We start from the raw sequence: 58,163 nt of genomic DNA on the forward strand, positions 1-58,163 counted from the left end.
GCATTCTGCTAATATTATTGCGGCGAAACCATACAAACGGATTATTATACACTTCGGTTTTTAAGATCTTTTGATGAAGATAAATGTCGTCCGTGTTTCGGTTAAAAGGAATTGGGTAATGGTTGTGGTGAAGGCACGAGCCGTGTATGAGCAGCCCTTTGCGTGCAAACAAATCATTGTGGCGGGTTTCTTGTTGTCGGGCGCCTCCTGGGGTGTCACATTACCTGCCAGGAACTAAGCAGATCATGGGGCAATTGTTGTTGTTACTGTTGTTGTTGCAGATTAGCCGCTTCGCTTGTGTTGCATTCTTTACAGCCGACAGGAATAATGAATGCGGCATTAAATTCTAATGGAAGCTTGTGATGCGCTTTTCTTTGCCGGAGAGTATCGCTTACATCCGGGGGAGAATAATTGAAAATATTACTGAGCTTTATACCGACTGTTGCCAAATGTAAACCATACGATTATGCATATTTGTAGAGTTAAATTAAGTAACTACCAATTATACTGTAAAGTTTCTTGTTTCTTTACATTTACTCTCGTGTCAAAAATAAATTAATTCCTAGGATTTAGGGATATTCGTTACTAGGTTGCCATAAATTTGGTTAGGTTGGAGACTATGTGGTTTTTGGTGACAAACAAAAGATATGTCAAAAATGTAAGACAGCAAATTAATTGTAACAGTTGCAAATGACTACTTTCTCGCTAAGTGATAGATGATTTTTCGTTTCACAAGCAATTTTGGTTACTGGCGGCATAATTATTTGGATTTAATCTCTCAATTCAAAGTAACCAACCTTAGGCATTCAAAATTACTTTTGAAAATTCTAGTTACACACAACATGAAAAACGTTATTTCTCTAAAAGTTCAAATTTATTTTTGACACGAGAGTACTAGAAAGCCAAATAGTTATAACCTATTTAGTACCCCATAGTAACAAATACAATTAACTGATTCTAAATGTTCTTCATATTTCCCAGTACGTTTAAAAGAGATAGTTTATTTAATATCTTTCAGCAAAAATTATTTGAATTGATTACCTAATGGTTTTATGGAAGGTTCAAATTTTTATTTATTGAATTTTTAATTTTAGAAATTAGCACAGGTGATTATAAAATATTGAAACTATTTTAGATAAGTAGGTAATACTTTAGAAATATTGCTTTGGCAAAGCTTGTGTTTAAATCACGACAGTGACGTGCAAAAAAGCTATTTTGACATTTTTATTGCTAATTAATTTTATAAAATATGTGCGTACGCCTATGTGTATTGTCGAACACGAAGTTGCCATCAGAGTGACTAACATTTGCATTGCCATCATACGAAGATACGTCACAATGTATGAAATTAAGTTTACGGTACCCAACATTTTTTTAAATTTTTAGAATTAATAAATATTGCTAGAATTATGTATAATTATGTGAAAAATGAAAAGCTCCAAGTCCTTTAAATACAGACTGATTAACGAAATTTAAATGCAGCCAGTAATACGTAACTTGATCCAAAAATATGAATAATTTTAAACTTTTGTATGGTTTGGACATCCCTCACAAAAGTTGCAATTATAAAAATTTTAAAATGGCAGTAATCGACAATATTTTTGTCAAGTGATTGTCAACAATGCCAGGAGTGTCCAGATTTCATAGTAAATAAAGGAATCAAGTTATAATTGATTAACGTATTTCTGGCTGCATTTAAATTTCGTTAGGATCGGAAAGTTATGTGAATCAGTCTGTAATCTGTATAACATTTGCTACCTACGAGCATTGTCTAAGTACTACTTAGACAATGCTACGAGTTTCTATACTGATAAATAAAACAATAAAAACATGGAATGTATATCTTCATTTCTTCATTTCCCCACAATAATACATCATTAACGACAATCTTTCTCGTATTTTCTAGTTAGTCACACATGAGTAAACCCAAAATAATAAAGCTGAAGTGGCGTTTTTACCTACCTATTATCGAGTTACAATGCAACAATAAACTGTTTCGGTTGTTTGCCCATTGGTGTTTAAAAACATCCCCTGTCCGTCTTATCACCAAAACATCTCTACCAAAGCAGTTATCTGATCCTCATCTACTTTTCCACTTCTGTTGGTTATTAGTATGCACTTCCCGATAAGTCGTTCAGCAGTCCTCAACATCAACAATCACAGTATTACTATAGGGGTGCTTTTACTTTTATTAATAGTTACAACACCACATCTTTTTTATGTTTAGTTGATAATCTTGTAAACCACATAACCAGATTACCTTCTATAACACCAAAACTTAAAAATAAATAAACCTCGCCACATTCATCATATTATTTTTTTATTTCGATGTGAAAAGTTCTTGTGTGTGTTGGGTGCCACTGTATGGTTCAAATGTGATGTTCAATCAGATAAAACCGAGTGGCGGGTCCATCCACTCGTTTCTTTTTAGCGGTTTGCAACTGTCCTCTTCAAAACCGGCAAATAAGTTGTCAATTGCATTTCTTATTTACCGCCAACATCTGCCTGGCCAAACTGTTTACCACTTTTACGTACAGCATCATTAACAAAAATCGATTGCCTATCGATTGTTACCTCAAACCTTGAGGCACAGCGTAGGTAATTAAATAATAATACAATTCCGTTGGTTTTCAGAGACCACTTACTTGTAGCAAGGTCATTAACTGAATGACTATATACAAACCGCCGAAGCTTTCCTGCGGTGTAGTCGGATGTTCCTATCTTTGTAGTAGGACGTGTGTTCCAACCGATTGAATATTATTCGCTCATTCGAAATTATTTTGATAGTATCACATGCAACAAGCAGCGAAACTTGTTAATTGTGTGCACAAGTGCAAACGTTTTCTTACACCGGGAATTATTTCTTCTTCAGTTATCCCCCGGTTGAACCGTAACTTTACAAAAATGAGCGTTCCCACAATTGATTTGACTGGAGGTTTGAAGATGCCGATGTTGGGTTATGGTACCTGGCAGGTGAGTTACATTCATGTTTTATGTTTAGAAGTTTGAATAAATCTTTATTTTGTTTTTCCTTATATGTACATACGTAAAATATTTCTCTATTAATTGTAAAGTTTGTTGAACCCACTGTAAATACATATGTATATTCGCAAATAAAGATAGGTTCCACAATATTTGAGTTTTTAATTCTCAGGCATTAAAAACGAAACAATAAAGTTTTGTGGAGATTGTTACTACAGTGTTGCATAGAGTGAAGGTCACAAAATGCGCATTTATTTATTGTAATATAATGACAATAACAAGTTTACCTACATGCATAAGAAATTATAACGGGTGACTATTAAAATTTTCACTTAGGGTTGGCTATGGATCATTCTTTATTTTCCGTTGCACCTTAGACACTGACAAGTCTGACATTTCAATAAATGTTTTTTCTCTTAATTTGGTTATGTTTCAATTGTACTGACTGACATTTGTCGTTCGTTCTTGCGTGTGTCTAAAGTAACAGAAAAAATAAAAACTCGTTCAAAGCCAACTCCAAGTGAAAATTTTAATAGTCACCCGTTATATCGTATGATCAAAAAGTCTTGGGATGAGGGTTGCCATGGAATTAACAAGCTATCTATGAAATTATTTATTTCAATTATTTTTGACATTTACTTGACAACTTTCAAGTTAGCAGGTTATAATTCAAAATGTTTCAACGAGAACATAGCATTTTTATTATTAAATCATACTACAGTAATGGAAATCGTGGTAAAAATGGTAATTGGGTTTATTCGCCTTGTTTATGTTTAAATGAGTTCCGTGACAGATTAGCGCTATTTTGAAGTACAATAAAAACTACGGGCAGTAGAAGTAAATAATTCTGTAGAATGGTTTTTACATTTCATTGCTATCGCGATCCAAAGACTTTTTGATCATACGAAATAAAAAATAAAAAGTGGCAATGAAAATGTTTACAGAATCTTATAAATTTTATTCCCTTTCATATACCTACTATACATTTCCTCATTTATTTTAGGAATTTATTTTTAATTACGTATACAGTTTATAAATGTTTCTCATATCTTAGTATGCTGTGGAAATTTACCACCTTTCAATTCTGCTGTACTTACACTAGTAAAAATTATATTTAGGTGTAAATAAAAGGAATGTCCTGCACCGGGTGGGTAGTCTTGCACAAGACTCTTTTGTTAACTTAACTCATTCTGAACATTGACATTTTGAAAAATGATAAACAATGGAAACTGCAACTGACAAGTGAGAAATGACAAAATGTTACATTTATGTTCTAGTACAAGTCGAGATGAAGCGGCTAATCTATACGTAATATACAGGTGTCTCAAAAATGGCGCCCAATCTCCTAAGGGTCTTAAAGAATAGAGGTCTGGTAAGGTAAATCTCAATACAAAAGTTTGATCGGAACAATAGATTTTGTAAAACGTGCTCTTAAATATGCTGATTTCGAAGAGATGTATCTCCTTTATTAACAAATTTTACAGGTGAATTATAGATTTCTTTACTGTTTTAATTTTTCCAAGACCTCTTTGAGTAGTGGAACAACACGGAAGTCCTTCTTTTTAGAGTAATGACCTACCAAAATACGCTAAAATAACAGCTGCAACACTGACCTCAAAGGAGAATTGGTTTAGTTGATTGTGCATACCACCCGATGTTGCCACATTTGCTTACTCTAAAGTCTGTATAACTTGGGAACTAGCCAAAGGAAAAAAATGACAACGAAATTTAACTCTACTCTTCAAATATCTTAACCACTTAAGAGATTGGGCGCCATTTTTGAGACACCCTGCATGTATCTATATAAATCGCAGCCATTTAAAAACCTACAAGCGGCAGAGGTGTTGAAATAATTAAAGGTATAGAATTAAATAACATAGATGCTCATGCTTGTTGAACATCGACGTAATTCCAATATTAATTAATATACTCGTAAATTAATATTCTTTTGATTAGAAAAATCTTCAAGGAGTGTTGTTACAACTTATAGTAGGTGGTACAATGAGACGAACACTTTTATCCTTTTACAAAATGTTCAGTTATATTCGAAATGGTATAAAGTTGAAAAATGGAAAATGGTCGTATTAAACTTAGTATATTAAATATAGTTGGCTCCATCCTGGTTCCTAGGGGCGTTTTTTGATTGATAATAATTGGCTGCACTTTTATTATCAAAATTGGCACTATTTGTGTTTAAATAAAATTGTTAATTATCAAAATGTTTCTAGAGTGAAAAACAAATTCTAAATATTATGTTAACTCTTTAGATTTGCTTCCATTTACTTCACAAAGTCAGTGGCAACTAGGCTGCCAATGGAAATTTAACTCTCAAAAACTCCCCTAGGAACCAGGATCGAGCCTACTTTCTCTTATACATATACCACTCTAGGTCGTATTACGCGTATTTCTTACGGTCATGCATAGAAGAATTTCGTGCAACATTTCCGAATTTTTGTATTTGTTAAAATCATAATCAAATAATATGGTAGTGGTAACACAACTTTATATCGTCGGATGTAAAATGTAATAGTGAAACCACCCGACAAATAATTTTAGAAGTCAAATTTCATTGCTAGTACTGCTTTTTACTATTTTTGTCTTCACTTCTTTCTTGCTTTTCTTTCAGTACCACAAGATGTTAGAAAAAACAAAGAGTGGAATTAGACAATACTTTTAATTCTCTCTAACTTTCATTTTAACCATTTTGCTATAAAATTATTAGGGGAGCCAATAATTGGATCTCCTTATTTTTACATGTAAAATCCTATGTCTCGTAAACCAATTCTACACCCGGTATGTAGTACCTCTACAACTTTGTTCCCTTTTCCATTTGCAATTTCAATATTCATCATACATATATTCACTCACATCTTATTTTTTTTTCTGATTAATTTCTTTGTTTTTTATTTACCGTACTTTTTTGTTGTTTGTTAATTTTTTTTTTACACCGCTTTTGGACTATCGTACATATTTTTTTTTTCGGTTGTTTCGTCTCGCCGTAGGATTACTTCAAGGGTCTAGTTGTTTATCAGTTATCACTATTGCTTCAATTTCTTTTTTAACGTCACGTCAACAAAATGTATGAGTGGGACTTCTAACAAATGTTTTTGTTAAAACAATAATTATGTTTTCTGATATTAAAGTAAATAAGGAACCAAATATGAAATGATTTATTAATTCATAAATTCACACCTGTTAGAAACGTCTCTTCCATAAATAAATATGTACAGTCGTTGACCAAAATAAAATGGGACAAAGTAAATTTCGATTCTGTAATTCGATATTTTTGCAAAATCTATCTCTTAGGAAACAAAAGTGTTAAAAATAAAAAAATCTGATGTGTCATTTGACGATATTAATCACTTAATCAGTATCAGATAATTATTATAATGCCGAACTTAACGCCAGAACAGAAAGCGGTAATTACCACAAGATTAAGGGATACGTGCAATTGCTGCCGAATTAAACATAAATAAAAATACAGTGCTAAAAACACAACCTAACTTTTTGTAAATCAATTGTCAAGTTAAATCGAGTTGTAATCTGAGACACATACGTCCCAATTACACTACACAAATCATTGAATTGTGAAACTGTCTAAGGTAACACTTTGTCCTATTTTATTTTGGTCAACGATTGTAGATGTAGGTACCTACATGGAGTCATTAAAATATCAGTCCATTCGCTAGTGTCGACTTTACAAAAGTCAGTAGTGTAAGTTGTGTTTTGGGGAGAAATCTGTCAAAATCTTAACTAGGTATCACAAACGTCAAATGAAATCGAGTGAGCATGAAATCGGAAAAATTTGTACATAAAACGCAACAATGCCTAATTAAATTATGTAAATGTAATTACAGTAAACCTCAAACATATAAAAATTAGTATAATATCCGTGCGAACACAGATCAAGGTTGCCAGCCATAGTACTAGAATGTAACCCTGTCAACATTACTTTTTATCAAGTACTGAATTTATACATTTGCAATTTATCTAAAGATTAATATAGTTGTTTAACAACAAAATTATTTTATATTTCAGTTTCTGTCATCAAATATAAACAAGTATATTTTTCAATTTGGTTGTTCCTGTGTAAAAACTATAAAATATAGGAAAATTTACACTTACATGTTACAATAAATTTTAATAAAATGCATAATTTTAGATCATTTTGACATTTAAACGTGGTTAAAGCAATAAATTTTATTTTTATGACAATGAAATTTTGTAACACTTTTTATAGAATATCAATAAATTCAAGCCAGTTTAGATTTTGGAAAAATACTTAATTCTTATTGTCTGTATTGTACTGTATGAAAATTTAGGAGCACTATTGACTAACTTTATTTTCGTTTGCCTTTGTTTCTTCCTAGTTTAATAATGTCGCGTTTGAATTTTTTCAACAAATCCCCAACCAAATACAATTGAATGGATAAATATTTATTTGGCGTTATTTTTAGGCGAAGGATGAGGAACTGGAGCAAGCAGTCGAGGCGGCTTTGGAGGCGGGCTATCGACATATCGACACAGCTCACGTTTATGAAAATGAAAAAGTTATCGGAAAAGTTCTAAGCCGGTGGTTTTCCTCCGGCAAACTTAACAGTAAACCAATGCTATTACTGCACGAAGTGATAATTCAACTGAGAAACATTCGCAGGGGGAGACATCTTCCTGGTCACTAAACTGCCTCCCGGTGGCAATCGTCCGGAGTCCGTCCAAAAATACATAAAAAGATCTCTGGAATTTCTCCAAGTTGATTATGTGGATTTATATCTCGTCCATGTCCCGTTCGGATTCAAGGATATCGAGGGCGACCTACATCCCGTTACACCCGAGGGACTCATCAACATGGACACCACCACCGATCATGTGGCTCTTTGGAAGGTATTTGTTTACGCAGAACAATCAGTTGGTTTATTAGACAATTACTTGCCGCCCTATTTTAGACAAGGCTATTTTTTCTTAGACTTTTTTAACACTAGCAGTATAATTCACGGTCGATCTATCTCCTATTTTTGGATGTGACAACATCTGCATTGTGATCGAATCAAGATGAAATATCATCTTTGTCTTCACACTTAACAACCGGAAATTAGCATCTTCGTTAAATAAAATGTGGTTTTGTGAGCGGCAGTAAATGCGGTTTATTGTGCAAAAACTTGACATTAAACCAAATTTACGTTGCATGACAGCCAACAGTTCAGTTTGCGCTTGCTGTTAAAAGGGTCCTTGAAATTTTCTGATCACTGCCACGGCTAACCTTGCGTGCAACTTTGCACAATTGCTGTAACAAACAATTAAAATATTTTTGCATAATCTCTTGTGGTAATTACCTTAGAAAATGTCTGATTGCTTTCTCCTCAGGCAATGGAAGCTCAGGTAGACGCAGGTTTAACCAAATCGATTGGAATTTCAAATTTCAATCAAAAGCAGATCGACAGAATTCTGCAAAATGCCAGAATTCCTCCGTCCAACCTTCAGATTGAATTGCACGCTTACTTGCAACAAAAGGATTTGGTAGAATTTTGCAAAAAGAATAAAATTGTCGTGACGGCCTATTCGCCACTAGGTTCACCTGGATTGGCCAAATTCATGGCGCAGTTTGGAACAAAGTACTAGAATTGACGTTCACTCGACGATGCACTTCTTACTTTACTTTTTAGAATTGACTTGCCGGACATTTTAAACAATCCTGTGGTTCGTACAATTGCAGCCAAACACAAGAAAAGTGAGGCCCAAATTGTCCTCAGACACGCGATTCAGAAGGAAATTGTTGTTATTCCGAAAAGCACAAATCCGAAGAGACTTCGTCAGAATATTGACATTTTTAACTTCCAACTGGACGAACAGGATATGGAACAGTTGAATGGTTTGGATCAAGGAATCCGGATTCTTAATTTCAACGTTTTTAAAGGGTACGTTAAAGGTGGAACCTTGTCGATTGTAACTTTATTAGTCTAGTCTAGTTGCTAGGTAATATTGCTCCAGAAAGTGTAGCGTAGAAGTGAGATATTTGGTGATTTTGTAGACTGAAATCTCGACAGGGCGAGTCGGGAGGAACTTGTTTTCATTTGTGTCAAAATGTGAGTCTGAGGTTACGAAACCTTTAATAATAATTTGTTAATATTTTACACTACCAACCCAAGAAGTTATCAATAATAATTAGACATCCAAGAGGACCGTGCGCAATTGTTATTTACGAAAACTATTGCAAAGATGAAAAACGAAAGGAGAAAGAGAATCAGATAATGCGTCATTAGATTCTGACTCAGATTGAGCTAACGACGTGATTATTGGAGGGATGTTTTCAGTAGACGTATTTCCCATGTACCTCATCCAATCTTTCGTAGTGTTCCAAGCTATTTCGCCACGTATTTGGTGTACATTTTGAAAGAGCTTCTTACCATAACTTACCATATTTTTTATCATTGGAAACCTTTAAAATAGTAAACATAAATGACATTTGATTTAGCTGGCTAGTAACTTTATCACTAGTACAAACCTAACGCCACTTTGAGAATTCAGGTCTATAATGGATCAGCTTTAATTATTGTAAAAATGCCACGTTTAAGTAATACCGAGCTCGTAGAAGTTTTTATGATGTTCGGATATGGCCAATACCTAGAAGACGAAGCTATGCTGAAGTGTAGATCATTTCAATGAAAATCATTCAGATTAAAAACCTGTCTGCAGAGCAACCGTCTCAAGTTAAGAGCACTTTGAACATCTGCTGTAAAATAAAAAATCCTTCATTTCATCTTTTATCTTTAGAATTTCTAGCTAACTTTCATTTAAGCGTGTCAATTTCACAAAGAACTTAAAAGCTAACAAATTTTGAATTGTTGAATTTGCTCGATATATTTTTTTGTGACTTTTGATAAAGTACCTAGGTATAAATTTACACATAGTAATTAAAAAAACGTGCTTTTCAGAAACGCTACATTTAACCCGTAGTGTTATTTAAAAAAACTCAAGTTAGCATTGGATCTCAAAAAGGAACAACAGTGTAGAACTTTCAAAATATTAAAATTTATCCATTCTTTCAGCGACGCAGTATATTTTTATAAGAAAAGATAATTAAGGATACACTTTTGCTTTCTATTGTTATAAAATTCTCCATTTGGAAATAGCTATTTATGTAACCAGTTAGGAAATGCGTTATTTTGTGTAACGAGTGGAATATTTGCGGGACGAGCGCAGCGAGATCCCGCAAAATCACACGAGTTACACAAAATTGCATTTCCTAACGTGTTACATACGAGATTTTTTCTAATTTTGACAAAAAAAAGTTTCTTCAAACGTTAAACGTTAAAATAATAAATTATTATTGTGTTAGAATATCAAGTAGGTAAGTAGGCACGGTTATTTTGCTTAAAAACAAAAAATATGACAGTGTCAAATTGATGATACAATAAATTTTTCCCAACCAGTTAGGAAAGATTTTACTTTTCGTAACCAGTTACGAAAAGTGTGTCGTTTCCCAACGTCAATTAATTTTGAAAAGTGTCACTTTATATGTCAAAATTAGAAAAATATAATTTTGTAACGATTTGATCTTGCTAAGAGTTTTTTTTTTTGTAAGTTTTTAAATCAATTTTCTTTTTTTAGCGTTTAACGTGTTAATTTTCTTTGACAGATTTATCTTTGTTTAAGATAATAATTGATATAAAAAATTCTAAAGTAAACTCAAAGTCGATGTATCATACCATGTGGATTATTTGACGGACTTTTTTCAATCTCAATTATATTTAAATTTTATTAATTTGAATTAATCTATTAGGTAATGCATGAAGTATGTACATAATATTTTTGTTCTACTAAAAATTATCGATCATAATGCGAAATCTGGAAAAGTCCCCCAATGCTTGCAGCGTTTCCACATTGAATGTGGCAAGGGAAATCCTTTCGAAAAGGAATTTCTTTGATTTTGAATCGCTAATTAGCAGATTCTTAAAAAATTAATTTTGTCATTTAACTTTTAACCGTTATAACTTTTGTTTAATTTTTAAGCCATTTTCATTTCACGCCTACTATCGTAAAAGTGACTCTATTTAGATTCAAACATGTTGTTGTGCCTTGATTAAAGGCGAATTTACCCTTCACGTCGTAAACACATCAGCAGAAATGTTTATAGAAGATACTTTATTCAAAATTTAATAAGCCACAAGAGTGGTCTGCACAGTCTTTATGGAAGCACGAATTCTATAAATGTGCTATTAAGAAAAACCTCTTTTTTGGATTTAAATTTACAAAATTACTAAACGTTGTTTCTCCGCCACACTTTGTACAGTAGACTGCTTTAAACCTCCCCGACGACTGGACTATATTATTGTCTGTTTCAGGATCGAAAACCACCCAGAGTTTCCGTTTAGGCAATAGAGACGTCAGGATTTTTGTAAAAAATTTATTGATATATTAAGGATATGACGTACAGACAATACACGAAATAGTTTCGTTGTAGTTTGGTGTTTATAATTTAAACTAGAGTTTATTGTTTTGATGCATCTAATTGACTTTTCGCAACTATGATATGCAAATTTAGTAAGAAACCACTTTAAAAATTGAAGCGTTGCGGTCTTAAAAATGGGAGCCGCAATATAAAATTGCTAGAAAAGAACAATTCATGAGACACTTTCCAACAAGTAAGAGCAAAAAGCGCCTCGAAACGAACAACAGTATGTGTAACAATTAACAAGGGTGTCTCTTATATGCTACTCTCTTTGACAGAACAATCGTTAGTATTGGATAAATCGTTGGTCGAAATGACCCGATTTGGTCGTGACGCATCCGGATCACATTCTCCTATGGCAATATGAACACTGTTATCATCACGTGGGATCTGGTCGTCTAGTTCTTTGTTTAAATTGTTTTCGTTGTTAACAACTGTATCACTGAGATTATCGTCGGGGCCGCGTCCGTTGCCTCCATCCATGTTGCACATCTCGATGTTCTCGGCTTCGGCGAGCATCCTCCTGTGAGTCCTGAACATTAAACTAACTTCACTGTAAGACGGTGGAAGATCCGAATTCTTGTCGCCGAAGATGTCTTCGTAAGCGGGCGGCGAGAAGCCGAGGGAAGTCGGAGAGAGCCCTTTGCTCGTCGTTTCGGAGTCCAAGATGCTGGGTGTGCTCCCGGTCTGGTACCTCTGGGCCCGGATCAGGTTCGCGCTGAGCTCCATGAAGTCGATGCCGGTGTGGTCCGCTTGCAGTTGGGCGAAGACCGCTCTGTCGACGACCAGCATTCGCCCATAAGGCAGAAGGATTATTGTGGGCGTTGCTGATTCTCCCCCTGCTGTGCTAGCTGCAAGCAAAGACTCGCTGAAACGTGTGTCGAGATTTTCCTGCGAAAATTGTCGACTGCACTGCCGCATTAGTTGCAAAAGTAGTGACGGGTTTATGAAGTGACACAAATTGAATGTTTTCGCAAGTCAAGATTAAGCGACGATTTACGTCTCGCTAATAAATCCATCTCTAATAAATAATGTCGGTGGTTATTTATAAACAGGTATACGATCTGCTGACAGATAGGTTCGCTAATCTGATTCGATTTTTGTCGTAATAACGATAAAACAAGCAAACATTTCAGAGTTAATTGGTTAAAGTTTACACAGCGCAAAAAATATTTGATCTACAAAAAGCACGTCGAAAATCCGACGAATCAAAACAAACCATGAAATAAATTAGTACAAAATATTAGTCGTTCCGAACACACAACTTTCAGTTAGTTAGTTAACTGGTGGATGCATTTACAACATCGTTTGCTCTTTTTACCTGCTTCTTTTTGCTTGATTCAGAAATAACATAAGTTAATTCATCCCTGTGCCCATATCTTCTAGTATATACTGAAATTTACAATAAATACTCATTTATCCAACGTAATGTACCAGAGTTTATGTTTTAACGTTATGCTTAAAAATATACGTTGTTCAGAGGTGTAGGTATTTAAATCGTTCGGTGGGCGGCATCAAGATATTTTTGTACAACTTAAAAATATGTTCAATTGTTTTGATAAAATATTACCCTCAGTTCCTAAATTTACAACAAAATATGGTGGACATTTTGACTTTTCCTGCTTTATAAAAGTTCACTTAAAAATATAAAGTCTAAACATTCGCTGTCTCGAATTTCGCTTTGTTTCTTCACTGCCAAGACATTTCTTGTCGCTTTTTCGTTACAAAAATCAACGAGTTGATAAATAACTAAATTACTAAACTAAGGGCCAGTTTATAGAAGAGATTTTTAAATACATATTCAGTTCGAATTAAATTTTAATGCGCGACTTCGATTGGTTCAATCTGATCACGTGTTCAGTTAATCTCGTATTTGATTATAATTCATTTAATTTCGTTTCTGTAAGTTGGCCCTTAATCGATCAAAACCTCAAGAAACTAGAACAAAGATTTTTATTAAAATCGAGAAAGTATGTGACATAGAAAGTAGCAAAAAAGGCAACAAGTCCTTTCTTCAAATTATCTTTTTAAATCAGTTAATACACTCTTACCTTCCGCGAATTCTAAAAAAATATGTAGTGATGATAAACGTGATAAATTTATACAATAAATTACTTTGTAACTTCATAACAAGCATGTTTGCAAAAATATTTGTTAGACTGAATTTTAAGAATATTCTATGAAAAACTGAATATGTATATCCAAAAAACTTGCATTGTTGATGTAATAAAGAGTGACGTTGAAATATATTAAACAAAACAAAATGAAATTTTGAGTAAAATGTTTGTTTTGACTGTACTAGATTATACCGTGTGAGCAACAAGTACTGATTGAGTTGGCAATAAATTCTGGTGATTTTTGGTGACTTTTATGTCATGTTCCAACGAGAAAACCATTTTATTAATAAAAGATTACAAAAACCAAGACGTTTAAATTTGAAATGTATACCAGCTGTCAATAATGTCAATAAAACAAACCGAAATACGTACAATTTTGAAATTTTTTTTTTTTTTGACAACTGAAACAGTTATTGTTGCTCACCCTGTATAATTTTCTCTGTAGTGTATAAAAAAAATACCTATACTTGTCTCAAATCTAGTATACTCCGTCCGTTGTAGACTTGTAGCCCAACACTACAAAATGCACTATACTAAGGACAACGTAACTTTTTATCTGCCTCGCCCATTTCATTTTCTTAGTTACCAATCAAATAGGTCGTTAAGACGATCTGATTTACACAGTAAAAATTTCTGACATTCGAATTGTCTTAATGACATTTTATTTTTTAGAAACTAAAACAATAATTGTGGACTTGACAGCAAAATTCTAACCTTAACTTTTTTACGTGGCAATTGTGATGAAAAATTATACAGATTGAATCTGGCTTTGATTCTGATTAGTCAATTTTAGTGGGCGGAGCAGATAAAAAGTTATAACGGCAATACTATAGAATATATAAATTAGAACATTTTAGGACAAAAAATGTTACTGCTTGAAGGTAAATATAGTATATTATGATACAAGTTTATAAGGAAGCCTTTAAAGCACGCGCGACGAGTTTAAGAGCACGACGCGTAGCGGAGTGCTTTTAACGTCGCAAGTGCTTTAAAGGCCCTTATAAACGTGTATCATACGCTCTTTTTTATTATACCTGCACTACAATCTGAAAATCATAGCAAAAAAAGTAAATTGAATTACCTTTTCTGAGGTAATCTGTGTCATTAATCGTTGATATAGAAATGGTCAATTGTTGTTGTTTCGTTGCTATCATAGATCGTGTATCAATGTCTATTTATCATTATTCAAAATGTAGGTGAATTTGTTGTTACCTAAGCAACCTTTAAAGCTCGGCGTGCTTGAATCGCCTGTTTTCGCACGCTCAGGCGTGCTTAAAACGGCGATTCTGATGCAGGTATAATAAAAAATAAATAATTTACCCTTGGTAGTACTTTCTCTGTGTAAAATTTATGTCAACCAATCTCTCGCTGGTCAAACTATACCTAACAAAATAAATTTAGGTTATGTTTTGATTTTAAACACTTTTAAGCGATTAAGAAATATAGTAAGTTAATAGTCAATAAAGAAAACGTTCAAATAAAATTATTCTTCCGCATTTATAAAATCACCATAGTTCGCTTTTAAAATTTTGAACCTTTCATTTAACTCTGAGTGCCATAAGATTTGTATAAGTTCTAAAATAAAAAAAGCTCTGAAAATTTTATACAATACCATACCATAGGTAGGCATAGTCATTTTCGTTTGATGACAACTTCCGCTTTACCATTTTTGGGTATTTTACGTGATTTTTTTTGTGTTTAGCAAATGCTACTTAATAAACAAAATTATGGTGAAGCAAATGTATTCATGTTTGCCGCTATAATTTATGCGTTAAGAAAAAAATTAAATAGTATTGAGAAATACACAAGCTTAAATACAAGTAGGTTTCACTGAAAACGAAGAGTCGATCTGATATTTTCGAATAGAAGAAAAAAAATAGAAAGATAAAAATATTGTTATTAAGAACAACGTTTGTTATCTAATGGTAAGGTATATTTAAATCAGTGCCTGGAGATTCTCCACGAACATGTTATAAAACACGTTATTTTAAAACGGTGTCAAAATATTTGAAAAAAAAATTTGAGTAAGTTTAAAAGGGTGTTGTTACCTGTCCGGTTCATAAAAATGAACTTATTTACGCTTGTGCGTTGTTTCTTGTAATTTTACAGTTTACACGTTCGGATCTCTGGGGGCTCCTTATTTTTAATAAATCCGGTTTAATTAAGTAAATCATGTGCCACATTAAAATTTACTCGTTCTTTTTTCATTTTTTCTCACGAGCGTGTAAACAGGTGATGAGAGAATGATGATTTTCTAGAAAATTTCTAAAAACATCTTTCTTTCTCTCTATCTATACTTCACCTATGTGTACAAATGGAAACATTGCTAAAGCTAAAATTAAAGCAAGTGTCTTAACAGAATGCCAAGAATTTAAAAAAACAACTTTTTGTTGGCAATGTACGTACACACAGAAAGAGTAGTTGGTTCCCACTTTCAACTTCCTCACAATTAATTGCTTTTAGTAAACAATAATTTTTTTGTAGAAGAGTGCAAAAGACATTAGGCTGGGCTAGAGCTGGTCAAAAAGTGTGTAGAGGTGTAATGTTTTTTCAAATAATAATAAGCAGAAATCAAAATAAACAATTTTGTAAAATTTGGTTTATTACGACATACAGGTGTCCCAGAGTTGCGAAAAAGCTCCAGAACTTGTTTGTTATTAAAGATATCAACTTTTTCTTTTTTCTAGATGATAGCTACGCTTCTACTACATATTCGGAAAATATTGCGGTATATATACAGAGTGTCCCAATATTATAAAAACACTAAAGTTATGTTTTTTTAAATGGAAACTACCCAGTTTGATTTTATTTTTGAACTCGATGCTAAATTATGAATCAAATTTATATAGGTCGTTTTTACTTATCTGCCATCGTTTTTAATCAGTGGTGCTTTTTTTACCAGAATTTCGAATTTCAGGGGTCCCTTCGAAAATTCGTACCTTCCAAATCATTGCACATAAATTAAAATGATTGACGCTGTTTGATTTCTGAATGTTTGCTGCATCTGCTGAGTGTTTACTCAACAACCTGCTTAGTCGCATATGTCTACTGCGATTTTTTAAACATAACGAATTAAAAATATCAAAAACTCATTTTTTTCAAATGGCACCCCGTATTATTATTATTATTATTATTATTTCACTGGTCGAAAGCTTTTTTGACAAGCGTTTGAACAATATAAGGTTTGTATAGTCGAATCTGAAAATCTAGGGTGCTATCCTAAAATCGCTAAATTTGGTGCAATTTTTCCGTTAAAAAGACAATACAAAAATCTAGTAGGCCTAACAAAAGATAATCACACAATATGGTCACTCCATAAAGATGAATCAACCAACAAAACAGTGTTTAACAATTAAAGCACCACTGATTAAAAACGATGGCAGATAAGTAAAAACGACCTGTATAAATTTGATTCATAATTTAGCATCGAGTTCAAAAATAAAATCAAACTGGGTAGTTTCCATTTAAAAAAACATAACTTTAGTGTTTTTATAATATTGGGACACTCTGTATATATACCGCAATATTTTCCGAATATTCAGTAGAAGCGTAGCTATCATCTAGATAAAGAAAAAGTTGATATCTTTAATAACAAACAAGTTATGGATCTTTTTCGCAACTCTGGGACACCCTGTATGTACTTAATTTAAACTATATAATAAACTCTTATGGCGTTTATTGGCAAATATACATAAAACAGATGTGTCTTGCAAAAGTCGTTCGTCTGTCAGTCAAACTAATATAAAATAATAAAATAAATATTGATGCAAACAACTTTGCTTGATATAATTAATGAAGAAATAACTCATTACAAAAACATTATTAAATAGATAAAGTAACTCTGTGGAAAAGTGAAAAGAACTTTAAAATCTGTTAATCTTATTCTCAGCAGGATAGATTAATCGGTTCAAATTTGTACCGTTAAGAAATAAATATCAGAATCAAGATTAGTTAAAAAAATAAGTAAGATATAAATTTTCCATTTAACTTACGTTGTTATTTTGATGAGAATCGCCCTCAAATGTCACATGATTTATATTGACAAATCACAACTCCGAATTGTTTGAATAGCAACCAATCACAATTTAATTAAGCGGAAATTTTCCCTAGGGAAAATTTCCGCTTAATATAATTGACCTAGGGAAAAATTTTTTCGGGCGATTCTCTTCCGAATATACCTCGGGACAGATATATATCACCAGAAATTTTTTCTTGCAGTCCAATACTCGTGTTGGTCGCTCAAAATTACCCTCGGGCTGGCGCCCTCGTGTAATTTTCTTGCAACAAACACTCGTGTGTGAGGACTGCTCGAAAAAATTTCCGGCAATATATCTGTCCCTTGGTATATTATACAGGGTTTCCCAGAACTGGCGGACCAAAATAACACGGTGAAATCATTATCTTCTGGCAATAATAGGAAAAATATTTAAAAAAATCCATCCTCATTGGATTTTAAAATAAGAACGTTTTTAATTGACCAATCGTGTGTAGATATAAAATTACCTTAAAAAATTATATTGGTAACTATCGAAACAAATTTGATTGTTGCAAAGACATTATAATTGAATATTATGTCATAATAAATTATTTCTGACAATTCTGACAAGTCATTAAAAACGCGTATTGTTTACCGCTTCAGAATATTTTGATATGCTTGTCTTATATGGACAGTGTGATGAGAGTGCCACAGTTGCTCCTCAGGAGTACGCAGTTCGTTTTCCCAATAGGGAACATCCTAGCAGAAATACTATAACCTGAAAAATACTATAACCTAAAAACGTCCGTCATTGCACAAACAATGCGGATACCCAACAATGCATATGCATCATTTGAAATGTATCCATAGTTACAAATAAAGCAGGAAAACTAATTAATAGGTAACTTAACATCAACAACAGCATTGGTCAGTTTAAATTGCTTCTTTCCTAATCACTATTTAAGATAGATTTTTTTTGAACATTTTTCCTATTATTCCCAGAAGATGATGAATTCACCGTATTATTTTGGTCCGCCAGTTCCGGGAGACCCTGTATATGAAAATTAAATTGTGAATAGAATAAAAACGATGTAATTAAGAAAATATGAATATCTAAGTGAATCTGAAAGTCTGTGTAAGTTAAAGAAAATGAAAGCCACAAGTTTCGCTGTAAAAATTTAATTTTTGGAAAGAAGAGCAGAAGAGGGATGGAAATGTTCTAATGATGATGACGCAGAGCAAGAATAATAATTATTTGTATGACAAGAGAGGAAAGTGTATCATTTCCTACCGCGGGTGAAGCACCACATAATTCTAAACTTGATTATTCATTCATTATACAATGTATATAGATTAGAATATGTCAATGTGTCGTCATATTTCCAGAACAGATTCCATTATTTATTACTGTAATGTGACATTTCGTCGTAAGTCGAACCGGAGAAATATCCACATGTATCTACACACTTGACAAATAAGGTTTAACCTCTGAAGTAGCGATTTCGACAGATATTTACAAAAACAGAGAGCTTTTCATTTCCGATTGACTTAAATTGTTGCGTCTAAAGTTACGTCATTTGAAGAGTTCAGTACAATTGATTTTGTTACCTACTTAAAATTCAATACACCCAATATTTTAAATACAGGGTGATTATGAAATAAGTTTGGAAAAAAATACCGGTAATTTCACAAAAATTGCGTGTGGTTTAACCTTTATTGTCATTATGATTGACGTTTGCAAATTAAAATTTGAAATGTATGTATTACTGTCACCCATCAGATTCAGTAAAGTTGGGATAATACCTAATAACTTTTGCGCAGAATGGTATGTCCCAGAGATAAATTTCGGCAACCCTAGGAATACCAAGAAGCAAGAAGCACCATTAGTGCCAGACCATAACACAAAGACACAATATGATTGACACGTGTCAACATGTGAAGTGAGGTTATTCCACGGTTATTCGTTCCTAAAGGCTCCTTTACAGCATACGTGAATGAAATGACAGTTGTGGACGAAATTTTTTGTCCGGCATTGTACTTACGCTGCTGAGTTAAAGGTGATTAATTGCTTATCCTGGTAGTTTAGCAACTACAGAATATAGCCTAAGGGAGTCCGTTTCGGCTCAGGGACGCGAGGGTCTCGGGTTCGATTCCGACCCAGGGCGAAATTAAAAAATGAAAAAAAAAAAAAAAGAAGGCTATATTCTGTCTCGTGATTCGGAAGTCACGTTAAGCCATTGGTCCCGGTCTATTGAGTTGGTCATCATGCCCCTCATAGATTTGTAAACCAGTCCTAGACTGTGTAACAAATTTTTCATTTCATTTTATAATCAAAGGTAAAATAAAGGTAAAAGGTGCCCGTCAGTCACAAACCTGACATTACTCCTTTCGATCATTTCCATAGAAACATTTACAAAGCATGTGCTTGCACCTGTGGAGTTGATGTAACAATAGTTGCTAATGAAGTGAATAAATTCCGACAAATTTTCCTTATTCATAGGCGTCGAAAATACAAGGAAAGGATATGAGGTAATTTCCATCCTTTTGATTTTGATACGCCACATTTTTTTTCCAAACTTATTTCAGAATCACCTGTATACGTATACGCAACGTAACTGCAACCCGTACAACTTATTTTTTGACGTAAAGTCAACAAACATTTCCTAACCTTATTTTCTCAAATTCATTTTTTCTGGCTGTCGTTTATGCAATACGGACTGTTAGGTACAATTGAATAAATAAAATGTCTTCGTAGTAATTATTTTTTGAAAAATCACATTTTTTTAATAATAATACCTTATTTAAAAATGAGGAACTAACTAATTAGGTAGATTTTCACTCATATATCAATGTAATTTCCAAAAAATGTTCCTGTAAAGAGGGCTAAAGCAGCACTGACCCTTTGAAAGTAAAGACAAGACCGACTAACTTAATTTATGTAGTGAGATTGTTACCTTGACATAATGCGTTAAAGTAACAATTTACGAACCGAGTGCCAGAAAACATTTTCGCGTTATGAGCGCATAAGGGTACGTTTAATAAGGGTACGTTTATGTTCGAGCTACGATGAACGATAAAAGCGGCGACAAGAGCAAACTGCCATGGTTTTCAAATGGCGATTCGCTCTTATCGCCGCTTTTATCGCTCATCGCAGCTCCAACATAAACGTTCCCTTAGTTGAGGCAAAGAGTAAGGAACTATTCCTTACTCTTTGGTTGAGGCATGGGCGACGCGCGAATGCGTCTTCCCGCATCGAAGTTTGTACAATATTTTTTGAAACGAACATTATGTCTTCTTATGAATATCGTGATTATGTCTAATTTGTCGTGTACCCAAGTGTACCCTTTGTGAATAGATGGCGCTGCACTTGCCAAAGTGTCACTCGAATTAATAGCGATTTACTCTCGTGTCAAAAATGGATTACTCCCTAGAATTCGAACTTTTAGGGAAATAACGTTTTTCATGTTGTGTGTAACTAGAATTTTCAAAAGTTGTTTTGAATGCCTAAGGTTGGTTACTTTGAATTGAGAGATTAAATCCAAATAAATATACCGCCAGTAACCAAAATTGATTGTGAAACGAAAAATCATCTATCACATAGCGAGAAATTAATCATTTGCAACTGTTACAATTAATTTGCTGTCTTACATTTTTGGGATATCTTTTGTTTGTCACCAGAAACCACATAGCCTCCAACCTAACCAAATTTATGGCAACCTAGTGACGAATATCCCTAAATCCTAGGGAGTAATCCATTTTTGACACGAGAATATTTTCACTCTTTCGAAATTTTCAACATCCAAATTGGTTTTGTAAACCAGATTTTATTATTTTCAGAATGTTTAAAAAGGCGAGTGGTTTTTGAATGATTTTTTCTAATTTGCAAACAAAGCTGTTGACGCATTCATTTTGAATTCGTTATAATAAACTATTCAAACATCCGAAATCTAGAAACTTTTTTCAGTTGGTAACAAACATTGAACGGAATCTCAAATATCAATGTGAGTTAGAAGTAACAGTTTCGCATTTATTCTGTGATTTTACCGGTAGCAAATTTACTGTGGAATTCTCTGCTATTTGCCGTATTTCTGGCGGAGGCATTTCTGAATAGTTCATCTTTAATTGCAATTTCACTTGGGAAAAATGACAATTATGTTTAGTCTGAATTCAAATTTAAATAAAATTTTACTTTAAATGTCAACTTTGAAATAAATGTGTGACCAACTGTCACAAAATTTCCTAAATTGATTTTATTTGTGAAAAACATGTAGGTATAATATGCAAATTAGAAAAAATAACATAAAAAAACTCGTTTTATAAAACTCAAGAGCACTCGTAATTTACAGGCATTCCTGCCTGCGACAGTCGTGCTGCAAATCTGACTCGTGTCTTAATATTAAGTTTCATAAAACTCGTGTTTTATTATGTACGAGTATACTAATACATTTATGTTACAATCGTTGCATTAACACATATTGAATTTCACATTGACATTCACCCATGCTATGACCGAGAAGAAACATCTAGTGTGCCCTGTTTTGCTGTCTTTTTGCACAAAGTTCTTTTACAATTGAAATTCGGTTCGGGATGGAAAGATGGACTTTTGTCCCTTGTCATATAATTGTACATATATTACTGTTATAGAAACGAGATTGGGAAACACTGTTTTGATGGCAGAGTAATATTTTTCAGCACTCGGAAACAGATAATTTATATTTACTCCAGCAAAGTTGATAATGGGTGCGTAATTTCAGTATTTTTGCGTAATAACGTTTTAAGCGAATTAGTTTTGGCACACGCACAAAACATAAAATAAATGAAAAATAGCATATGTGAACCATTTCAAAATCTAGGTATATAAAAGCGACATGCCTGACAACATAGTCAGTATGTGACTTTTCCGCTTTTATTCTAGGATATTATTATTATATTTATAAGTAAATGCCGTAATGATTCATCTGTTTCACTTATACAGAACTAAAATTACAGTATATTTTGAACACTTTGATACTGTATTCGTCTTGTAATGAATAATAATTCTGCATGATCAAATAAATTTCAGAGTACCTGTAATTCGTCATGAAAAAAACCGACCTGAATAAATATAATTGTTAAGGTGAAAGGTGATCACATCTGGCAGTAACATTTACCACATTTAGTTAGTTAAATATGTTCGACCAAAACCTATTTTTTTAATTATTTTAGTATTTCCTACAGGAATCGTAAATCGCTTTGTGGCGCTATCAATGTTTTGTCAAAGCAGCTATATATGTTTCTTCATTGTAAGTATTTTATGTTAATAGTTAATAAATTGAGATCTGTCCTAATTCCCGAATCGTTGTTCTAGTTTTATATTTATTATCTAATAATAAGTACAACAAAAGAATCTTTGCATAATTAAAAAGTTAATTTATAGTAAAAATTATGTAAGAAGTCCCGCGGCAAAAATGCGAACTAATGAATGTTTCTATGGTGATGAGCAAAAATTTTGAAAGTATATTCAAAAGAATAAATCTACCTTTAAGACGTTGTCATTCATTTAATAAACAATTCAAATCAATTCAAACTCTAAATTTCATTTTTGCAGGATGTCGAACAGGTAAGAAACTTTAAAAATGTATATGTTCAACACAGACATTATTTAATGTCTAAAAAAACAGCCACACAATTTATTATAAAATTAAAATTTTTGTTTTGAGTGTATGTATTACGGAAATTTTTTAATATACAATTGTCAAAACGTTGTCATGTTGGTATGAGCCAAACAGTGATTTTCATGATAATACGGTTAGTCACACTGAGTGTCAACATTTTTTTAATGTAACTGAGCCTGCGCCCTGACGAGCGAGAGTTTATTTCAAATTCGAAAAAGATTTCTGCTGATTTCTCATTCTATTTGTTTTGAAAATGAATTCGCAGAAGAAAGGTACGGGAAGTGAAGTGAACATAACCTTAACTATGATTTGGTACAGCTGGTCCATATGCGCACATTTTAGGGTGGTACAGAGTGGTTTTTTACGTAATTTTGACATTGACAATTGTTTATTAAACAATTTTCACTATACGTACAGAAATATTAGCGCCACTGTCAAATTTGAGATGGGGCTTCTTACATTATTTTCACTATACTTAGTTGAAGAATTAAATTTTCAACATAAAAATACCTTTGTTTTTAGTAAACAAAACTAATAAGAATTAAAAAAAAAAATTTTTGACAATTTGTTTGCCTCGAAATAGTATATAACGGTATTAGGCCGATATGGGTTATATAACAGACATGGTTGAGGTATTGTAAAATCGAGGCGGAGCCGAGATTTTATAATCAACCGAGTCTGTTATATCCATATCGGCCGTATGTTGTTTTATAGTTTTCTTTATACCAATAATACTTAACATTTAACGATGATTTATTTGTAAGACTGACATTTCTCTTTACTTCAAAAATTAAATTTAGTTGTCATCTGTGCCGTAACCGTAGCAACGGTAGCAAAAATAACGGCCTCGGTCTGATAATTTTGAATAACGGCCTAGTCTGTTATAGGTATCATATCAATCAAGCATTGAGTACTGATAAATCCTAATAACAGTATGGTATAAAGAAAATGCTTTTTACGCATTTATTTACAGTGTAGTTCCAGTTAGAGAAACCGACAGCATTCAGCGAAAGAAAGTCTGTGATAGGAAGCCTAACCGCATCCATGATATTATCGAAGATGTGAGACATCGATCGGACGCAAATCCAAAAATGTCTTACTCCATTAGACTCTTTTTGTTCGGACATCTAACAAATATCGTTTTTAAAACTCCAGTGGATACTTTGGAAGAGTTATAAGCATGGTTTACTTCCGAAAGTAATCAGATAACGCCGCAAGTCTTGTAAAATGTTTTCGATAACATGAAGAGACGAGTGGCTTTGTGCTTGTAGCAGGAGTGACGTGACTTTCAACAATTCTTTTCACATTTCTTTGAAATTCAGTTTAGATTTGTACAACTGAAACAAACTTTGATTTTTTTTCTAATTGTTTGTAACCATAAAATTCACAATCTACAAATTAATTATTAACATTTAGATTTTAGAGACCTATGCACTCAGCTCTGCGTATATGATGATTTGCTGCCGGTTTTTCTAAACAGAGCTACACCGTGAACAAGTGCCTTGCATAAATAAAGCATTTTGCAGGATTGAGATGTTTGGAAAGATGGAAAGCGTCCTCTAAATTCTTGTAAGCAAGTTTCAGCACGATTTTCCATTTTCCTTTTTCAAGACTTCCTTTCTGAAGTACTTTGGAACAGTTAACTCGTTCATTATTACCGTAAATAATAATTTCAAGACAGTTACACCATACAGTCAGTCAAGACTACATAATTCTGTAGAGTACATCTCGTAAAACACTGGAAATTCAGATAAAAGATTGTCACACATAGATTCCAGCAAGTTTAATACAGTGTGATTAAGAATGACTGAATCTGTTGGTAACAATGAAATTTGGAAAATTTTAAATTTACCATCAAAGGTTCATTTTTGTAATAGCATAAATATAACCGGCATAACCAAAAATGTTTTTAATGTCGTCTCAAGTTAAAAAATCCGGTCAGTGCCAATTACGAGACAAAAAACACCAATACTTTTCAATTGTTTCATGGCCAACAGACTCAGTCATTGTTGATCACGCTGTATACAGGGAGTCCCAGAACTGGCGTACATCCCGATAACTGCAAATGTAAATATTTATTTTGAAATGGATTCTGCAAGAAGAATTGTTTAAAACCTTTTGTTTTTAAGTTACAACGATTTTAATTTAACCAATCATCGTCGACAAATATGAATTCAATCCATGCGTTTCCTAGGGAACAACAGCTCACGGTAGATTTATCTGTAATCTTTCTGTTGTGATTGGCTAACTTAAAATTGCTGTAGTATAAGGTTAAGGATGAACTGGAGTAACAATCTCAGCAAAAAGTTGCGGAATTCTTATAATGCTATGAAACGTTTATTACGAGAATCAATATTTGAAAAAATAGTTTTTAATTTTTGGAAACGAATTGTAATGAGTTGCAAGTAAATTTTGTGTTTATTTTCTTGATATTTAGATAATTACTTACATGTGATTTTACAATCTTTTGACTGAGACTGTACGTGAAAGTAAACAAAAGTACACTGAATTTCAATTTTCATTGATTTCTGTTAAAGTTCTTAACGTAACTGCAGTAAAACGTGCGATATGAGTGTAATGTTGCATACCGACGTCAATTATATGCATTTTGTTCACTTTTATTGAAATTAAAACAGATACATAACCTCAAAAACCGTGTTTTTCCACATGTAATTAGCGATTACAAGGAAAATCCTCGACCAACTTTTTTTGTAAATTCATTAGAAAATTCTACGATATCGATACTTTATGTGTGAAAAATTTAAGAAAAATTGGCCTTTTTGAAATATGTTTTTTATCAATTTTTATGCGACCATTGCTCCATTTCTCATAAGAACACGTGTAAAATATCCCGAAACTTTAAAAGGTAATAACTTTAAAATTCCCCGACCAAATTTTTTTAAATTTGGCACAGTACTTTAGAATGGATGAAAGGACTATTGTACCAATTTTAAGCAAATTTCGCCATTTTTCAATGTTATTCCAGTTCATCCTTAAACAAAAAAACTCTAGTGAAATCTCTCTCAGCAGAAAGAGCGGAGCACGTGGTTAACGGGATGTACGGCAGTTCTGGGACAGCCTGTATGTATTCTTTGACAAAAATAAAATACTGCACCGATTCGCAATGTAAGATCCTACTTTATTATTTTTTGATAACATAATTTCATTTTTCTGACGTGAAAACCATTTTTAAAGAAAATTCACATAAATGTCAAAATTAGCAAGTGACACCTTATTAAGTTACGCCGTACGTTTTCAGGAATTTTATTTTTCACAACCGCCCCTTATTTCTTTATTAATAATGTTGCCGTTGTACTATTGTAATATTTGACTCGCTACTGCGTATATTTAGTAGCAGCAAGACAAATGTCTTACATGAAAATTTGCTGCAGAAAAAAGGCCTTAATCTCAAGACTGAACAGTTAAAAATAAATGCTCATATTTAAACATTGTCTTTTGTTGTTTATGCCGTTTATTTATTGCTCTCATAAACATGTCTGTGTAGCTGGCACATTTTTGGTTTTTCAGCTTAAGATAAATTAATGATTACGGCAGCGAAAAACGCAAAAATTTATACTATCACTACAAAACGCAAAGAAACCTGGACATGAGATCATCAACATTACCATTATCGCGATCTGGATCGTCCATGACACAGGTGCGGAAAACATATCTTTTACACAAATCTCTGACACCAGGTGCAGCAAAGCAGCAGAACAGTATGATAATTGTTAAAACTACTATCATTACAATCAACGTCGCCACTCCTTGGCTGTTTGTGTTCGCCGTCGCCGAAGATTTGCTTGATGGAGAGCTCATTGCTGAAACAAAAAACGTAAATTATTTCAACAGAATTGTTTCGTTACATTATTAATTGTTTGACTTCATATCGGTATTTATAAATAATTTCTATTTTTCTGGACACACTGAGCTGCCCAGGAGACGTGCCAGAATATTAAAATAGTCTATTTTATTTTGCCGGAAACAATTGATTACAAGCAGTTGTCAGATGACAAATTTCAACATTTCAACTCAACCCCATGTTATATGTGATATATGTGCAACAGTGACGAAACTTTAAATAGATTTTCAGCGAGTTTACCTATTTTACCAACTAAACTAAATAACTAAACACAATTGTATTCCACATACACAAATTTGTCAAAATATAAATCTCTTTCCGCTTAGTGAGTATTAAAATAAAAATGTTGCAATATTGATTTACACCTTGGAAACAAAAACATTTTTAAGCAATTTATTCTGGTGGTTTTTCGGGATTAGATAAATACTTTATGAGCTTGTAACTTACTTTTTAAATGACATTCTAATTTATCTAATTGTTTCATTGTCAACATAAAAAATATTTATTTCTTCTTCATGCGTTATAAATTTTCTACAGTTCTCACGGAGGAATAACTTGAATAGAAATTTTCTCGAAAGCAGAGGTGCCTTGAAATATATTCGCATAATGTAAACAATGTAATAAGCATACTTCATAGAAGTAAATCCCTTAATTTTGTTAGAAACTGTCTCGCTGCTCCGGTCTGAAGCTCTTTCGACAATGCGAGCTTTGTAGATTTCACTTTCAGTTACAGAGTCCGCATCGATCCTTGGCCGAGTTTCAGGCAGGTTTACACGCACACACGCACATATGTACCTCCACATACCACACACATTCATGCGATACAAATATTTCCTTGTATTGTTGCGTGTTCATTTCTCTCTGTTGAATGAATTCTCGTTTGTTCATTTCGTGTGTCAAATGAAATGATTATTTTTAATCACACACGAAGCGAGCTGAGAGTCGCCTTTGATAACTGCGACGAACAAGGTCAACAGAGGAACGATAAACTTTAAAAAGTTCAAAATATAATGTACAAATGAAATGTTAATAAATATCAATTTAGTCAGCTCATTATTTTTTCATTTTTATTCTTTTGATAACGATGATAAATTAATCCGGCCTAAATGCAATGTCACTGAGTGTGTGGTGAGTGAGAACAGGATAATAATAGTAATAATAATAGGTAACGTCGAGCGCAGTATTTGGATTAAAAAAAAATTATATTCTTAATCTGTATATCACAAAAACTGCATTTTTGTAGTGATTATTTTTTAATTTTTCCAGCTTAAGATATACAAAATTATTCACGTAAGATGACGAGCCTAACCAGGTAAAAATGCAACCGAAAATACATTTTACAAAGCATATTTGGTGTTTTAGTATTTAAAAATTAAATCAGGAATCCAAGTAGGTATTTTACAGGGTGATCTTTAAAAATTCCAAAATGCTCTAACAACTTTATTTCTTGTCTAATTTCAATAAATGATATATCAAATGAAAGGGCGTCTAAGAGACTATAAACTGACATACCTACAACAATTTTTTTTTAAGAAGTAATGTAAGTGGGGTGATATTTAATTTTCCTATTTTAAATTGTGATATATGATTTTTTAAATTAATTTTTAAATACATTATTTTGCTAAATGTTTTTTATTTAAAAAAAAATCCAACAATGTACATTTTGTTTAACGATACACTGTAGCAAAAAATCAAGTGACTTCAAATGTCACTGTCAACTAAAGGAGTTTTGTTCACTGCTGTCAAATTGTTTTGTCTACATTCCATTTTTTAAGTGAATACACCGACGATACAAGAATACATACAATAAGGGATGGTGCCAATCTACAAACAATTCTCTACGTTGTAGGCAAATAAAGTGGAATAAATTTGAGTTCACGCATGGTGCTTATTTTTCAGCAAAACGTATATACACTGTGGCCACAGTTATTTGTGAATTTGTATGAAAGTTTGCTTACAATGCGCCACATAGCTATAGTTAGGGCTTTTCGTCTTTACGAAGCGCTTCACCGGTATACGCGGGGCCGTCGTCGATGAGAAACCGTTCGCACAGAGAGCCAAAATAAAGTTATTTAGAAAATTATTGTGTTATACAGGGTGTCCCAAAAAAGACGAGTCCATAGCTCCCTTATTTATGGGATTTTACTTATCTATACATCAAATTAAATGGTTGTTAATAGGCTACAAAACGGCTTAATAAATTCACGTATAGCTCCAAGGGCTTCAAGACTAAACTGTCAAAATATTTTTTTCAAATGTATTTACATACTTTTTTTTAGTAATTCTGATAGAGATTTTAATTCTGAAAACAACAATCCATCACAAGTATAACTTCACCTAAAAAAAATAACACTAACTTTTGAAACAAATGACGAGCACCAAGTGAAAAGCTATCAAAATGCATTACGTTACAATGTAATAACCAAATTAAGGTAGCTGGAAAAACAAATGACAAATAATAACATGTGGGATTGCGCAGATATGCCGCCAATGTTTAGCGCAAAATGGAACATAGACGATAGTAGCGTTTTTTAACGTTTTTTGTGATTTTTTGGTATTTAAATAAAATAAGAAATCTCTATCAGAATTACTAAAAAAAATATGTAATCCCATTTGAAAAAAAATATTTTGACAGTTTACCCTTGAATCCCATGGGGCTATACTTGAATTTATTAGGCCATTTTGTAGACTATTAGCAACCATTTAATTTGGTATACAGGTAATTAAAATCTTCCGATAAATAATGGAGTTATGGACTCGTCTTCTTTTTTGGGGACACCGTGTATAAAAAAACAACAGAACAAGTAAAATTTTTTGTAGTGGGGAACTGTTCAACCAACATAGCATGTTGGTCATTTCACCAAAAATGTCTATTTTTACTCAAAGTTATGATTATGACAAATGACAGTCCAACAACTTGTCAAATTACTTGCGCAACAACTGCTCCAGCTGACAGGTTGCACAAAGTAACTAGATTTTATTTGTTTTCTGATAAGAATGTTTCCCATACAAAATAATAGAATTAGTAGTATTAGTTTAAAAGGTATGTATAGTCCAATTTTTACCCTTTTGCGAAGACGTCATTATCTAGTAACTTTACGTATGTTTGAGCTAGGATCAGAAACAAATTTGAATTGATCATAAATAACTATAAATGTGTCAAATTTGTTGACAATTGCTTCGAAAGGTTATGTTTGTAATCAATGTAATAAGTGAAAGAAATTAAAATTGTCAAATTGACAGGAGCATAAAATAACCTCAAAGTGACTATCAATAAATAAACGTGCCTTTTTTTTGTTTTTTTCTGTTTCTGTCGTTTCAATAAAGAGAAAGCGAGGAAGGAAATCGTGACGTCACCTCAAAAGGGTAAGAATTGGACTATATGGGGTGTTTTTTTTAAAGTTCACCTTGTATTAGGCGTTGAAGAGTCGATTGTGAACGCACCACTCGTGTAAAACGTAAGATTTTTAAACAGCTGATGCGTGATTTGTAACCTGTGCGTTCACAACCCACTCGTCAACGCCTACTATGAGGTGAAATTTAAAAAAACACCCCATATATCTGTCATTGCATTTTTCGTTTCAATTTAGTATTTGAAAATGTTTTCGAACCATGTCAGAACCGACATGATTCTACTTACCCATTACTTTTGTGATTTTAATTGCTTATTATTGTTAATAAATTATACTTTGTTGAGAGAGGCATTTTTCTGTCAAAACTTGACATTTATTAGGCTGACGTTAAAAACTATCTGTGTTTAAAGGCCCATACACAATAGCGTTAACATTACGTCGATGTTAAAACGTTAATGTTAACGTTAGATCTAGAAATTCAAAATTACATGTATTTCATTGTGGACCGTTCACAATGACGTTAGGATGAAAATTAATGTTGCATGATATTGTTAGCGTTAACGTTAGTTCTAGAAATGTTCTGGATTCTTAACGTTACATTCTAACATTAGCCAACGGAAACAATTTATAAAAAGTACTAAAATACATGTAATTAGATCTAACGTTAACATTAACGTTTTAACATCGACTTAACGTTAACGCCATTGTGAAAGGGCTGTTACGTTAACATTAACGTTTTAACATCGACGTAACGTTAACGCCATTGTGAAAGGGCTGTTATGTCCATTATGATAATGTGATAGCGATCAAGATAGCTTTATAAATTGTATTTTGGGTGTGCATTTTTACCTGGTCAGGCTCGTTCAGTCCAGTATTCACTGGAGAAATAAAAAACTTAAAATGATCATATTACATTCTTTGATAACTCTTGATCCTCAGTGAATTTACTCATATAGCGCAAAAAGTTGGTAAGAGTTATCTTCTAGTGCTTTCTGTTTTATACAAAATTCATAGTAACGTTATGTGATGGTTTTTGGAAAATCGCTCGGACAGGTCGATTTTATTTTGAAAATTGCATGAAAAATTGGTGATGACGTCATTACGCAAAAAACAATGACGTCATTTAAACAAGTTGTACGTCACAGGATGGCATTTTTCAAAATAAAATCGATTTTCCAAAAAACATTACATAACGCTACTATGAATTTTGTTCCAAACTTTATGTTCACACTGTATAGTTGGCAGCTTTGATCTTTGTCCGTAGGAACATTGAAACAAGTTTTCTATATTTGACACTTACGATCTCATTTGACATTTGTGACACTCGACACTGAGAGATTTATCGCCAAAATACAACTTACACCACTAAATTTTATAAAATTGACACTAGAGAGCGGAGAGTCGTAATAAAGCTCAAATGTGTGTATAACACGTTGAATTTAGATATTTAAAAAAAATAAGTTAACTTTAGATTTGACAATTGAAAGTATCGTAAGAGTTTGCTTTTGGGGATGACATGTCCCAGAGGTATGTAAATCCAAATTTGAATAATCGAGATAAATAAGCCTGGAACAGGGAATAGTAAATTCAAAACATAACCTCACACCAACCTATACATCTTAAATATCCTAACAAAAATTGCTAAAGAACCATTCTTACGCCTTATTGTTCTTAAGACGTACAAATCGAATAAAAAAATAAAAACCGAACTCTGTGGAACTTCATAAGCTTCCAAAGCATGATGATGGGACTTCATAACGGCTGAGTCATAACTCATAATACATACATATGTACTAATGGGAGCATAAAAAGTGGGTCAAATTTCTGTCAGTTTTAAAAAATTCGATGTATTTCAAGCTTTATTGTCATTTTGCCTTTGATTATTGTCATAGAAATTTGACACTATTCTAGCTGACGGTTTAAACATTTATTTTATACTCCTATTTTTCTTTTCCAAATGGCCTCTTCTTTTGATAAAGGTAGATTTTGATTAGGACTTTACATTAAATAAATATTCGCTACGTGCTTTCTTACACTCATTCCCTACAACCTACAATACTTAATGACAACCTCAATCAATTCAAAGTAGGGTAAGAAACAGATAAGGGTCATTTCACATTAAAAGTCAAAACAGTGATGTTGATGTCCCACTTTTTTTGCTCCCAATAGTAAGTACCTAGTTATTAAAAATAATTTGCTACACGCTTCCGATTTTTTAAATAAAATACAGTCGCGGATTTCAGTATATTCTATCACGGAGCGTGGAATTGATATAATTCTTTCATTGAATATCCAACAAGAATGCATCCATTCTTTAATAGTCGTGGTTCGTGGAGTATTTCTCCAAGTAAGACCGAGAAATGATTTAAAGTATTTAAAGGTTATTTTTTATTGCTTCTTTCAATGTTGTACGATGGAAGTTTGGCACCATCTTGTGCCAAAATTCTTCCGTGTATCATGCCTGTAGGCTATTGTCTTGTCTTAAAAAAGATGTGAACATAAATAAAAACCAATGACTCAGCCAAACCGAACTCTTCATTACCATAGAAAATGACAAACACGTATTACAATCTATAATCTATAATATTGGATTCTGCTGGAAAATCATCCGTTCTTTTAATTTCATTAGGAACAATCATTAAGAAAATTGCGAATGTGATGATTTGTTTTTTTAAGGGTAAAAGTATTTTCTTGCCGTTAGAATTTGATTCCATCTCAAAATTAAGTTGCGAATTAAGCCTCCCTCGTGAGCTTTATATTGAGAATGATGAATCAAGTTATTTAACGTGTCTGGCAACTTTAGGGTATATCGAGATTAATGACATTTAAACAATTGGTCCGTGACGTCCTATTGGCAACAATCTGCACTGTTAACGTACCAAATGGTCCAAGCACTCAGAGAAGCTTGTTGACGAAGAACCTTATTATGTATTTCGAAATCGTTTTAAATGACTTATTAAATCATATCCAGAAAACTTTGATCAGTAGAAGTACTGACAACAGTACTGGCACTTTTCACTTTATCTGACTTACATAATGATTCGAAATCTAACTATTTATACCTATCATCTGTGTTTTTCAAGAAACAGTGTATGAGACTTTCCAAACAACAGTTCGAAAATAGAAGACTTACATATGTACAGCTTTATAGGTAAATATTATTGGTTCTGGAACTAACTGAATGAAATAATACAGATGCGTATAAAATCCACGAACTTTGTTCACGTAATTTATAGATTGCTTACACATCACGAAAGAAAACAAGCAAAATACAACATAAAATCTTGATCTAATTATGAAGAACTGCAGTATTTCAAGTTTAATACAACTTATTGATTGGTTTTGTTGTGGATTTATCTCTTCAAAGGTTGTTGTAAATTAGCAACGTAGGACAGTAAACAGTGAATTTAAATATTGAAATACCCACCTGGTGTAACAAAAATAAATTTGAAGGTTCGCAATTCAAAGAACGAGTTTATACGGGGCAGGAAATTGAAAAGACAAACTGTTTTGATGCGTTCCAAATGATTGTGAATCTTTTAACAAGTTTCGTTGTACTCGCGAACAAGTAAGTTAATAAAAAAGGAAAAGTAACTGAGGAAACACAACCGGAAAAAAATCATTCAGACGCCAATGCTCTAGGTGTTCAACGGAAGTTCGAGTTACACCGCAAAAACCTAATCCTCTCCTGAAGTCTGCCAAATTGGACGACGTGTCTAATGACTGTTGGTTTTTCCTTTAGTTTTTTAGTTTAACTAACAATTTGTCTTCCACTGTGGGACACATTTTTATATTCTGCTTCTGTTTGGTTGCAACTTCTAATTTACAGTTATGTTATTAGTTATTACTAAAAGAACTTTCTTTAACTCGGCATCTATAACTTGTTTCCACGTCAACGTTATTTTATTTATTTAATAAAATGTTGAAATTGCTTCACTTCCTCTTATCTAAAGACAAATTTCATTTCATTTGAATTTGTTAAAATAAAATTTGGCAATAGTTATAGACATTTGGCTAGCCGAATAATTTTATATTTTTCTTTACATGTACCTACTCGTATGTAAGAATTCATTGATCATCTGAAAATAAAAACTTTTTGCCATTTTAAAGACATTAGTGGAATGTTATATAAGAATGCTATTTAACTATAAGTACATAACATTTTTGTTTTACAATACAAAAATTTCCGATAATAATGCGGAATGGAAAAGTGCCCCGAATGCTTGCAGCGTTTCCACGTTGAATGGCAAGGGAAATTCTCTCGAAAAGGAATTTCTTTGATTTAAGCAATTTAAGCGGTGAAATAATTTACAAAAAAAAAAACATATTTGTGTCGTTATACCGTGCGGTCGAAAATAAAAGGAATTAGAGTTGGCCACAATTAACATGTTACAGTTGGCAATAAGTATGTTGGGACTTCATTATGCAGCAGTGTAACAGCTGTTAATGTTAAAATAGGGTTAAAATGTTTGTTATTCGAAATGAATTAAATCGATAGCTTGTCATAGTTGCCGCCAGATGACATTTAAATTAGATATCAAAAATCAGAATTACCAATCCTAGGACGTTAATCGTGGCCTCTCCTTCCTTTGATTTTTGATGGGACGGTAATTAAGACGATAATTTTAGACACCTAATTTTTACAACATGAATCGTCTTAGATTATTTCTCCTAGATTTCATCTTACAAGGAGAGGTCGCCAGATGTGCGACGTCTTCTTGAACAATAAAAATGCCCGAACGCTCGTAAATTTACAAGAAAAGAAAAGGGTCAGTCGGCTAAAGGAGTTAAAAATTAAAATTTTAAAACCTAATTTAATTTATGAAATTTAATTGAAAAACAAAAGGATTATAAAGAAGGTGACAGTAATGCGTTTTCTTTCTTTCAGTAATAAAACAAAACTCCGGCAAAAAGATTTGAATCCGGAGCTTCGAGCGTTCGGCCTAGCACATCGGCGCGACGCGAGAAACGCGTCAAAATTTGTGATTTTTTTCTCGGCGTTTTCTTTCAGGGTGGTGATATGGGCAGTCCGGAAAACCACCCTGATTTTTTTTTTGTTCAAAAAGCCGTTGCACGTCTGGCTATAAAAAGAAACACTTCCAAAAACTGCCGGCGTAGCTTCAACCACACCATAACAGCGGTGATCAAGAGAGATTTTTCTGAAAAATGGAAACAATGTTGTGTATGATAAACTTGGTCACCATTTTTTCCATCCCATTTCGAAAACAGGATTGCGTCATGAATACATACAGGGTGTCCCAAAAATGGCGTACAAACTACTTACTACCTTATCGAGGATGCTTAAATGTACATGAAAAAAATATGAAAAAAATGTTTCCGACAAAATTTTTTTTTTATTATTATTATTAACGATAATACAATGTAAACAATGATATGTTCATACATCATTACCTTGCAATGTTACCGTAGAGGATTTAAAATAATTTTTTCGATTTCGAAAACTTCAAAATTCTCTATTATGCAGGATTAGATATTGATAGTGAGTGATCTTGTACTTTGTGATAATATGTACGATTAGACGTAGCTGTCATGAAAATTTCATACATATATTTCAAAATAATTGACCTGTTAAGTGCCACATTCAAAGACCGCCAAATCAGAAAATAAGTCCAATAGAATTTTTTTTACATTTTTCTGGCGTTTACGGTAATCTCTTCTACACCGTAGTGCACCGTTAGTACGCCATTTTTGGGACACCCCGTGTTTTGTATTCTCCAGAGAAAACTACTTTTTTTTTAAATAAAATGTACGTTAATGTCAGAATTGACAAGTGACAGTTTACTAAGTTACGCGGCACGACTTCGGAGACTTTGTTTTCCATAGATTCCTCTTATATGCTTTTTTTTGTTAATCTTAATGTACAGTCGCGAGCAATAAATTTTGGTCATCAATGTCATTTTTGACGCAATGGAAAATGCTCCATTGTGAAATTGTCGTAAATATCATAACCTATCATCATGTTGTATGACATTGTGATTTTTTTCACATTTTTTTGACACTTTGTTGACATGAGCATAATCAGGCAAGGAGATTTTAATTTGTAATCAAATTTTGAAATGACATTGAGGACCAAAATTTATTGCTCGCGAGGGAAGAAGATCTTCATCATACAAAGCTCAAGTATCTATGATTATGTAAGATCAATTTCAGTTTCCTTATGAAGTAATTTTTTCCAGAATAGAAGTGATATGCATGCTGGCACGTTTATTTTTATTTTTTACGTTCATTCACAAAAAAAAAAATCTTCAAATATATTAAATTTGACTCCCCGTGCCATTTAAAAAAAAATAACTTAGCGTTGTATCTTAAAAACAAATGATGTTAGAATTTAAACACTTCTGACTGTGGGCCAAATTTCAATGAGCTCTAGTAAACCGTTCTGAAAATATTTAGTTATATCCATACATTTTAGCGACCTGTATAAATGTGTGTATTATGTGACTCTTTTTAAATTACAAAACTATTTAAATTTATTTTATTTTTAAAAATCGTTAAGGACCTTCTTAACCTTTACTTTAGTACTAAGTACATATGTATAATAAGAATAAGAATATACCTGACACTATAGCAAATATAAAACAGAAGTCTTTACATGGGAGATATTTTAAAGAACTAGAATAACCAGAAATTAATATTCAGGCTTTTCATGCATGGCTTAAAAAATCAAATATTCATCCTGAGACTCAGGGTTTTATATTTGCATTATAAGATTGTGTTATAAATACAAGAAATTATAAAAAAACACATAATTATGCGGTTTGCAATCGATCATTGATAAATGTAGGATTTGCGGAACTGAAGGGGAAACCATTGAACACATTATTTCTTCTTGCACCGTTTTGGCTCAAAGCGAATATAAGAAACGTCATGATATATTCGCAAAAATTATACACATGAATTTAGCAGTTAAATTCAACTTATTAAAGGATACACAACCACATTATATTTATAAACCAGAAAGTTGTTTGGAAAATGACAATTACAAATTATATTTTGATCGTACAGTTTTAACTGACATTCATATTCAGCATAACAGACCAGAAATTATTATTTTAAATAAACAAAAAGAAGTATAACTTTTAGATATAGCCGTTCCAAATTCACACAATATAACACAGACATATACACAAATATTAATAAATATTTAGAACTCTCCGTTGCTTGAGAAATCTTTGGTGTTTAGAAAAAAATTCGATTTTACCACTTATAATTTCAGCAACGGGAATAGTACCGCAATCTCTTTTCAAAAATTAATTAATTTTGAACTTAGAGAACACATTGGTGGTTGAAATTCAAAAAGGTATATTATTATACTCATGTCATATCGTGAGGAAATTCCTTAACATTGACACAGAACATAAAACACAAAAAAGTCAAAATGTAGAGGCGAGACGCCGGTAATTATGTTGATAAGCACTGCACTATTACTTGATAGTATTATCCGTAATAGTGTATGTACTCCGGCAAAATTGCCGTGCCGCCGGGTGGTGGAGGGTTAAGACAAACTCCTTAACACAAGTTGTTTTTGTGTTCGAACGTAAAAAAACGTAAAAAAACTCAAGACAACACCTACATTTTGTACTTACATACATACGTATATTGCAAAAGCTTATCTAATTTTGTTCGTAGATGTTAATTTAACAGAACAAAAAACTTGTTAAACGTTTAACTTTTATTCGTCGTATTACAGAACAACGTGATGATTAGGTATATTCGTTATTATGGACTTATCGATACTGACGATATTAATTTACGAATGGTATAAATAACTGCTTATACATACGAGGGTGGTTCATCATTTTGATGTTCTTGATGTGATGATTGAAACATTTTTATTATTTTTTCTATGATCGTGCAAAAAGTGAGTGTTCATTGCATTGTTTTCAGTGGAAAAAGTGCTTCTTAATTCCACTAGTGCAATAAAATCTTTATTGCACGCATCTGTCAGCAGTCTGTCTACGATCGTGCAAAAAATGAGTGTTCATTGCATTTTTCACACACGACGCACAGGACTGAACTGTTGTTTATCGTTGTTTTTTTTTCGTTGCTATAATTGTGGCTCGCTAGTAACAAGGCTATCTTAGTTAAAGCAGTAAGAAGTAGAGAAGGTCTTCTCTCTTTCAGTGTAATAGTGAAAGATTACGTCGGGTGCAATAATCATTCACTTTTTGCACTTGTTGCATAAATAACTATATTTCACAATATAGTCACCTAAAATGCTAATACATTGGTATAACAATGAAGATGTGCTTTGATGCACTTAGAAAAAAAAAAGTTGTTTGCTTTGTTTGTGGAAGTTGTTTCAATATCTTGAAACCAACATCATGGATAACAGTCATGCAGCTCAAAGCGTTGTTCTGATGGAACATGACCTGCAGTTCCAATATTACTTTTTTTCCTTTACGACATCGCTTACTTGCAAAATCAATCCACTATACTAGGTACTCTTCTGTACTCTCGTGTCAAAAATAAATTACTTCCTAGGATTCAGGGATATTCGTTACTAGGTTGCCATAAATTTGGTTAGGTTGGAGGCTATGTGGTTTCTGGTGACAAACAAAAGATATCTCAAAAATGTAAGACAGCAAATTAATTGTAACAGTTGAAAATGACTAATTTCTCGCTAAGTGATAGATGATTTTTCGTTTCACAATCAATTTTGGTTACTGGCGGCATATTTATTTGGATCTAATCTCTCAATTCAAAGTAACCAACCTTAGGCATTCAAAATAACTTTTGAAAATTCTAGTTACACACAACATGAAAAACGTTATTTCCCGTTCGAATTCTAGGGAGTAATTTATTTTTGACACGAGAGTATGTACAGTTGCGGCCGTTGAAATCTCAGACAGGGAAGATTTAAACACTCTGTGTAAATTCCGAAATTTGATTAGCGTAAACAGGATTTTCATCAAGGATTATAAAGTGAGTGTCAGTATTTGACATATTGGGCAGAATCGCGCGTAACTTTTGAAATGCCGCAATTATCTGATTTGCAAAAATGTGTTTGACTGAGGCACGGTGTAAGTATAAGAGCCATTGCGAGAGAAATTAATGTGGATAATTGTTCAATACCATTTACAAAGCCGAAAGTTTGGCGTTGTCAAAGTGTCTGAGTTTTCAACGGCCGCAACTGTACGTAGTAACATAGTAATCCAAGTTCATGAGAATCGGAAAAAACTTTGCACGAAATTTTCGATGAGGTGAATATTTATGTTTCCACTTGATCCCTTGACTTTTTAAGTCTGGATCGAAATCATGATTCCAACTTGTGATTTGTTGCACTAAGGAATGAGAATTAATAACGAAGAATCTTCTTAAATTATGTAATGAACGGCTGCTCTCTTGCACCTCTACAAGAGTAACAGTGGGCTGAAAAGGGGAGGAGACGACATCACCAACACAACTTTCATCCGGCGCAACACATTTTTCAAGAAATCCGTCTGGGTCTTTAGTATTCATCCGGTAGCCATCTTGTTTAAGTCCAATTCATTCTGCAAGTTTTTTTTTATGGCAGTGACAAACATATACAACTTTCTGTTATAAATTTCGCTTAACTGGTCTCTTATGGAAAACCAGAATCTGCACCAAATCAATACATATTTCCTTGTGCCACAAACAGTCTTGGGATGTCCAACAAGTGGTGCAGTTTCACGAGATTTTCTACAATCTTTAAATATCTGCATTAGTTCTTAACAACATAGTATGTATCACCTAATACTTCACTTACAAACATATGGATTTCTTGTGTCTATCACCTTTTGTTACTTTCATGTGTTTTAAAGAATGGGCAGTAAGGTGATGAAGTCGAAAATTGGTGTTCGTAAGATCAGATTCTGATCGTCTTACGTTCAAAACGTAAAAAAGTGGTTTTTGCGTGTGTGTCTGTCTGCAAAAACGTATGCAAAAAATACACCGATTTGAGTTGAATATATTTCTACAAAATATTTGTCTCGGTAAGAACTCTCATTGGTCTAGCATCTTAGTAATATCAAAATTACCATTAGTACACTGTAATTTTGTTTTCACCAACTTAATTCAACAGGTGGTGGTTATTTGATTTTGGCACGGCCTTTATGCACAGAAACGTCATGGAGATAGATAGGTGGTCATGGATTGAAAAACGTCCGTCTCAACTTATTTAGTGTGACGATTTCTTCGGTACGAACGATTGGCCTACCAGCACCTTTTTTATGAGTCACAGAGGCAAAATACACCAATACAATTTATTTGTTCCCTAGTTGTAAACATTAGTTTATCAAGTATTCACCTTGAAAATGTCTCTTAACTGGCTAGCATGTAAAATTATAGTAGCAAGCGTGTAAAATTTTACTGGCTAGCCAGTAAAATTTTACACCCGTGCTCATATGAGTGATGTGCGTTTCCAAAGCAATACGCGTAAAGCTCATACAATTTTTTTTCAAATACCGAAATTTTTAATAGTTTGTATAACAAATACAAGTGAGGAACAAATAAAATATTCAACAATACACGCATGGTAATGGGTTTTACTGGCTTCAGAAGGTGACTAGCTTGCCTTCGGCTCTCCAGTCATATCCTTCTATCGCCAGTAAAATCCCTTTTTACCATGCTAGTAATGTTAAATACTATTGCAAGTGCGTAAAAATCCTTCGGCATTACTGCAAAGTGTGCTCTCGAAAATTGATTTTGACATTCGAAAAATGATTTGACACAAAGCTTCGACAATTATTTGAAAATCCATGACCACCTTTGACCAAGATAATTTTTGATATCCCGGTACAAAGTTACAAAACCGCTATATTTTTTACTTTCGCTGTTCTCTAAATAAGAACAACGAAAACAAGACTTTTTTCTAAAGGAATGAATGAAAACTAATCAAATTTTGCAGAAAATTTAGATTAATCGAAGACTTAACGACAAAAAATTTGAAAGAACTATGTAATAACATTTTGTCAATATTTTTTGGCTATTTTACTTAACAAACTGCTGGAAAATTAAAACAATTATTCATAAACGGTTTAGTGATTTCATTTATTTTTTTTAGCACATCAGAGCGATGAAGATAGCAACATAGCAACCCTTTTTAGCTAGGTCCGATACGTATTTCATCAAATTTTAACAACAAAATAATTATGTTGCTCTATAATTAAATTAGAGCAGAAAATAAGAAGTATAGTCTCTTTGTCGGTTTGTTTTTGCGTTTGTTTATTATTCAAGAGGCGGTGGTCCGATTTCAATGAAATTTGGTATGTGGGTTACTAATATGCGCATTTGAAATGTGGGGTATTTTTAGGATTCAGTAAGAAATAAAATCATATAAGGATGAAAATATAATGATAAGTGCTGGTTTCGACTTTGATAATAATCATCTTTTCCTTTTAACTTTTCCCCTGTGGGTACAGTTGTGTTCGAAATGGTGTTGTACAGAATTTGTAGTGTGTGAACTTGTACGTGATTTCATAATAGTAGTTTTTGTAATTTGCCTCCATTTTGATTCTCTAATAGACATATTAACGAACGCGACGTCATCATCTGGGATGTCCTTATAGCCATTATTTCACGGAACATTTTACGAAAATTTTTAGGTTGGCATAGCTTGATCCGTCATGCGTGTCAGTTTAAATTACAAAATGTGCAAAGAATTATTTATCAGGATTTATCAGGCAACAAATTCGCGACCGTATTTTTGTTAATTTCACGTATTTCAGCGGGCGTACATGAAAGATTATCTTTCATATTCGTGTTTTGTGACAAAATTTGGACGAAACAAAAGGCGACTTTGAAGACTTGATAAAATTTTCATTTCTAAAATTAAGACATTACCAACCGCCACAAAAACCCCAAAATCGAGGAAAGTAAACATTTTTGTTTAAAAACGGCTCAAAAAGGACAAATTACAAAAAATAGTATAAAAAACTCGTTTCATAAGACCATGAAGCACTCATTCTTTAAAATAACTCGTGGCTACGCCACTCGTTTTTTAATCTTGAATTCGTGCTTCAAGACTGGTCTTATGAAACTTGTCTTTTAATATACTATTATTTAATGAGTTCGTGCCTAAATTGGGCTCGTTTCACTCGCGTTTTAAAATGGCCCACTCGTGCCAAAAAAGGCCCAATTTACACACGAACGAATTGAATACAACGTTTTTTTGTTCGACGAGCCCCTTAAAGGCTCCAAATCACTTAAAATCTTTAAAATTAGCTTGACGTTTCGTTTTGACAAGAAGTGACATTTATCAAAATCCGCTCACACAGGAGAAAATTCTCAAATTCGAACAAAAAAGTTCAAAAAAGTATTGTACAAGCTCTGTTGCGTGTACGCTTCCTAGCAACACCTAATCCTAATAATGCTTATTGAACACAAAAATAGAAAAAACAAATTTCACATTAAGACAAAGACACATCTATGGTGATGTTCTGATATTTTTTAAATCTGATACACACAACCCTAAAGTCGCTGTTCATTTTAATGAACACAACTGTACCTTCCGAGGTAAACTGCAAGTTTTCGTCTAATTTAAACCTAGCTTTACAAATACATGCATATCTGCATCCATTTTTCTTTATTAAGCAGCAAAGAAACTTCACACCTGCTAAACGATTCCGTGTTAAATGACGAAAAGATATATAATGTAGAATGTAGAAAATCTATTGTTCGATTATTCATTCTGATGCTCAATCAATAATTTTAATGCTCAAACAGTTTTCGGACGGTACTTGAACTATTAAAAATATGCTTAAAAAATTATTATGCTTATTTCATTTTGATCGTCATCTTTTTGTTGACAGATTAATTTATTCGATGTCAAAAATAAATTATGTATATTATTCAATAATTTGATGCCTGAAAAAATTACCTCATGCTTATTTAAATTGTTTTTTCTACTTCCTTCTCTAAAGTGTCACATTTAGCACTGACAAATAGTGTATAAAACGACACTTTAAAAACGATTGTTCATTAGTCACAACTTGGTGTCCATTCGGGCGTTTTCGGGATATTAAACACGCTCGAAGTTTCTTTAAACACGGCTTGAGTTTTTTGGACATATTTAGCTCTAGATCAAGTTGGTATTTTGACGTTTATCAGTTTCGCATCCGGCGTGAAAGAAAACGTCATTGCAGTGGAATAATTCGTTGTATTTTTCAAATATGGACCTGAAGCCACCAACAATTTGTATCCTGATAAATATATATATTCCTATTTGGTATGTTTATTTAGTTTGTATGTTTAAATAAACGTTTAATAAAAAAGTTGCTTGTTTCGTTTGTGTGTTCCATTTGTTAATTTGGTCGTAGAAAAAGTATAGTATTCAACTCGTTTATTGGAGAAAATCAGCAACCGCAAGATGGCGCTGCAAATTGAACGAAATAGGGAAAACAAAGAACAGCTGCTTTCATTTGTATTTGGATTTAATTTGCCGGTAACAATTTTTTACATTTTACATTATAATAAATGGTTTAAAACAAATTGCAAGTTATAAGAACCACCAAGATTATCAGTTTGCGTTGATTTGTCTATGGTTGGCTTCAAAAAAAACGGGAACTGTCAGAAAAATATCTGTCAGATTTTATTAAATTTTTGTAGTTTGAAACGGCTTTTTAGAATTTAGGTTAAAAAACTGCACTTATGTGTCAGAAATACTACTGTCAAACAGACACAAATTGACATAAATTGACAAATTAAATTTCCAATTCACATTAGGCCAAATTTCAGTTCCCGTTTTTTTTGAAGCCAACTGTACCAAGACCTTTGTCATTGCAACTTTCTGAACTGGCTCTTCAACATTTATGTTTGTGAGTACCCACTGGTAAATTGTGAGAGGGAATGGCTGTGAGTTTCAATTGTCTCACTTGACACCTTTTGCTGTTGTGTAAAAAGCTATAATCATCAAAGCTTCCCAAACTTGCCCAAAGGTATAAAATCGATTGGTAGAAAGTGCTTTGTAACCCCCAATAAAAATATCTCCGAATTTAGCCTGTCCCTGAGTCTGCTTGCAAAAAATCGCAACATCTTGACCGGCTGCAAGGGGTTTTCAACAGTTTATTATTAGGGATTGATACCCAACTCTTAGGGGCCAATAAAACAATTGACTTTATTCTCACTTATTTCTAGAAGCTCTTTAATAGGTTTTCCGATTTTTAAAACTTCCTGCTTGGTATTTTTTAGAGTTTTTTATTGGGAAATAACATCATGGAAATAGTGCAGAGAAATGTCTTTGCTCACTAAATATCACACTGTATCACACTGCGGCACGGAACAATAACACTTTGAGGTACTCGTTATCACTTCATGCACAATTTATTATGAAAAATAAACGAATTTGGCTATTTTTTGGCGATTGAAATGTATTACGGCCAATACGTAAACATTTGTTTTCCCTATTTCGTTAGTTCAAAAATTACCACCAGAGGTCAGCCACTTCGCTGATTTTCTCCAATAAACTTCTCTAGACACTTGTTTATTAAACACTCGCTCCGCTACGCTTCGCTCGTGCCTAACATAAAACGCGTGTCTAAAGTGCATCTTGTTGCATAATATACTATTAAATATTTAGTCCCTATAATCGTAACAATATAGTGTTAAGGCTACCTGGCAAACTCTACACATTCTTTTGCATCATTTTGCAACATGGAGATCAAATAAAAATACCATCAAGGATAGCTATGAAAAAGAAAGTGCCGTGTCTTTGATTAAGAAATTCGTCATGCATTTGTGGAATCCTGAAATGGGTTATTTAAATAAACAATTATAGGTTCTATTATTGCATTTTTTTCGTTGCAACTTACAGTCCACATGCGCGTTATGGACTGTGCGACTGTGTCACAGCTATCCTTGATAGCTTTTTTTGCTCTTACGGTATTTACAGCGGTATTTTATTACTGCAAGGTGTTTAATTTTTCCCATTTTGTAAAAGGAAAAACTTCAATGAATAGTCGACCGGTTAATTCTTAAACGCATAAAATGACATTAACTAGTGACATATGTCATTGTCGATAATTGATCATTCGCTGATGAGCAGTTTTCGTTTGCCAAACAATGACTTAGGCAAGGGAGAATAAATCATGAACCACCCTCGTATAATCAATATCTGAATTTTTGCTACGTGATTCTTCACATTACGTCGAATTCAATGATATTAATAATGTTAAGTATTTCTTTTTATTCTTTCTCAGTATAATCTAATCTTAAAACCATAACCCTACTTTACATAACATTTTTGCATGCAAGTGATGTTAAGAGAATTCTTACAAAGTGCAATAAAATTTGAAATGGGATGTAATGGTCTGGTAACACACTATGCGACCAAACATTAGAATTAGCTTAGCTTGTTGTTGTATGTATATTTAATACCTATACAGGTTTATAAATTATCCGATTTTCGACTTTTCCCACTAACTCAATAAAATACAATAAAATATAATATAATAACTAAAACTAACTAACTAAATAAGACAATAATTCAAAACAATAACAAATTAGCAGCTTTCCAAATACAATCATCCTTCCCCACATATTGTCCCTCTTCTCCACTCAACCTTCTTCATCCATTCGATCCCTCTTCCGTCCTCATTCAACATTTCTTCTCTACTTTCCTCTCTCTCTCTCAATTCTACGCATTCATTCAACATATGTTCTATCGTCTCCTTTTTTTCTCCACACATCCTGCACACTCTAATCCTATCCTCATTCCAATATTTATTCTCTCTCTCCTCATTTCCACACCTAAATCTTGCTATTATCACTCTCTCCTTTCTACTCTCTCTTCCTAGGTACTTTGGTAGTTCTTCCGTTATTATTTTTTCATACTTCCCATTGTACCTAGATTCCCTAATTCTCGTTCTTCTTTCCTGCACTTGCACATCTCTGGCTCTCTGCACCAATTCATCTGTCATTGCTCTGCCTCCCTCTCGCATTCTTTCTATCTCCGCTCCTGCATACCCATTTCTTTCGAAATATGCCTCCCTCTCTTTCCATACCCCTTTTCCTATATCTTTCCTTTTTTCTTTCAGACACTCTTGCAAAATTCTACACTCTCCTCTCTCTATCAACCTCTCCTCAAATCTTATTGCTCTCTTTCCTGCTTCTATTCTTATTCCATCCCTTTTTGTTTCCTCCATCACTATATAGCCCGTTGTCTCTCTATCTACTCCTAGCACCCATTTCAAATATTTTCCTTGCACCCCTTCCAACCCTTCTTGCTCTCTCCATCCCCATATTTCCGCTCCATACATCATCACGCTTTTCACCAGACTATCAAACATCATTATTCTCCTTCTAAAGTCATGTCCAAATTTTCTCTCTCCTATCCCCCATACCGCTCCTATTATCTTATTCGCTTTTTTCACTAACTCTCTCACATGTGCTGCTGCTGTGTTTCTTTCATTCATCACATAACCTAAATACTTAAATTCTTTCACTTCTTCAATTTTATCCTTTTCCCATCTCCACTCATTTATTTTTCTCCTACCACCCCCCTTTCTAAACACCATCATCTTGGATTTCTCTACATTCACCGTCAACTTTTTCCTCCTCATATATTTCTCCATGTTTCCCAACATTTCTTTCATACCTTTCTCCTCTCTCGCTAGCACCACCAAATCATCCGCGTATGCCAAAGACCACACTTTTTCTTTGCCCACCACGACCTCCCCTGCCTGCCCCTTCCTGAACATCTCCTTTATATCTCCTATAAACGCTGCAAACAGGCTGGGGCTTAGTGGACAACCTTGTCTTACTCCCTTATACGTCTTGAAACATTCACTCACTCTTCCATCCACTCTCACTCTACTTATCGTCTCTTCATATATCTCTTCTATTTTTGTTACCAGATGCTCATTTATCCCTTTCTTTCTCAAGTATTCCCACAGTAAGTCTCTTTCCACATTATCAAAAGCCGCCTTCAGGTCTACAAAAAATGCATATATCTTGCTACCCCTCTTTTTTATCTCATTTCCTATTATATGATTCAAGATATATACGTTGTCCATAGTCCCTCTACCTTTCCTAAATCCCGCCTGCCCGTCTGGTAACGCACCCCGCTCATTCATTTCCTTCATTAGTCTTTCTTCCACAATCATCGCGTATACCTTATATGCCGTATTAAGGAGCGTGATCCCCCTGTAATTGCTGGCTGTATCCTTTTCTCCTTTCTTATATATGGGGCATATTATCCCCTCCTTCCACTCCTGGGGGAAGCCCTCTCCCTTCCACACTCCATTCATTATCTCTAACAACCTATCAACTTCCCTTTCAGTTCCATATATCCACGATTCGTTCTGTATACCGTCCCTCCCCGGTGCCTTTTTCCTTTTCAGTTTTCTTAGTTGTTGCTCTAATTCTTCTCTTGTTATCTCTTCTATTTCTCCCACTCTGTGTTGTCTCTTTTCCTTTTCTTGTCTGTTTTCCTCACCCCCCAACAACTCACTGAAGTACTTTCTCCATTCCTCCATAGTAATTCTATCACTCACTATTTCTCCTTTTTTCTTTCTTTCCCTATTTATGTATCTCCACACCTCTTCTTCCGTCTTTATACCTTTCATCTTCATTTCTTCTTCCATCCGTTTCTTTTCCTTCTTCTCTTTGCATACTAATTTGTACCTCTTGCGTGCTCTCTTGTACTCTTCCTTCGTTGCTTTTTCTTTTTTCCAATTTCTTAGTTTCTTTCTTGCTGCTTGCTTCCCTTCCCTGCATTCTTTATCCCACCACTCGTTTTTCCACAGCCCCATCTTCTCTCTTATCTCTATCTCTTTTTTTTCTGTTGCATTTTTTACGTTCTCGCTCAGCTCCCTCACTTTTTCGTTTATTTCTCCTTCTTCGTATTTTGCCTCCCTAAGTCTTGCTCTATACTTTTCTTTTCCTTCTTAGCTTAGCTTGTATTAAAAATTAATAATAAAGACAAAATATTAAAATTATCGGAAAACTTTGATTTCATCAAAGGATCAGTTGTTTTTTTTTTTCACCGGTTCAAGTAAAGTTTCCTAAGTCTATTTTAATATACATAATTTTACATCCGATCCAGGGATTTTTTTTTAAATAGGTATATACCGGGTATCAACCACCAAACCTGGCCATAGGCACATTACACATATTAAAATAATATATGAGTTGCTATGAAACATATTATTGTTTCGTCAAATTTGCCCAATAATTGAGCATAATACTGCTCTGTGATCGTTCTTCCCTTTTCCAAATTTCTACTTTCTACGTTACCTACATCAAAAGTTTCCTGATGGCATTGTTTGTACGGACGATAATTATAGCTGTCAATATGACATTACACAATAATATATTTCATAGCAACTCATATATTATTTTAATATGTGTAATGTGCCTATGGCCAGGTTTGGTGGTTGATACCCGGTATGTATATTCTACAGGGCGAGCGGGTGGCCATTTTATATTTATTAATCCTTCGATGTGCATTTGCTGCAATAAATCTACATATAGAACTTTGAAGTGAAGTTTTACTTCAACTTTAACTCGAAATTCGCTTTAGCAATAAATTGACGTATTTTTTTATTTTTTCCAAACGAATTCATTCGCTTTAGTACTTTTGAGCTGTAGTTTAGATGTAAGATTATTTAATAATGCTTTGTTGACGTGTTTGAAACAATTTGAAATAATCAAGTCATAAGGATGATGCCAATTAGAGATTGTAATAATAGTAATTCTAATTAAGTAAAGTCAGTCCACACTTTTAATGCCAAGCCACTTTTATTAAAGTCCATTCAAAAATCAAAAAACCACCACCTGTTGCTTTAGGTTGGTAAAATTTAAAAAACCCTAGGTACATATTTTTTCATACTATGTTGGTAACTATAAATTATGACATTTATTTGATTCAATTTGAATTTCGTTCATATTGTTTTATTAGCAGCACGTTTCATTTATTTATTGATTCTTATTATTTTTGCTTAAACATGCCCAGAAAAACAAGACGCTTAATATACATTTAACCTCAAAATTACAAGTCTCACCAAATTTTACACTAGACAGCGTTGCCGATAGTAATTATCGAGGAAAATGCGACGTTGGTGGTTTTTTGATTTTTGAATGGACTTTACTCGTAGTAATGATGTGCAGTTGACAACTTTCAAAAATTAAAAACTTGAAGAAAGTCGTATAGTCCAATTTTTACCCTTTTGCGATGACGTCATTATCTAGTAACTTTACGTATGTTTTAGCTAGGATAAGAAACAAATTTGAATTGGTCATAAATAACTATAAATGTGTCAAATTTGTTGACAATTCCTTCGAAAGGTTATGTTCGTAATCAATGTAATAACTGAAAGAAATTAAAAATTGTCAAATTGACAGGAGCATAAAATAACCTCAAAGTGACCATCAATAAATAAACGTGCCTTTTTTTTTTTGTTTTTTTTCTGTTTCTGTCGTTTCAATAAAGAGAAAGCGAGGAAGGAAATCGTGACGTCACCTCAAAAGGGTAAAAATTGGACTATAGGATCTCCCTCAAATGCATTTTAAAATATATGAATTTATGAAGTAAACTTGATCTAGCAAATCTTATTCAGAAATAATATGATAATTGTACTTTATTTAGCGAGTTCGTGTGTAAAGGGCGCTTTACACTATGTGATTTATCACATGATTTTATCACAAGCAAGAATTTTGGTTTTTACACTCTGTGTTTTAACACACAAAGTTAGTCATAAGGCCAGTCACAAAGAAAATCATATCGAATCATAGGTCGTCATTCAGAATAGAACGGTGTCTATTTCCCTGTGAGTTTTCGAATGATTGCCTATAACCGACAAATGGCTGGAAAGGTAAATACACTTCGCAGCAAAATTAACGGATACCTAATGCTGTTATTTTCAAATAAACTAAATTTTTCTTTTCTTGACTTTTTCTACTTTATTACTCCGTAATTGTCCTCTTTGAACCAATATGATGTAGATTAACATTATAAATAAATCGTCGTTTGGAATCATTTTTCTAAGAAGCTGTCTTGTCCACAAGCGAAGTCTGAACACTCTGAACACTAACAAACATCAAACAACTAGCAATCTAACCTTAAAACTTAAAGTTTTGACGTTTGTTATTCATATTCAGTTACAGAGAAAACAAGGAAGCAAGTCACATTGTGTAAACTTAAACTGGCCAAAATCACACTGATCGTCGTATCATACGAATTTTGTATGATAAAATCATATGCAAAATCACAAAAAAAAATAAAGTGTAAAGCACACTTAAATTGGGCTTTTTTGGCATGAGTGAAACGAGCGTTTTATAGGCCTACGAGTGCCAAAAACGCCCAACGAACGAGTTGAATACAATGTTTTTTGTTCGACGAGCCTCTTAAAGGCTCCAAATCGCTGAAAATCTTTAAAATTAGCTTGACGTTTTGTTTTGACAAGTTGTGACATTTATCAAAATCCGTTCACACCAAAGAAAATTCTCAAATTCTGGCAATGTCGAACAAAAAAAAGTAAAAATATTTTTTATATTAACGTAGAACATGAAGAAAATAAGTTCGACCTTTGCGATTACTATAATAGCTTCGAAAATCTTGAATGTGCTTTAATTTTGCACGCAATAATACCATTTTTAGATTTATCTTTGACCTTCAAAAAGCCTACTTTTATTTAGGTATTCTTATTGCCATTTATTTTTTATAACGTAATGAATTAATTTGACTCGAAATACGAAAATACGATTCTTGTAGGTCTTCTGCATTATAGATATAAGTAAACTTTTTACTGTTTATATTTAGATCATGAATATGCTAAGTACATTTTTTAACAAGAAAACCACTAATGGAAATTAAAAAAATATATTTGCAAAATATTTGCACCGTGTGCAGAAATTACAACTTTTTTAAAGATTACATGACAAACACAATTTAATTTCGCAACAGTTAAAAATTATGTTTATTGTATGTACATATACATATACATCTTACTAAAATGTGTGTGTAGTATTTAAATATTTAAGCACCAAACATTTTTCCAACGTCAGTATTAGATAAAGATAACTAACGATCGACCTTCATTTGTGCCACACAAAAAAGACGCAAATCTGTGAAGTTGCTTATTTCAGTTTTTCCATAAATCATAAAATTGTATAACAGCTTTAGTAAATAGTTTCGTGAAAATTACGCTGACAGAATAGGTTCTAGCAAATAAAAATTTCACACATACTATTGCAATTTTAATAACGTGGGATATACGTCTTTTAAACCATCTGCCGCTGCAGTTTTGGTCGGTCGATTCTTTAAGAAGCCCAACCTTCTGATTGAGTTTTCTATCTGCTGCTAGTAGGTATTTGATAAAGCGCAATTTGTTTCTTAAACTGTCAAAAATTAATGGGCGATTAGAGTAATAATTTTATTTCAATACTTTATTTTTAATTTCATAATTTGAAAAACAAAATTGTTCAAATATTTTTGTTTACGATAGTTTACTACAATAATTTCATGACTAATAGGGAGACACAAATACCTGATGAATTGGCATCAACAATGAAATCTTTCAAATTTATATAAATATTCCATTTCAGTATTTGGCAAGACAATGTAATTCATGTATCACGTGATCATGAATGATCCAATGAAAACGCGTAAAGTTCTTAGTTGCATGGCTATCACAGCGATAATAAAAAACAAAAAAAATATTATCTTATTTACTTTCGTCGTTATGATTTTTGATTGAAATAAATTTGTCAGTTTGACAAATAAATGAATAATTTTTTATTTCATTCATTATATTGTCTCGTCGAATATAACACGTGGTATGATTAATCATCGATGATATTAAATTCGTGAAATTGAAGCAGGACATTTCACTCGTCCTTCGGACTCGTGAAATCATCGATAATAATCATACCACTAGTTATATTATAGCTGATAATATCTAAAACAATGAAAACTCTGTTTTCAAATATCGAAAATTGCGTGAAAACCTTAGAAAAAATTAATGTCCCATCATTCCATCGATGCGTTGAAAAGTAAAAGAACCAGACACCGATAACGTTCCGCTCTCCGTAAATAGAATAAGAAAGAAAAAGCAATTGTTTCGCTATAACTCATGTGGGAAGCATACAGTAGGTTGCAAACATTATTTCAAAATTCCTAAACTGCCCGAGGGAGATACAAATGTTATCTCATTTTTTGAATATTGAATGAAGGAACATCGAAAAATTGTGTTTCGATCTGAATGTACCTACACTTTGAAAAAATTAGTCGTAGTGGTTTACCTATTTAAAGAAATGAATTTTTTGAACATTTTTCCTAGTATTCCCAGAAGATGATGAATTCAACGTATTATTTTGGTCCGCCAGTTCTGATAGACCCTGTATAATTACATATCCGTTTACATAATACATAAAAAAAATATTTCTTATTTATGCGAGTACCTATATTAAGTTCCTGCTCCTAATAATTTATTTTTCTACTAGGTACATGTCTTAAATCCTTAGATTAGCGCTCTTATCATGAACCAAACCAAAATATTTTCTTTCAATTTTATTTTTAAGCTCTTTAGTATTAGTATCTCTGGTAATTCGATGATATTATACAATAATTTTCTTATCTTAACTTAAGACCACAGAAAACATTATGACAAATAATTATCATACGCTTCTATCATGGTAGTAGACCAGATAAATAACTCAATTTGTTGCAAGTTTCAACAGGTATCATGTAAATTGTATCAAGACGAGAATTTTTCAAAATGATGTTCCTCTATTAACATCATGAAAAACACCTCTCTTCACCATTTTCTAATCAATCTAAAAACACAGTAAAACTCATAAATAATTCTCAGAATATGTGTGCTTTAAAAATAATTACTTTCACACATAATAAGATACATCATAATACCAGTAGGGCTTACATTTAATGAGAAAAGTAGGTGTCTTCTGTCGTTAAGCTCATATAATGTTCAGTCATAAATGTTACATAAAAATAAGTATCATAACCGAAATAATAACCGATAATAAAGTTTTTGGTAAGTAAGTAGGACAAAACGAACAAAATATATTGTTTTTCTTCGGCTTTCTCCGTTGTTTAAATTACAAATTGGCTTAGAAAGTTGTGTAAAATTTTCCAAAAAGATTTTCAGGTAATGAAAATACCACACCACAGAATTCATTATGTTATTTACGTCTTTATTAGAATATTTACATAGTTATTTATACACGTTTTAGTTTATCTTTAGGCTGAAATATAAAATTTTATATTTATTCAGGCCGTAGTTACCCCTTTCTGAAATGAGCTGTTCTAAGTTAAATCAGTTCTTAATTATTGACGTGAGTATCTTAAGACGTAACACTGTACTTAATTAAATCGTTAATTAATGATGTTGCCGTTTAATCAAACACTTGATGAATGCTTAACGAAAATCAGACACATTTGCTTATAAGCAGTAATACGAGTATCTATAATCTAAGCGCACACAATAGCTAAAATTTAATATAAAATGAGTTTGTCTTTGCTTACCAAAGTTTGGAAGCAAGACATGTCAGTCACAAGTTATTCCAGTTTTAGTTATTACGAAAGTAGCAGTAATGTTTACTAGGTTTTAAGTGTAAAGTAGATTGCAGTAGTTTATGTAATTGACACATGTTTAACAATGATTTGAAATCAAATTTTCCAAAAAATTAAAAATCTAATTATACTAGCTCAAACGAGCTGCTGTAAAATCTCTCACCGATATGAAATTACCAAAACAAAGTTACGTACTTGATGAGTCGAGTTAACGATTTTAAGTTAGAATCCAATTAGGATCCATTAACAGATTTTAGTTGTTCAAACTCTTCTGTTAATAGAAAACTGGACACATAAATATTTATTACGTTGTGTTTGTGTTACAGTACTTTTTTCAAAGTAGAGTCAAATCACCGAACAAGATCTGAATGTTAATAAAGGAAATTCTGCCATTAATTGCTATTAATAGCCCGTAATTATACGACGTTCTAAACACCCCTAACAAAGTTTCGAATATTTATGTGGCTGTCAAAATCGATATTTTTGCAGATGAATGAAGGTGACGGCAGTAAGGTCAGCACTTGGACTGTTAGTGGTCACGTTATTAATTAATTTAACATAATAGACCCGGGCTGAATTCTTTTTGAGCCAAGGAAAATTAGGTTTTCATGTTTATTTAAAGAGCGTGAAATAGATGTGTATTTATAAGACTTTACACAACATAAAAGAAGTCCAAGATTACGTTAAAACAAAAATTACTCACAACCTGAGCCTCCAGCTTTCCTTTGCATCTCCATCGGAAAAAGTTCGTTCACGTGTTCCTTCTCATACTTTTCGATATCTTCACCGAATCTCAAAAGTTGTGGCCAAATTCCAAACGTCTGGCTATATTTACACACTTGTTTTCAGCTCAATGCTTTTCGCGAGATATTGTCAAAGCCTCTTCGGAACCAGCATATACTACCATCACCGACAACCAGCGAAAAACATTTCATTCAAACATCTCCATCGGCCGATTCAAATCACGTCCAGCTTTCCTTCGAGAAAGTGGTCACCTAACTTGCATTTTAATCGGCAGCGAGCGCTCTTCCAGGGAAGATTTTTTTAATTGACGATCGTTGTCAAGGCAAACTTTTCTTGTGATTTCCCAACTACCACACTTCCTCCACAAACGTCCAACCATGCACTGCGGTAGGCGCCTTTTTTCCCGTAACTAGCACGCGACGTCGTGACGTCACCGTTCCTGCAGCCCCACTTATTGCGACGGCGCCTAGCGTCGCCTAGATAATGAAGATTAGAACAATAGCGTTGGCCGATATTAAATCCGAAAGATTTATTTCACTCCGAATGCTCCCCAAGTGACGTAATTAACTTAATGAAAAAACAATTCAATTCAAACCACCACCCCGAAGGGACGAAAAACGTGAAACGCATCATCTGCTGCTGTAATTTCAATTAAGACATTCGGGAATCCCTAACGTACGAGTATTGTCACTGAAGAGTCGGAAGGACACCCCGGAAGTCATCATTATGACATAAATTAGCCGGTCAAATAAAATGAGGCCAGGATAAGTAGGTCGGCCAGGTGATAAAAATATACCGTGTGAGCTATTATACTCGAAATAAGCTGCACAATTGGAAATTTGAGTCAAACACTCCAAAATTGCAACGACTGACACAATCGCCACAAAAATAAAATACAGAATTTGATTAATTTTTCAACATTTCTGTCATCCTAACCTCCGTCAAACTCTTTTTGACATTTCTTATTACTTAAAAAGTAATAACAATATAAATTTTGCGACAATAACTTTTGAAAACCAAGACCGCTCGTTTAAGTTAATATTTTGCCTAAATATTTTTAAAATTATAAATTGAAACGTGGCTGTTTACACATATCGATCAGTAGGTCGGTGTTTACATAAAATACCATTTCCCGATTTATTTGTTTGCAGGAACAAAATTATTGCCTCAAAATATAAAAAGCAGTAATAAAGTTAAGGAGTTGCAGACATGGACTACAACAAAAGCAATTGTTGTCTGAGCTTTTGACCTCTCCAAACATGTTTTTGAACAAGTGCCAAATATTTGAGGAAGCCAGCTTTAATAAACTCACAATAAGTGTGACAATAATTTATAAATGGAGACGGAGATGGGAATGTAGTGTTTTAATTATCTGGCTTGAAAATTTTTCAACTGACTTAATTACCCGATCGAAGTGCACACTATAGCTTAATTTAACGACAAGATCTACTTGGCAAGATGTCGAAGAGTATTTTATAAATTCATTTTGTTACTGGCAATAGAAAAGGGAGGTGCACCCATTTCCGCAACGCACCTGTCCCCAAATTAATCGTTAGGCAAATTTGAAAAAATAGCAGAGCTGTTGGAATGCGACAGTGTGAGGTACTGTTCGTGTTTAGTTTTTGTTAAAAAGTGATTGGGGTAATATTTTTGTACATTATTCGCTGTTCGGTCGATTTTGCGTGAAATAATCGGCACGAAACTAAAGCTTTCCTAGGAAAATCTATCCAGCAGCGCGCGCACATGTATATTATGATTTCCGGGGTCAAGGATATCAGTTCAAGGCAACGACTGTGCCACTTTGTCTGTGGGTATTAAGTTGTGTGGCGTTGGAAAATCCATTTTCCCGATTCACATCGGGACAGATTTATGAATAGTAATCCTGCGGTAACTGCAATGGGATATTATAGTTTCCTCCTCACTATATATTTGTTTTTGTGGTTTTTTAAAAAAGCAATTTTATATTTAAACTTTATAGGTGTTTTCCACAATTTTACGGCTATTAATGAATTATTTTTAGTTTAAGCTGTGTCTCTGAATTATGGAGTTCTTTTCCACTGATTCAGCGATAAATGTAGCTATTAATTAGCTACCACCGTGAGTTAAAAAAATCGAGTAAGTCATGATTTAGTGGGCAGCCCTAGTTTAAATAATAATGCTGTTGTCAAAGAAACATTTTTAAACTCTTTAACCGCTAATAAAGAAATTTAACAGTTGTAAAATTTAGCAACTAGTGCTGCCAACTGATCATTATATTTTGATCGCAGGGTACAATATTGACACCTGCAGTAGTTATTCAGACACATAATGGACAGTCGCATTATAATCACACCAAATAAAATAATTGTTTTTATTTTTTAATGTAGGTATTTCAATTAATATTAAATATATATCTAGGTACATGTCTAATAAGTATCTACCTATATGTAGTTTGATCACCAAATTTAATCGTTGTGCTGTCGTGATTTGTGCCAAATGCCAATGCCAAAAATTAATTTAAATAATACCATCATGTTGGTATTTGATGATACTTCACGTGCTGAAGCAACAGTTAAATGTCGTTACGCCAACATTCGAAGAGGAGATTTAGAGTGAAATATAATTCCACTCGGGTGCCGTTCGTGGTGAGTAGAAAATTACGGTTGACCATCATACGGTTTACGTAACCATTGAGCAGTGGTTGGCATAGCTGCAGAATCATTAGAGCCAGTTGTTCATGACCGTTAAAATTATGAAAGATTTTTTTAGTTTAGTTGCCACACCGTTTACAGATGAGCGAAAATGCAATTTTGTGATCTTTTAGTCTTCAACGGTAGATACAGTTGAGACGTTTTGAATAATAATAAATGGTAAAGTTTGTGTATACAATTATGTATTACTGAGATGGACTTCCATCCGTTAAGATACGACAAAAGTTTAAGAAGTAACAACAATTTTTTACGAAATTAGTAGCAACTGTGACTGTACTGACTGTGTAACGTGTCTTCTGACTGGACACATCCATATGTCGTTCTGAAAAACTGGGAATTTCTTTTAAAGTTTCCGTATCATCATAATGTTTATTCACGTTGAATCTTTTTAATGCATTTAATTTTGATTTGTTGTCGAAAATAAAATTGACTACATATGTGTTTTATTTTTTATTTTTGCGCTTTTCCATGGATTCGAAATGGAAATATGTAGTTATAAAAGACACCACATAAAAACTCACATACATTTTTGTGGGCTGCCTATAATATGTAGATAAATATACTCGTATTGCTCATGGTAGTAATTATTTTGAAAAAAAATCCTAATACTCTTACACGTATGATCAACATATTTTGTGGTCATTGTAATTTTGTGACGAAAGGGAAAATTATTATTTATTTTTTGGGTAGGTACTGATTTGAACAATGCAATGTAGAGAAAATAACTAGAATTATGATTTATGAAATTAACAGTAGAAGACACGAAAAAGAAATGACTTTGTATCTTCTTAATTTTACTCAACGACACACAGTGGTAAAATACATAA

General features: G+C 33.0%; 2 protein-coding genes across 8 annotated transcripts; one reads left to right on the forward strand and one right to left on the reverse strand.

The window, feature by feature from the left end:
• Positions 1-2,685: 2,685 nt before the first annotated feature.
• On the forward strand, positions 2,686-11,439 carry LOC138123004 (1,5-anhydro-D-fructose reductase-like). Of its 2 annotated transcripts, none has more exons than XM_069037479.1 (6): positions 2,686-2,973; positions 7,440-7,581; positions 7,637-7,863; positions 8,344-8,591; positions 8,643-8,894; positions 11,322-11,439. In XM_069037479.1, the coding sequence occupies exons 1-6, from the start codon at positions 2,794-2,796 to the stop codon at positions 11,356-11,358; spliced, it is 1,086 nt and encodes a 361-aa protein (XP_068893580.1). In that variant the 5' UTR covers positions 2,686-2,793; the 3' UTR covers positions 11,359-11,439. The 2 variants fall into 2 exon arrangements, with proteins under 2 accessions (XP_068893580.1, XP_068893581.1); XM_069037480.1 differs by lacking the exon at positions 11,322-11,439 and adding an exon at positions 8,946-9,450.
• On the reverse strand, positions 11,370-55,042 carry LOC138123007 (uncharacterized). Of its 6 annotated transcripts, none has more exons than XM_069037487.1 (3): positions 54,609-55,042; positions 26,802-26,996; positions 11,370-12,279 (listed from the first exon to the last, which is right to left on the reverse strand). In XM_069037487.1, exons 1-3 carry the CDS (start codon positions 54,637-54,639, stop codon positions 11,684-11,686), a joined length of 822 nt encoding a protein of 273 aa, XP_068893588.1. In that variant the 5' UTR covers positions 54,640-55,042; the 3' UTR covers positions 11,370-11,683. The 6 variants fall into 6 exon arrangements, with proteins under 6 accessions (XP_068893588.1, XP_068893587.1, XP_068893585.1 ...); XM_069037486.1 differs by having other exon boundaries at positions 54,606-55,042; XM_069037484.1 differs by lacking the exon at positions 54,609-55,042 and adding an exon at positions 27,668-27,935 and having other exon boundaries at positions 26,926-26,996.
• Positions 55,043-58,163: the final 3,121 nt, after the last annotated feature.

This window comes from Tenebrio molitor, chromosome 2, assembly GCF_963966145.1.
Source record: "Tenebrio molitor chromosome 2, icTenMoli1.1, whole genome shotgun sequence".
Lineage (NCBI taxonomy): Eukaryota > Metazoa > Arthropoda > Insecta > Coleoptera > Tenebrionidae > Tenebrio > Tenebrio molitor.

Excerpts from the sequence above, each read along its gene's own strand:
- LOC138123004 (XM_069037479.1), top strand. The coding sequence starts at position 2,794 with ATGCAACAAGCAGCGAAACTTGTTAATTGTGTGCACAAGTGCAAACGT. Across the intron at positions 2,974-7,439 it reads TGGGTTATGGTACCTGGCAG|GCGAAGGATGAGGAACTGGA; the intron begins GTGAGTTACATT and ends CGTTATTTTTAG. Across the intron at positions 7,582-7,636 it reads TTCCTCCGGCAAACTTAACA|GGGGAGACATCTTCCTGGTC; the intron begins GTAAACCAATGC and ends AAACATTCGCAG.
- LOC138123007 (XM_069037484.1), bottom strand. The coding sequence starts at position 27,855 with ATGAATGTGTGTGGTATGTGGAGGTACATATGTGCGTGTGTGCGTGTA. Across the intron at positions 26,997-27,667 it reads AAGGGATTTACTTCTATGAA|CAATGAGCTCTCCATCAAGC; the intron begins GTATGCTTATTA and ends TTTTTGTTTCAG. Across the intron at positions 12,280-26,925 it reads AAGGAGTGGCGACGTTGATT|CTAGCACAGCAGGGGGAGAA; the intron begins GTAATGATAGTA and ends CTTTGCTTGCAG.